Genomic DNA, 57500 nt, shown 5'->3' with positions numbered 1-57500 from the left:
CTAATTATTTGCTTCTAATTAACCATTAGCATTGTTAGCTCAATGTTAGCCTTTAAACTTCTTCATCTGATATCAGACTAAAACTAAAAGATGATGTGGCTTCTTAGGGGTACAAAAACTAACTTCTGGGTTGCTTCTGTTTCTGGCTCAGGATTTTCACCAAACTCTGCTGCGACTGGCTGGCCAGTGTCAAATGCCCGAGCTGCAGCGTTTGTTGGCAGAGACTCGGTAAGCCCACTGGGCCCACAGTTTATAAACAAAGACTACAGCCCTCTTTGGCCATTTCTAGAAAAACTGGCAACCCCCAGCCAGCTGAGAAGGAAATCCGTTTCATTGTGACCTTCCTTCAAACATGATTGAGACATTAAGGTAATTAGTGATTATTTTACTGTAGAATTCCTACTTATTGTACCGTAAAGGATGATGCACAGAGTCGCTGGATTCTTGTAAGCATTTTTTTTCAATCTTCATGAAACATCTAAAGCATTAATTTTCAAAAACTGATAATTCCCTTTATACACATTTTTTTAAATCTCTTTTCATTAATTACTTCAGGTTATTTTACTAAAAATATTTTTAATTTGGCCACGCAAATTATACACTTCATTTATCACCTTTTGGAGCATTTAATTCCACAGAAAATGAAATAGTTCAAATAAATACTTACCATGGTTTATAGGAAGAGGAGATGATGAACTGTAAGAAAATGGAACAGATTCATAAACACCCCGGCATGTCTGCATACACCCCCCACCTCCTCCACCATCCGCTGTTAATAAATGTGTTTTCATGCTTACCGACAGGTTAGTGTGCCCTCCTCTCTGTGGAGGTGATCTGTAGTTCAGGTGAGCATTTTATTTTCTACACACTAAAGCTCCTCCTCAAATGGGAACGCTGACGAGCTGAGCTCTCCTCCTTCCACAGGCGGTGTTGCCTTTCACTCAGTGAAATATGAGATCATGACCTCATCCATTCAGCTGTCTAAGAGGAACAATCATCAAGCTTTTATTATATTCTCAAACGCTCGCTGAGGCACCACCGTTTTTTTTCCACTGACTTTGAAAGGTAGAATAAAAAATGAGCAAAGGAATTGATATACTGAAAACAACCCTATTTTCTGTTTGATGAAGTTGATTTGTTGACATTCTTGTCATATTTACTGTAGACATGATGGCAAATAACAAGGAGTATACTGGACTTAAAGAACCACCTGATTTATGTTTCAGAATCAAAATGTCTTGAGGTGATCAATTAAGCCAGCCATAATTACTTCAGTGATGAAAGCCTAAAAATGTTTTTTTAATATTTTGAATAATAGATGTCATTTTTCTTTGGAGCTGTTTCTTATTTCCCCTTCTACATAATTAACTTTACTGACGTGCTTTGAGGCGGGATAATTCCAGGTGTACCAAAGCAAACGGGACACAAACCTCAGAGCGAAGTGACAAGGTACAGATCACATATCTTTACTGCCGTCTTCCTCCCTTCAAACCTTAATTAAAGTGAGCACTTGTGAGACGATGGGAGTGTGAACGCCATCTGGGAGATGATCTGGTAGCAGAAGCTCACCGTTTCATTTCACACACTCCCAGACTAACATGGAACCAATTTCCTTTATTTGCAATAAACAAGAGTTTCAGCAGCTAATAAGAAACTGATTAGGTTTCATGGGGATATATTTTTATGTAATTGAGAAGATTTTTGTCTCCCAACGTCATACCTGTGCACTAATAAAACATAACAGGGTTTTGGGTACGATTAAGGTTTCAGTGATGCTTTATGAGAGCCACTGTTTGTAATCTCACTGCTGCTTAGCTCTATGATTATACGCAGACTTAGTAGAATAAAGGGATTTTATATTATTAGAATAAAGGGTACATACAGCATTAAAAAATGTAAACATTATTTTTGAGAGTGTTGTACTCAACGAGGCTCTCTGGCTTCAGAGAAACATAAAGGTTTTTGTCTTCATCTGTGCAGAAATGAGGATTAAAGACAGAGAAAAATGAGAATATAGAGTTGATTTATTTCTGTAAATCGACTTAGCCTGACATCATCTAAAGGCTCAGGAGCCCTTTGCAGATGATTTGGCTTCATTAGTTGGTTAGAGTGCGACACTTTGAGTGTAGACTATTGAACCTTTCCACAATATTCTAACTGCCTGAGATGTTGAATGTGGGGTTTCAGCTGTAAACCATAATCATCACAGTTTAAACAAATAAAGGCTTGAAATATCTGGCTTTGCATGCTGTGAGTATATCTCATGTATTAGTTTCACCCTTAATGTCGAATTCCTGAAATAAATTAACTTTTGCACCTTATTCTCATTTTTGGAGTTTCACTGACAGGATTTAAACTTGGCACAAAAAGTAAACTAATTTAGGTTTGCTCATTTTGTTTTTAGTCACAAGAAAGCTTCCTGGTGATAAATCTGACATAGTTAAAAAGCCTGATTGGTCACTTTTACAATGACAGAGAGCTTGTAAGGATGCTTCATCTGTGGAATGAGCAATACAGCTAAACATGTGAGTAACCCCCTAAATGTGTCTAAATTTCTAGCAATATTTTCTTGTTCTTATATTTACTCGTGTTTTTACTCCTTTGGAGGCTTATGTGATTGCACTAAAAATAATAAACATAATCTTTACTCTTTTTTTCATTTTACACTTTCAAGAGCCTCGGGAGCATGTGAAAGATCATATGCAGCACACCAGCTTGGCTCCTCCTACTCTCACTGGCTGACAGTTTGGTCACATTTTGCTGTGGAATGGTGTCCCATGACTCAACCAGGAGTACCTGAAGGGTTAACTGGTGTGATGATACTGGTACTCTATAGCATGGCCAAGGTGTCAATCAAATACCAGTCATTCACCTGGCGGCACCTTAAAACAAGAGTTAATCCCAACAGTGAGTTGTTGTGAAAAGCGCTTAATAAAACTTTTATTATTATTATTATTATTATTATTATTATTATTATTAGGGTTCCCAATTTGATTTATTGCCAATAAGCATAAATTGGCAACAAAACACTATATTTTCTTAATTTATAATTAAACAAGTGAACCAAAATATTTTGCCAAACAATTTTCATGGTTCAGTCAGTCTGGTTCTTTCAGCTAAAACAATTTAATCACAAACATGAATGTTTTTGATGACACTGACAGTAGAGTTTCTCTGGGACTGCGTGACACTGACCTACCACTGGGCCTTGCTGAGCATTGTGCTAAATGTCCAGGTTAAACTACAAGCTCACAACATTGTTTTTTTGCATTTTTATACTTGAAATCTGTAGCAACAACCTCTATAATTACAGTTTTGTTTGTGATTTAATAAGACATACGATGATGGTGCTCAGATCAAATGTGGCTCCTCCGAATTAAAAGGGGTCACCAGAGATGGTTGGGGAATCTGATCAGGATGCATCGTGACGACCTTTCTCTGCTGGTTTTCCAGTCAGATCACCCTGAGGAGAGGCCCTGGTATGACCCAGAACTCATCGGAGTGATTACCTGTCCTGGGATTATCCTGGGATCACCCAGGAGAAGCTGCAGCATGTCCTTAGGAAGAGGGATGTCTGCGTTTCCCTCCTGGAACATACCTGTGTAACCTAACCTTCTGGTGGAAAAAGGGTGGAATGGATGAATAACGTGAGAGAATTGTAAATAAAAAGTTTGTAACGGCAGCTGTAGTTTACACTTAAGGCTGCCATTTAGGGTTCTCCAGCCGGGTTGTTACATTCCAACTTAAAGGGAGTATTCACATTGACCTTTTTGACTTGGAGCTCAGATATTTTGAGGAACAACGTCTAATTTTAAAAAGGACAGGCAGCACAAAGCAAACGTTTGTCACATTTATTGACAAAATGAAATTCATTTGAATAAAAACTTGATTTGCTGAAAGTTCAATAGTGAAATAGTTTCCTTTTTTCTATAGATGCTTCTGTTTTGACATTTAAAATGAATTTTTCAGTCTCAGCATTTTTTTTCTCCAAGAAGAAACAATTTCTCAGTTCTGAAAAATCCAAGGGGTAAAAACTGCTGACTGCTGGTTTCACTTCCCTGATGTCAGGATCAAAACAGCCCGAATGAGAGTTTTCAGGAGCGATTCGCTGTTGGACAGCTGGGTGTCAGAGCTGCGTGCAGACAGCTCCGTTTGTCCGCTGATGACTGACAGACAATAAGCTCCGTCCTCAATCAAAGCAGCTCCCCAGGTGCCACTTATCATCTCTGTTTGCCATCTCCTTTGTGCTGAGGCGAGGTTCCATTTAAGCAAATCCTACGCAGTCCTCTTTTAATGGGTAAACGCCTTACTTTACTGTAAAGGGCTGAGAATAAACAACCTGTTCGTTTGTCACATTTGAACAAAAAATGCAGAAACGTTCAGATGGATTTAACGATGATCTAAACTGTTATAATTAGCTGTTGCAAGGCTGAAAGGTCAAAGAAAATATCGACCCGGGTCTCATTCTGGGACTTGATCTGCTTGAAGCATTAAGATGCAAAAAGACAATTAGGTTAAATTACCATGAAGACTGGAGACTAATGTGGACAGGATGTGTCTAAAACATCACACTAACAAAAGTCTTGAGGCACATTTGCATCATTTTGGTTTAGGAGTTGGATGTTATTATTCAGTAATATTAGCAGTTCTATGTGAGCTGCACATGCTATAGCAGTGTGAAATGAGATGTTGGGGCTTTTGGTGGGCTGGAAATGGTTTGGCATGCTGGTCAGCAACAAGCTGAACTGGGAATCTGACACTTATAGGTTCAATCTACCGATGTTTGGCTTAGAAAGATTATAACTGAGCGAAAAGACCTGGATGTGCCGCCTTAAGACCTGAGTTCTCCTACGAAGGAGGTCTCCAGTATAAAGGTCAGTCTGAGCCACCATTTAAAAATTGGTTTCTCATGATGTACTAAATAAATCAGCACAACATAATTCACATGTATGGGACATATGATGATATCATGGGAATAAAAAGTGACCACAATACTGGTTTGAACACGTTTTAAGTACTAATATAAGTTGATTAAACTAAAATCACGAATTTTTACAGAAACTAACTATAAGTTTGATTTAACATTAGACGATATTGTATCTTTCCTCCCATGAACCAACTTTTAGCACAATTCTCTTTTGTTTTTTGGCACAACCCAAACTTCAGAATGTCTGCAATGGGAAGTGGCAATGACCAGTGCAGTGAAAGTACTGCATGATTTTAATAACATGTTTATATTTGTGTCTCATTATCTGTGTGAAGCTAAGACACCACGAGCGCAGATGTGCCCAAAGCGTGTCTCGGGGGTCATTTTCACTCCCAATGGAAATTCTGGAATAAAGAACTTTGTCTCTCCAGCAGGTTTTTGATGTAAGTAATATAATTCTTTCTAACACTTATACGCTCAGAGTTTTACTAATATGCTCATTTTGATCTATTGTGAGTACATACAGTCAAAAATCACCATAAAACAATTTCTTGCATTTTTTTTTAAGAAATTGTGGCCAACGGGACTATTAACTGGAAACTTTTTACACTCGTCTTTAAAAGTTTGAACACCCCATGCACTACCAGGATGAATCATAAGATTGCTTAAAATGATCTGAGCAAAAATTCACAATTATTTCACCTCTTCCTTCTGTTATTTGCCTTTTTGAGTTTCTGTTGTTGTTTTTTTTTTATTTAGGCAAAACAAATGTATTGGTATAGCAAGTTTCATACACAGAGGCAATTCAGTGTGCATTCCATTAGCAAGAATGGTGTGAACTTTAAAATAACATGGCAGCACAATGAAAATACACAAATTTATTTAGACCAAATTAAATACACAAATTTATTTCAGATTCATGAATCAGAAAATAAGAGAAAGTTAAAAGGTGATAGTTACAGTGCAGAAGGTGCAGCATAAGAAAAAGCATTCAACGGCTGATGAAAACATGAAAGTTTTCAATTTTGATTTAAAAGTAACACGAGTTGGGTCATATCTGAGTTCATGATGGAGCTGATTCCATCTGTGTGCAGCAGCTAAAAGCAGCATCACATTGTTTGGTTCTGACCCAGGTTTCTACCAGCTGACTGTTTCCTAAGGATCTCAGAGCTCTGCTGGGCGTATGTACAGGACGGAGATCTGACATGTATGATGGCCCCATGACAATGAGTGATTTATAAACTAGTAGAAATACTTTAAAATGGATTCTGTAGTTTACTGGTAACCAGTGTAGAGGTTTCAGAACAGGAGTGATGTGCTCGGTTCTCTTGGTTCTTGTTAAGACTCTAGCAGCAGCATTCTGAATAAGCTGCAGTTGCTTCACAGCTTTCTTGGGAAGACCAGCTAATAGACCACTGCAGTAGTCCCGCCTGCTGAAGATGAACACATGAATGAGTTTCTCTTGTCTGGACATGAGACCCCTCAGTCTTGCTACTTGATGGAGATGATTTAGCAACTATTGGAGATTTCCACCTGACTTTCCATCACATCTATCAAGATCTGTAGTCTTACAGCAGCTCACCACCTTAAGATCTTTTGTTTCCATTTCTAACTTTAGCACTATCACGTATGATGTAGTATACCTACACAATGTCAGAGGAGGAAGTTAAAGAGGGTGAAAACATACAGTCAGGACACCCATGCATGCTGCATATGTGGCTAATTTGCAGGTCTGCTGAAGGGAGCAGATAAGCAGGCACCTGGAAGCAAACTTGTTGAAGCAGAATCCCTGAAAAGTCTGGTGTGAAAATAGCTGAGAGATTAAATGTTTACTGACAGAATATTAAAAACCCTCGAGAGGGAATGTTCACAGGGATTGTTAAGTGTTTTGGGATATATCTTTCTTTGCTTTCTTACTGTTGTGTTGGTGGAATGTTACCATTTTGGTGTTATTGTTCAAAATCCTGACCTTAGCTGACTTCATTTAACTGGAACATGTCTAGCATTACCAGTTGAGACATGGTGGATGTTTCTGTAATTAACGTTGCTCTGTCAAGATGTTATTTATAGTCCCTAGTGTAGAGGGGTTTGATTCCTCTCAGACATTAAAATTAAAGGCTCTCCTTCCATTTCAAACTAATGACTGAAAACAACCCATTAGAAGCTAAATTCACCAAGCCACTCTAAATTAAACCTAGCTCCAACAATCGCCCCACCTAGTACACGAGCTGCTTGTACATAGAAAGATCAAACAGCATCAAACCTGTGAGCACTTGCTGTTGGGATTGTTTCCCACAAACATCTCATTTACACCATCCTCCAGCACGGGCGTGGGGTTTAAAAAGCCAGTGACCGCCTCTTTACATTTATTTCATTGGTAGATAAACTCAGCATGCTTCTGGCACGTTAACAATAAGATAAGAGGAGTGCAAATGGCCCTGATGAATGCATCACTTTAATCACCATGAATCAGGATGCAGATTTAATCGTGTCCTCTGCTTTTTACTCAGTCATTAAAGATGTTTCAGCTTGGCTGAGCAAATGCACCGTGGAGATGAAAAGAAATCATTTCTGCACAAGATTTAATTATTTTTAATTACTAAAAAAAACACATGAAAACTGCTAAAAGGGGGAAAAAGACAAAGGTTTCTGTAAATAAGATTCATTTTTATTGTCAGTTGAGACCAACTAAAAAAAAAATTCAACGTTAGTCTGTAAAGGCACCAAGTCCCAGTCTTAGTTCTGTCTCTTCACAACACACGCTGCAGCCTCTGGTCAGAAGGCTGTCTGAAGGAGCGAGCCGGCTGCAGCATCGATTTTCCCACAGAGTTCCTGAGCTGTTTAAAGAGCATCCAGAGAAGCATCATCATGAGCAAAAGCAGACCAAACAGCATCCCAACATACAGACTCAGGTTCCAACCCCAGCCCAGTGCCAGGGGCAGCGAGGTGGAGGTCACCAGAAATTTTTTGGGCGCAGGCATTGGCTTCAGGCAGCAAACCTGCCCTCTCCACCTTCAGGAACTGAGCTTTATCCACACTTGGATCTTCTCTTGGGTTGTTCCTGGTGTGCAGTAGGAACCATTATTCAAGCAAGTATCCAACTGATTAGGATGTGTTAAAGAAATCCATCATTCTGTTCCAGTTTGAAAAATGTGCAGGACAGCAAACCTGTTGAGGAGGTGCACAGCCGTTGAGTCTTACATGATAAAAATCCTCTGCGCAGCTGGGCTCTGCTTTCTCTCCGTTAGATGCCTCGCTCAAAGCCAGCCCACTATTTATCATAAAAGAGCAAGTGAGACACCTTCAATGCCATTGGCTGCCTTCAGCTCACTCTCTGTGAAAATTTGAGTCAATAAAAAAATAGGGGGGGGGGGGTGATTGTGTTGTATACTAAATTTTCAATGTTTACAGTAAAAGAAACATCTTTCAACCGCCCAGGAATGAGGACACAATCCACTTGCAAACATTCATCCATGGAGTTTTATTGTTCCCCAAACATTTACAGCCTCATGTTAACAGGTGATATGAAATCCTGATTTAAGAAATCACACTGAACACACCCTTTAGAAGGACTGAGGTGGAGATGTTTGACAGACCTGTCCTCATCCGTCCATGGCTGAAAACATGGCCTCTGCTGCCCCCATGAGTCCAACGTGATACAGATGTGGCATTCCTCATTTTAAACGGATTTTATTTACAAGAGCTATATTTTACAGTGCAGAAAATGCCTCTTCCAAGGCATCCATGCAATCAGATGAATGGATTAACACTTTTAAATCTGCATCCCAACAGGTCAAACTGGGTCCACCTCCAGGAAGAAAAAGTGGTAAATTGGCAAAAGCTGTTTTTAAAAGACTCAGCCCCAGAAAAGTGTAAAAAAAATGCCACAACCCAGGTTCTGGTTAAACCACAGGCCTTAAAAAGTTTGATGCAGTTGATAAAAGCAGCCCTTTTTGTGTTAAGAGTGGTAAAAGGTTTGTCTTGTTAAAAACTGCCTCATTATACAAAATCTGTTTTGTCGAACACTGGGATTCAGAATATAAAAAAATATATAGAAAACCTCCAAATCTAACATCACTCCAGAATGTGCAGAACATATTAAACTCAGAAGCTTAAAAAAAAATCTTAAAAAAAAAAAAAACTTTTTTTTTTTTAAGTTTAAGACAGACAAAGGGTACGCATGCCAACAAGCAAAAGCTAGTTGAGCTGCAGTTTAGCTGGCGAGCTGATGCAGGAAACCTCATGGTACCTGTGAAGGAAAAAAAAGACCATAGATAAGTGATGTCCAACTTCACACAACAGAAACAATGTAGGTGAATCAGAAGCTAACTTTGAGCCCTTGTACTTCTCCCGGACAGACTGCTGGGCGTGCTGGGTGGCACCGACGTACAGTCTGTGGAGATCCTCTACACACGGCATCAGATCCTCCAGACTGTAATCGGTCATCTCCACCAATGGCTTAGGCTGAGGGGAGAAGAAAGTCATTTCAACATCAACATCTGCAAAACAGTATGGAATAATTAAATCTACTGCAAGAATCAGCAGTAAGAGATCCACACAGGGACTGTGTAGTCTACAGTCTAACAGTAGTTTTACCCAGGATCCTCCAGTAAGCGTATTGTTAGCCAGGACGTAGGCTGCAGCGGCCGTCTGGGATGGCAGGTATTTCAAGAACGGATCCGAATCAACCAGGCTGAGCTCCCCAAGGTACTAGAAAGAAAAGTTCCTCCGTTAAACATGCCATAACGATGATTTGCTTATAAAACTAGTCTGCTCAAGTGTGGATTAGGTGCACCACGTGACTGGCTCTTACCATTGCCAAACTTTCCACCTGTTTACCAGTAGAATGGTGACAGAAGTACTGAGTGAGAAACTGGTTTATTGTGGGAGCAGCCAGATCAAAGGAGAGCACCTTCAGCACCAAGTGCTCCATTTTTAGCACTTGCTTTTTTGTGTACGTGTCATCTGTGATGTAGACAAACTCTGACACTTCAGGAGGGTAGATCTCTTCAAATTTCCTGCAGGGAAATATAAAAATGTATATAACGTGGTAAACTTTACAGTCCAAACACAGCTACCACATAGACCACGTACGAAGCCAAGAGCATGGCGGCGGTTCCCACAAGCTGAAGTTTGCCCCGTAGAACAGACATGGAGGACAGGAAGCGATCGATGTAGTTGATGGCCAGATAGAGCGTCTCGTTCTGGAGTTTATACTCCTCTCCAACCTCCACCAGCCAGTCCACCAGGATGGCCCTCATGCTGTTTGTGATGTCGGGTTGCTTCTTCATGTAGCCCGCTTTAGGTCGGGTTTTAGTCTACAGAGAGAAGATTAAACTGATTTGTATCTAAAAAAAAAAAAAAAAAAAAAAAAAAAAAACATCTAGATAATAGATTAATGCACTCACCTCTCGCTCTCTCAAGTATGTGTGGATCTCTGGAGCGTATTCTGGAACCTCATTTACAGCCACAGGTTTTTGATCCCCTTCTATCACAGACATGTCCATGGGAGAATCTGGAGAGAAAACAGTCTATATTTAGTACAATAAAGCTGACTAACATGTCAAAGTTAACACTTTATTGCGTAATAATGAACTATTGGAGGGAAAGTCAATTTTTTTTCTTCCCCGGAACTGCGCTGCTCTGGGTGGCTGCATGTTGGAGTAGCTGTTGACTATATGTAAGTTTAGCCTTTTCTTGGGCATTTTTTCTTCTAGTTTCTCAAGAAAAACTATTTTTTGGACACTTTTCTGTTTCTGGTGCTGTGAAGCTTGGAGGATTTTTACTGCTACTTTTAGCTTTTTTCACTTTGAGCATGTTGTGATGCGTAACCATGGCAACCGTCTGGTTTACAATCGGGAGCAACTGATTAACATTGGAAAGACTGAAATAATACCTCAACTGAAGCCACAAATCCCAAATGAGCTAAAACGCAAGAAGCGTGGGTGCAGAGCGGGACGGAGACAGAGAAAGAGGAAATTCAAACCATCTCTTCCATCGATCATAATGGGCAATGTGGATGGAGGAACTCCAAGCCTTTTCAAGGACTCAGCCAGAGTTTCGGCAGTTTCGGAACCGCTGGAGGAGATAATGCAAAGAAGGATTCTCCAGAGAATCAAGAAAATGATGGACAACCCTGAGCATTCTCTTCACAAGACTGCCCGACAATGGAAGAGTGTCTTCAGTCAGAGGCTTCTTCAGTTTTGCTGCAACACTGACAGCTACTGGAGATCCTTCCTGCCAACAGCCATTGTGATATACAATAACTCTTTGATGACTTGATTAATATTATTAATATTATATATTATTATTATTATTCTGAGTTATTTTTATGTATAATTTTAGAGGGAAGTGGAATTTAAAAGTACAAAGAGTAAGGACAACATTGAAAAGGATGTCTATTTCAATAGCGGGCGTTAAATTCTGGAATGAGTTAACAGAAGAAATAAAGGATAGTAGTAATGTAAACCAGTTTAAAATAAAACTCAAAAAAGAAATGTTAAATAAGTATAAGAATGAAGAAAATGCAATTAACCCAGGACGGCATGCAAACTGATGTTTAATCTATTCTACAAATTAGAAAATCTAAATGTAGTTCTAGTTGAACATGATAATTTTATTTATTTATTATTATTGTTATTTTTTTTTTGAAGGCATTGTAACTGTTTTGTTGTTTAAATTTTGATGAGGATGTAAACCTGAGGGGTAGGGCTAAATAAGTATACACTTCTCCCTACTCCTTTTCAAACAATTGCGTGGAATGATTTTATGAAATGTTGGTGAATGTATATGTTTGAAATAAAGTGAACTGAACTGAACTACTACAGCAATCAATTTCCCTCTGGGATTAATAAAGTATTTTTGAATTGAATTGAATATTAACCCACCAAAGCTGACATCCATGGCTAACGGAACCGGAACCTCGATCACTGCCAGGGGCTGTCGGAGTCGTGCCACAGCATGACTGACAACCAGAGGAGATTCCTCCACTGTGGGCTTCGCTTTGTTTGTTTCAGCCACATGCTTTTTGTCACAGGCTACGTCAGGCTCATCCACATGGATCTGGAAAGCTGGCTGCTTAACAGGTCTTTCAACAAGGATTTTGTTAAAATCTTCATTTTTGCAAGCCAAGGGCTGTGATGTTTCCTGGAACAAAAAAAAAAAAAAAAATCTGTAATGTACAGACATCTGCCAAAACTTGATTTGTGAATTAGAAACTTCTGTGGAAAATGTGATTCAAATATAGCAAATTTCTTTGCATTTCTGTTAATGTGAGGCTCAGTGGAAGCAATATATTATAAAGTATTATTAACTATTAATACTACATTAAAAAGGTAATAAATTAGTATTTCAAAAACTTCTCTTCTCAGACCAGCTGGTGATTAATTAGTTTAACTCTACAATAGCAAAATGTATTAGGAAGGACCCAAAATGTATGCCCTTTATTAGAACACGAAAAACATGCAGGTGTGTAAAAAAATAAATAAAAGAAGTCTACAGATTATGCTAAATTAATTTTACCTCTGTGTTAAGTCTCGGTTACAGGATACTTGTAAATGCAAAGAAAATCTTGTGTAAATTGACTTAAATACAGTAAATGAAGACGGGAGGTTCTCCAGAAGCACATTTGTGTTTAGAACAAAGCAACTCAAGGGCTATAAGGTTATTAAAATGGCGGAAAGCAGGGGAAACTTAACAGAGCAACATAACATGTCATTTTACTTCATTTTTAAAAAGGCGCTTAAAGCAGCTAATTAACGTACTTGCATCCAAATGTAACCATTTTAGTTGCCTTCAGAGCCTGCCTAGGTGTTAGCTTAGGCCAAGGTTGCTAGCCTGTTACCTGTTTAGCGCCTCGCTGGTTCTGGGCTTTGCTCCGATGGTTGTTCTGCAGGGCTCCCAGCACGGTTCTGTTGGCGGCTTGTTTGGGAGGCTGGTTTTCTTGGTTTTCACCAGCTCGGTGTTTAAGCGACCCTCTGAGCCTTGAAAGCATGTTTTCATGGTTGGGGAGCTCACTAGCCGCATTTCCTTGCCTGTTAGCTCCTGACATGTTTCCACCCTCCAAGAGAGAATCCACTTCTCCGCACTTTTTTTAACAAAAAAACAAATAAATAAAAAAGCAGTGGTCAACCGTAGTGTGCTTCCTCACAGAGCGAAAAAAAGAGGAAAGCTTACAAATCAAAAGGCTAAAAAAGATGGCGTGTGAGCAGTTATGTCGAAGCGAGCTTTAGCTGTTGCACAGCAGACTGAATCGTGAATCAGAACTAAACTGTTGAGATGGCAACAGCACTTGGAACTGCAGCGCTAGAACAAAGCAAATAAAAACAAACGTGCACCTTTGACATCGGGTTGGCAAAACTAAGGAAAAACTAAGTTGCCATTCTATTTATAAGTTTTGTATCCGGTACAAACCTGCACAATGACAGCAGCTATTGTCGATGCATTTTCATGCAAACACTTAGAGAGTTCAAGTAGCCCGCGATGATTGAAACCGACCAATCACAGACCGCGAAGGAACTGACGTATTACAAGTGTAGGAGGCGAGGAGGGACAAAAAACTTTAATTGCAAATTTAAAACCGGTTTGAAAAAAAGATCCCAAATACAAAGTTAAACGCGAGTAACAACAACGTTAACGCATTTGGAATAAAAATCTTTGCTGCAACAATTATGTATATTTATATCATTAGAAGCACTTCAACATACTTAGACGTCTTCCTAACCTAGGGCTCGTGCTTGAGGTCATTTCTAGGTCCACCAGTATACTTGTTTACTGAAAGACTTGCACATATGTTTAGTTTAAGAAATTACTCATAAGACTATAATTTAAAATGTTTAAATACTATTGTATTTTTATGTTTGGCTTTATTTTTCATGTGTCCTATTCTTACATTAGGTTGAATGACCACTTATGCTGATTAGATAAATTTGTGTATAAAACTTAAATCCACATGGAAGTACCTAACCCAGTATACAGCAACAACTTGTTTCTTGACGAATCTGTTGTAGCATGAGGTACATTACATTAAGATGTAAATAATATGGAATAAAATTGAAAACAATTGGTGTGTTAGCTATTTTTTACTGACAAGTTACTGCACAAGGACTGGTTTAATACAGAAAGATTAGATATTAAATTGAGTAGCATTTGACACACATACTATAACTGTAACAAATTCCATCAAATTCTTGCATGAAAATAAGAGTATTGCAGTATTCTCCTAACCATTTGCAGTACGCCTTAATACATCAAAAGTAATTTATTACTCAACTCTTAAGGGAGAGTAAATTATTTCTAAATAAAATTTAACAAAATAACACAGTCTCAAAGATGAACTATCGTCATGTAAAGATTGCAACACAACAACCGTCACAGAGATAGATCATCTTTGGCCATTATGGCATCATGGCTCATTGAAAAAGTCTAAGAGTGACTTTAATTCGTAATTATCAAGTATCTCCAACAACGAGGACACTTTTGTTTTCACATTTTGGCCCTTGAATTTGAATTTGTCGATGAAGAGGTCAGTGATCATTCCTGCAGGAAAACAGAAATACACACAAAACTTTATAAAGTGAAAATCAAAAAGCAACAATAACAAAAATTAATCAACAGTGAAAGTTAGTTCTTTTTACTCCAGCTTTACCGTAAAGCCTTTCAAGGTGGGCTGGCTGCTTCTTGTACTCCTCCAGAAGGTTAGCAGACTCATCCAAAATGCTGCGGTACTCTGGGATGAGGAAATCTGCATTTCCTTCATGAACTTGAAGTTCCTAGGAAACATAGATTCAACTATAATGAACTGAATCATAAATAAACAGCAACAAAACACATTTAACCAAAACTTACTTTGAGAGCATCGACAAGTTGAACTTTTCTAGCCAGCACCAACTGATACTCCAGCTTTGGGTGGATCATCCTGAGGGTGTGGCTCACGGAGTCGTCATTAATATCTGGTAGATCAATAAACATGTTGTTCTATGTCGCTGAATGATGGCAAAAGACGTCTCAGCTTATCCGGAAACAGAAGAAAAATAAACATACCGTATGAAATGTTTAGATTGATTTTCTTCTTGGTAGCTTCTTTGGAAAGAACATCAGTCAGTATAGAGATAGTAGAAATATTGTCGGACTTGAAGTGGCCCTCCCCTTTGCTGAAATGAGACATTCAGACTCGTTCGCAACTGAAGTACTATTTCAGATGGAGTGCAGTATTATTTTACTTTGTGCATGCATTTACCTGTAGGTGGCTTCCAGCTGTGTGCCAAGGAATGTGTTATAGAAGTAGAAAGTAATGCTCTCGCCTGCCGGAGTTTTCTCAGGCACCTCTGGCAAACAGAAAACCACCCAGGAATGAATCTCTGCAAAACTGAACTGTCCCACCAAATTGAGCTGATTCATGGGTCTGAAAGAAAACAAATGAGAGATCACATTACTGAGTTAACTCTAATTATAATGAGAAATCTCTAAGATTACGGAAACAAACAAACACATACAGAAGGAAATAATACAATTTCTCAAAAGCCAAATGTAGTGTAGTGTAGTCTTGTTGAAGGCTATACAGCAATTCTCTTAATAAATACGGCTAAATGCATAATTCTTGATATCGAGTTTATTAATAAGTTTTGGCAATCTTATGCCTCAAGATAATTCCATGCTGTCATTTGATACATTTTTAGTAATGACTGCTCTAATCAGAAAATCTGAATAACTGAAATCCATGTATATACCGTATATATAGACTAAAATCATTACCTGTCTGGGTCTATACTGTGCGTCCGCTGGTGAAGGGACAGTGGTTTGATCTGATACTGCCGAACCTGACAGGTTTTTGGTTGCAGTCTGGGGGTAACATAAGCCTGCAGGGTCCCATACTGTCCCTCAATGGATCTCACCTATAAAAATGTTTCAGTTTGGGATTAAACATTTTATTCTGTGTTCAATTATTTATAAAACAGGTTTAAAAAGTAGATTAGGTAACAATTTTTAATAGAACATCTGTATAACACTGCATTAAAGCTTTTCTTTGAACAAGTATGGTAAGTGATTAAGTAAAAAGTAAAAGCAACCAGAATCAGAGAAAACTGGACCTAATGTGATAATATAGATTTATAAACAAAAGTAAACACTAAAGGCATGTCTGCATGGCTTCACTGCAAACCAGAGAGTGACAAGAGTCCAATGTTCTGCTTACCTTAAGCTCCATCCTTGTAGTGTTGGCCTGACATCTGTATGTGGCCAGGAGGAAGTTCCCATTAGGCTGCTGAAATAACAACAAGCATCAGACGGTTTGGAGCGGAGGCAGGATGGTTTTATGTAAAGAAAGTATTCATACAGCTCACCTCTGAGTCACATTCACTAAAACTGACGACAGCAGAGTTCTTATCAACGTCCAGCAGATCTATGGGGACGTCACTCTGTGTAAAAAATCCAAATTTAAAATGACACTTAAGACGTTTCATTCTGAAACACAGGATCAAAAGCAAGCATTTTTAAAATAGTTTTTCATTCAGAGGGGCTTATATGCTGCGTATACCTGGAGCAGCAGGTTGTCGATGGCTGTCTGCACCTCCAGCGTCAGACTGTAGCTGGCGTCGTCCTGGCTGAGGGTGAACTTGTCGTTGATGCTGAAGACAGGCACAGCAGAGACAGCTGTGTTGGACTGAGAGATCTGTTGGTATTGCTCTCGTCCCTGTAACACTTTAACCTGCAGCTGTTCCAGCTCCGCTCTAAAAGGGTTCGAACAGATTTGTCTTTAAATTCTCCTTTAACCAAATCACAGATAGTCAAACGAGAAGCTCTGATACCTGAGTGTTTCTATTTTAGACTGGGTCTCTTTGCTCATCCTGACCTCGTCTCCTGGACCAGCTTCTGTCTTCTGGGGCTCAGTGGTCAAACCAGTCACCCATCCTGGAAATGGTCAAATAATGAAACTTTACTTTTTTATGTCACCTCTCCTGAATAGTTAAACAGGACATTCTCATTACTGAATCCATTAAAGGGAGACTAGGATTGCTTTTGGCACCCCTGGTGTCCATTTAGTAGAACTGAAAGTAAAACCTACCTCCTCGCTGTGTGTTCACCTTTTTATCATCTTAGTCTAACAGCTGAAATGTCTCCCCAGCCTTCCTTAGTGTCTACAGGAGTGGTTCATCACTAAATTAAACAAATCAGCTGTGTTCATGATCTAAAACATGCAGGAAAAGTCCTGGAACCAGACTGCAGTGCCAGGTATGTCAGCTCAACTTTTCCCAACAGACCAAACCGGAACTCTGAAGCTAAATATTCTGTCTACAGGGGACAATAAGGGCTGGGGTGGTCTTTCATTAACCCTGTAAAGCGTCATTTTTGCACATACTAGACTTTGCGTAGTGTCTTTTTAAGTCTTTCCTCTAACCTGTATATGTGGAGGTCAGGAGCTCATCATAAGACTCTTTCCCCACACAGCCACCCTGGATGGAGGTCACACTCTCTGACAAAACCTGTAACAAACATCAGCCGGTCACTTTCAGCTTATGCAGACAGTTGAAATTGTGCAAAGTATCTTTAATCAACTGATTTCACACCAGTTATGGTTGAAAATATTTGATTGTTCGTCGTGTTTGCCTGATCTTAAGCTGAATATTTGCGTGCATGCATAACAACATTTTATGAGAGGACTTTTTTTCCAACAAGAGAAAACTTAACAAGAGTAAATAAACTATAGTGCTTCTTTCAGTTTTGGTTGTCTATACACTCACATGTTCAAATCGTAACGTGGATTCACCAGAATTGTCAAATCCAAAGACCTCAACTGTCCCATCGTCCCTGCCCACAAGGATGTCATTCACTCCATCTCCAATAATGTCATAAGTGTCAATGCAAAGAACTCCTGATGAAAGACAAAATAAGAGAGAGGTATTGTTTTTTGAGACAATAATCAAAGGCAAGCATGCAGAAACATTGGTCCAGCTTAGATGAAACAGGATTTATACAGTACATGTCCTTGGCTGAGTTGGAACATGCCTTCAAAATGGTTTAAACAAATCAGGTGACTGGCTAACTGGCTGTTCCAATGATACTAGCAGCTAAGATGTCAAAGGCTTTATGCCTCTGGTAGGATCGCCCATGGCAAACAGGCCCTAGGTGAGGGATCAGACAAAGAGCAGTCCACAGACCCCTTATGACGACAAATATCAATGGAAACAGTGTTCCCTCGCCCGGACGCAGGTCACCGGGGCCCCCCTCTGGAGCCAGGCCGGAAGGTGGGGCAAGTCGGCAAGTGCCGAGAAAACATGTCAAGGGCTCACCACTTGTGGGAGGGGCCAAAGGGGTTGGGTGAAATGTGTGGCAAGTGGTAGCTGAAGGCAGGGACCTTGGCGGTCTCATCCTCAGCTAGAGAAGCTGGCTCTTTGTACGTGGATTGTCACCTCTCTGGTGGGGAAGCCTGAGTTGGTGTGCGAAGGTTAGAGTTTTCGACTAGATATAGTTCAAGAAACTCCTGAAGACCCTGCTCTTCAGAGAGCATCTTCTTAACTAGCACCCTCCCTGCACCCGTCCCCCCCTCTACTGTCCACTCCTTGTTCCCTACTCTCCATGACTGATGTCAAGTTGTTGTTGTTATTGTTGTTGTTAGCCTCAAGGGCAATATGCCGATGATCACTTGTAAGTAGCTTTGGACAAAAGCGTCTGCTAAATACATAAACATAAACATTTAGTTCCAACTACAGGGGAATCACAACCCTAAGCTTCCCTGGCAAAGTCTATTCAGGGGTTCTGGAGAGGAGGGTCCGGCGGATTGTCGAACCTCAGATTCAGGAGGAGCAATGTGGTTTTCATCCTGGCGGTGGAACACTGGACCAGCTCTATACCCTTTTGGGGGGGGGGGGGGGGGGGGGGGGTATCCTGGAGGGTGCGTGGCAGTTCACCCAACCAATCTACATGTGTTTTGTAGCTTTGGAGAAGGTGTTCGACCGCGTCCCTCGGGAGGCCCTGTGGGGGGTACTCTGGGAGTATGGGGTACCAGGCCCTCTGATATGGGCTGTTAGGTCCCTGTATGACCGGTGTCAGAGCTTGGTCCGCATTGGACCGGCAGTAAGTCAGGCTCGTTTCCCGTGAGAGTTGTATTCTGCCAAGGCTGCACTTTATCACCGATTCTGTTCATAACCTTTATTAACAGGATATCTAGGCACAGCCAAGGTGTTGAAGGGATCCGTTTTGGTGGCCTGAGGATTGCATCTCTGCTTTTTGTAGATGATGTGGTCCTGTTGGCGTGATCAGAACATTATCTTTGGATCTCACTGGAGAGGTTCACAGCCAAGTGTGAAGCAGATGGGATGAGAATCAGCTCCTCTAAATCTGAAACCATGGTCTTGAGTCAGAAAAGGGTACAATTCCTTTTCCAGATCAGGGATGAGATCCTGCCCCAAATGGAGGAGTTTAAGTATCTTGGGTCTTGATCACGAGTGAGGGAACGATGGAGCACGAGACTGACAGACGGATTTGTGCTGCGTCTGCAGTTGTACTGATCTAACGTGATGAAAAGATAGCTGAGCTGGAAGGCAAAGCTTTTGATTTAACGGTCAATCTACGTTCCTACCCTCACCTATGGTCACGAGCTTTGGGTAGTGACCGAAAGAACAAGATTGCGGATACAAGCGGCCGAAATTATTTTTCTCCGCAGGGTGTCTGGGGTCTCCCTTAAAGAGGATGAGAAGCTCTGTCATCCGGGAGGGGCTCAGAGTAGACCCACTGCTCCTCCACGTTGAGAGGAGCCAGTTGAGATGACTCGGACATCTATTTAGGATGCTTCCTGGACACCTCCCTGGTGAGGTTTTCCGGGCACGTCCAACTGGGAGAAGACCTGAAAGAAGACCCGCTAGAGGGATAATGTATCTCGGCTGGCCAGGGAACGCCTTAGGATTCCCACGGAGGAGCAGGCTCAAGTGGCTGGGGAGAGGAAAGTTTGGGCCTCCTTGCTTAGGCTACTGCTCCCGCGACCTGACCCCAGATAAGCAGCCGAAAATGTTTGTTTATTTATTGCACTGGAAATATGTCATAAACATAAACATAAACAGAAAATGGATGGATGGGTTAGTGGCTAAAATATACAACCATAAAAAAGCTGCACCTCCTTTCCTTTTGTTATTGTCAATCTCCCATTTGATCCCAGCTGAGTGGTCACCAATTTGAACCAGTCCAATTTTCCCATCTGTGGTTCCATAAAGGATTTCATCACCTAAAGGGGAAGAAAAATATGTATATTTAATTTCTTCAAAACTAAACAGTTTAAAGTTTATCTTTAGAGTGCACAAACCGACTTGCCTCCATCTTTGTTGTAGAGTTCCAGTACAGATGGCGGGCCAGGAATTTCAATGTCATAAGCAAGCTCAGATCCCTATGACCAGTTTTAAATAGATCACTGTCATATCTGGGTGTTTGAAGATGAACAGTTGAACAAAGTTCAAACAAAAAATGTGATTTCAATTTACCTGCAAAACTCTGAGAATTCGATCCTGGCATGCCAAGACTGGGGTGAGACGCAAGAGTTTTTCTGAGGACAAACATATGATATCATTTATTTTGTCTCCAGAGAGAAAGTAGTCTTGATCCTTGCAGTCACAGTAGTGGTTGTAGATGTAACTTGCACATACAAACAGATCAGCTCCTGAGACATGCCTGAAAACAACATTACAGCATCACTCAGTGGAGGTCACACGGTGCAAAACAATGCAATCAAACAAACTGATAAGAAATTATTCCTACATGGCATTAATGTTCTCAGTGAGGTTGGCCTCAAAGGTGAGGAATTGTTTGCCTTTCTTGGTGAATCCTCGAACCTGAGAACCAGAGCAGACAAAGATCTTTTCCTGGGGGGTTCCTATGGCACCTCCAAGGTCCATCCTGGCTATTTTGGGGCCCGGAAGCGTTTTAAACACAGACTGAAACACAGAGTCAGATGTTACTATAGCAGAAATCTTTCTTTTGACTTTAACACCAGCTATGCAATGACTTCTAAACTCACCACAGCCTCCCCCTTCTTCATGCCAAAACATGTAAGTACACCATCGTGATCGGCTATAGCAACCTGAAACACAATAAACACCCACATATTAAACCTATTTACACATGGATTTTAACAACATTTCACACATAGACAATAAATAGAAGATCTGAGTTTAGAATATGTTTAATACCCGTTGCTTAAACACCACCCTCACACTATTCCGAATGTCCTGAATTGTAAACAGTACCTTCTGAGTTGCTTTTTTCCCCACCGCTGGAAGTAACCTCATGGTTTTCTGTGATGTTACACCAACCTAATCACAGAGCAGGATTAAACACCGATCATTAAAAATTAAGAGATCATAACCAAACCAACTTCGATAGTAAATGCATCTAATGAAAACACCACCTTCTAAAAAGGTATCGCAGACCTCAGCAGCTCCTGCTTCCTACCTGAGTATAATCAACTCTGTTGAGTTGGAGCTCCATCTTCTTTCTTTAAGGATTTATTTAGTACAAGAAAAATACTCCAGGTGAGCGTTCTGGCCTCAGAATGATACTATGCCCTTTTACAACTCGATACAGATAAAAGAAAATCAAGCGGAATTCTGGAACAATGGTGCCATTTGAGAATGGGATTATTTTCAGCAAGAAGATTAGCTCGACGTGCTAACGTTGGCTAACACGATTAATCCGCCGGTCAGCTGTCTGTCCTCTTCGCCATCTTTAACAAGGTCCAAGTATTGATATCACACAGACCAGAAACTGGTCTAAAGTTCGAATTCTGTTGAAAGCTAAAATTAAGCCTACTGTACACACGCCTTGCAGCAGAATGCAGTCACCATGGCAACAGTACATCCTGTAACACGATGCGATTCTATTGGATGAGAGCGAACCAGCAGAGTTTTAAGCTGCAAATTGATTGGTTGGCTTCCTCGCGGTTTAAAAGCAGATTCATGGTTTTAACCACTGATCTTCGATACCTTAGATACGTCAGCAAGATAAATACTTTTTGTATATAGTATACCCAGTCATAACGCTAATAAGATATCTTAAGATAAACTAATGTAAAAATTGGGGGTTCAATGCTCAAAACGGAGGGTCCCTCGGCCATAAATCAATTTTCCTCACATACACACACGTTCTTATCCATACATTCCTCTCTCTCTCACACACACACGCGCGCGCGCGCGCACACACACACACACACATACTCACACATTATATGATATTCAACATACATGAAATTCTGAGCCATTGAGTCGACCTATTATTTTCTGGAAACTATAATATTGTCATTGGTATAATTGTCTATCATCTCTGCTGTTATTACAGAAATACTCATACAACATGTTCTTATTGGAAGTTATATTACTGTAGATGTATGTAATCCTGAGATGTAGATTAAAAATGTACATGGCTTATTTAAAGTAGATTTGTAGTGTGTGGCAAGGGGGTGGGATTGAATACTCCCTTTGGGCTAAGACTTTTAAAAAAATTGGTATATCTTTTCATTTTTTTACTATGTTCATTGATTTGAAATTTATTGTCTTACGTTCAAATAAACGTTTCAATCATTTAATCAATCACACACACATTGGTATATCTATACTTGTGAGGACCCTTCATTGACTTCCATTCATTTTTGTTACTGCTACGGTTAACCCATACTCCAACCCTAACCAATGTTGCTGTATTCCAATAACTTTATGGCTAATCCATGTGTGAAACTGACGTCTTGAAGAATCTTGGCACTGTCATCTTGGAATATACCCATGCCATCAGGGAAGATGGAATAACCTGGTCATTCAGTATATTCAGGTGACTGTTTTTTGGCGGGGCAGTATAAAAAATTCAATTCAGTTCAGTTTATTTATATAGCGCCAAATCACAAGAGTCGTCTCAAGGTACCACACAAAGTAAACAATCCAATAAAGGTCAGTTCATTAAGCCAATCAGTAAAGTTCCCTATATAAGGAACCCAGCTAATTGCATCAAGTCACTGACTGGTGTCAGTATCTTTACAGCAATCCTCATACTAAGCAAGCATTTAGCGACTGTGGAGAGGAAAACTCCCTTTTAACAGGAAGAAACCTCCAGAGGATCCTGGCTCAGTATAAGCAGCCATCCACCACGACTCACTGGGGATCGAGAAGACAGAGCACGCACGCACACTCACACGCACACGCACACACACACACACACACACACACAGGTATATGGCATTCAGTTTGTGTGTGTCAAGAATGCATCTGTGTGAGAATGTGCAACAGAATAAATGGCCTTGACAGCCCCTCATAAAAACTCACTGGTTGTTAGCAGAAATCTTAAATACAAATGTATACATGCATTAGTCTATGTTACTTTTTTATACGACCACCATGTACCTCTTCTTAAAAAGTGCAATCTTCTATACATTTGCCACAGTTCCATTTTTTCCCATGTCTATATTCTAGCCTGTTTTTATTTTATTGTAATTTTGTTCTGCAATGCATCTGCACAGATTGAATGACTAATCTGAATCTGAATTGTAGCTTATTAAAGCTACACTTGTTGATTCTGAGGCAACAGTCAACCACTAAAGTGACAAGTAATCAATTTTACTACTTTATTAAGAGAGAACTTGATCTTTGTCATAAAAATGTGGTCTTAAGCAGAAAGGGTGGGAGGAAAATGTGTTGAACACTAAACACATGAAAAAAGTTAAATATAATTTGCTTTAAAACAGAGAAACTATATTTAATACATTCAAAGGGAATGGCATGCTTTAGGTCAGTGATCCCAGACTCCCTTCCCCAAGGGCCGGTATACAGAATGTTTTAGTTGTTTCCCTAATCCAATGTACTTGAATCACCTGCTCAGCAGCTCATCAAGCTCTGCAGAAGCCTGTTATTCACCTGCTGATTGAAATCAGGTGTGTTGAAGCAGAGAAACATTAAAGCATGCTGGATACAGACCCTCATGGGAAGAGAGTTGAGGACCCCGACTTTAGGTAAATCGTTTCAAAGAGCAAAACGTCTTGTACCTTTAAATATTCTATCAAATACAGCAGATATTTTCTCAGCTTAACATCCGTTTTGACATCATAGCTCTGTGTGTGTGCTGTTTAAAGAGCTAGCTATTAGCATAAAACTAAAACATTGAAAGTGAGGCATTCTGACAAATCATAAGATGCTGCAAACAAAAATGATAAAACAACAATTTTTGTGTACATAATTTAGTTTTCATTAAGTTAATAATCTCATGTTATTGTTCTATCACAGAATAAACATGTTAATGAATAAATAAAGGCATTTAGGAAATGACAAATGGCCAACAGAACATAGATGATGTCTGCAGGACTTTGTTTAGTGAAAATAACAAATTAAAAGGTGACCACTGTTTGAGGGGGGTCACAATAAGAAAACAAAACAATATTACTCTCAGACTTCAGTGCTTTACCAGATTCTCTTCAGTTGTATTCAAAATACCCAGAAAACATGACTCAATGCTGACATCCATAAAAAGGTTCCTTCCATCGGTGGCAATGTCTGTCCCCATCATAGTTAAGTCTCATCTTTATTGGCTTAAAAATAAAAATGTAAAGAAACCAGTAACTGTCTACATGGAGGAATCAGACCCCTGTGGGGGCGAGGCGGCTGATGAAGGCGATGCTGCTGAGGCACATTCTCCTCAGGAAAGCAGGGCAGGCGGGCTTCATGATGAAGTGTTCCAGAAGAATCCGTAGCTCGTAGAACAAGGTGCTGCAGTAAGACAGCGTGTTAAATCTTTATCTTAATGTTCACAAATATAAATATGGCTATCGTGATTACAGTGAAATAAAGTGGGGCAAAAAGGACAAGTTGTCCCACTTAAAATCAGACAGGTGAGGACCTACAGGAAACGTTTGACCTCTGTCAGTGCTAACTAAGGTTACATTATTATTGAGATGAACTTTTATTACTGACTAAGGCCTAGTCCACACGTAGCTGTTTTTTTTTTAAAAACGAATACCCACCCCTCCAAAAACTTGCATCCACACCACCTCGTTTAAAAAAAAAATGTCCACACGTACCCGGATAAATACGTTGTTAAGGACATGCCAGACCTGTAGGCGGCAGTACTTCCCCCGTTCTTAACCTCGTCCTTTGTCTGTGGTCTTCCGCAAGGAGCAGTAATTCCGCTTGCAAAAACAAACAAGCAAAAAGCGCTTGCACAATTGATAAAGCGAGCGCAGCTCTGAGGGCATCCATGCTGTCGGCTAGTGTAAACACAGGTCGCACACGTGATGTCAGCATTTTTTTTGTCGCGGAAAGTGACGTTGCGGACCTTAAAACTCCGGTTTTGTCTGTCCACACGCAGACACCCAAAACGGAGAAAACGCAGATCTTCACTTTGGCCGGAGTTTTTAAAAAGATCCGTTTTCGTGTGAAAAAACTCCGTTTTCGTGTGGATGACAGGCCAAAACGTAGAAAAATATCTACGTTTTGGCAGATCCCTGGCTACGTGTGGACAGGGCCTGAATACTTGTTTTCAGCACCATTATAACAAATTATTTACAAATCTAACAATGGTATGCCACTCACAATCTTAGTGCACCTATGATGGAAATTAGCCTTCCCATCTTTCAAGTGGGACAACTTGCACAATGGCTGCTAAATACGTTTTTGCCCCTCAGTAATAATATATTTTAGCTAATGATTGAGTAGCTACTAGAATATAATCACATAAAATCAGAAGCAGATCATCTTGTTCTGTGCTATCCTTAGGTTTTTCAGGTACACTGCTTAACTAAACAGTGCCGCTTTGCCCCAGTGAAAATCAAGGACTATCATCTGCATTGCAAATCTTGAACCTTCCATTTTCATTTAAACTGTGAAAGTGGGTCAAGTCCAGCAACTGCACAATACCTGTGATGGTAAAGGAGAGCTGCAGTTCTCACACAGAGCTATTACAGTATGGTCGCTACAGTAGGTGTTGGAAAATAAACATAATCTCTTCTGGGAGCAGTCGATTACCTTTAAAATGTTTTTATACACAACATAAGGATAAGGACATTCTGTAACAATAGGCTTTTACTCAACACCTTACCGGCAGTATGGGTTTCTTCTGGATGTGTAGCGGAGTGTGAGGAATCGGTAGTAAATAAAAGGCAGCAACAAGCTTCCCTGGCCACTGTTGGAAGAGACATAAATTACAAGTTTCAGAAGGCTCTTTTAGAAATGTTGTGCATTTTCACCTAAAATGAAAAAGGTGTGACACACATTATGAAATAAAGCCAAACCCTGGCATAATTATCTCCATTTCTGAATTACAGTGGTTAGAATTACAGCTGTAAACACACCTGAAGAGCATGAAAACAGTAGCTGGCATTAAGAAAATCTCGTTACAGGCGATGAACTTCAGGATGTTCTGCTGATTGGCTGCTAGTCGGTCCAGGAGGTTTCGTACAAACATCAGGCTGTTTGGGCCCATAGACTGCAGGAAAAAGTCAAATACAATTCAGATGGTGATTAAAACGCGACCGCATTTTCACAGGTGCAGAGAGTTAACAACTGCAAAGCTTTTAATACGTTTTTTAGTTCAAGTGGGCCTACACTCGTGTTTCACATAAATCTGCAGTGGTTTCTAGCATGAATGAATGCCTTATGAGTCATTATCTGTAGAAGAAAAGCTCCAGCGCTCATGTTTCAGGCAGTAGAAGTTGGCAAGAGGAGCGGGTGGCTGAAAACGGCAACATATGGAGCCTTCATCGTTAATATTCATTATATGCAAACATCTTCCCTCTGAGTGGTTAACAGCAGAGTGACTCTTCTGCTGCCTCTGTTCGCTCTTCTTTCTTGGGTTAAAAAAACGCAACCTTGGTGTTTTATTTCCAAATATAACACGAACCTGAAGGAGTTCTGCCATGTCGTTGAGTTGCTAATGCTAATGGTTAGCTTCTGCTAGCCAAGACATACTCTGCTCTCTCCTGGACACTAAAGCTCAATCCCAATTCTCGCACTGCAGTCTTCAGCAAAGTGCACTTGGAGAAAGTGTGCTGAAAGGCTTCGAGTGAGTGGTGCACAAGTGGCTACACAATGGCTGGCTGGTGTAGTGACAATTAAACCCCATTGGGCTGTGACTGACGGCCCAGCCAATCAATGAATCTTTAGGAAATTCTCTTAGGCATTCATTTTAGTATAAAAGCGTTAAACATGACAGTTGACGATTCATGACTCATACTCACATCAAGAACCTTCTTTGTGTAAGTTGTAGCATGAAGCAAAGAAAACAGGAACACTGGAAATATGCTCACTGGACACAAATGTTAAGGATCAGTCCAAATTAATTCAAAATCTAGCTCAATAAACACAAAGAACCAATCTAAGAGCTATTTATTTAAACTATAGTTTTTTTTATTAGTCAGCACTATGCCATTCATTTAAATGTATGCAAATCAATAACAAAATCAGTCTGGCCTGTGTGAAGATAAATAAGTTAAATCTGTTGACAAGTTTTCAATCTGTCTAATAATTAATCATTTCTAAGCAAAGCCTAGTGGTAGTGTCCGCCCTGGGACTGAGAGATCGGGTTCAAATCCCTGTCGGGTCATACTTTTGAGAGGTTGGACTGGGGGGGGGGGGGGGGGGTAAACCACCACATAGTTCCCCAGTGCAGCCATAGCTGCAGCTCACTGCTCTCCATGGTGATGGGTCAGATGCAGAAATGTAATTTCACCAGTGTGATGATGACTAATGGGACTTGGACAGTGTTCATACATTTAGACTGAAGCTGCAGGAACCAATATACACCATGTCAGACAAGGCCATCACATAGGCAAAACACATTTTTAAGCTTTCAAAGTTACCATACAGAGCACATTGGGATGAAAGGATACTCGTGATGGGATAAGAATTGACCAGGATGAGAGAGTAAAGCAGGTAATGGCAGCTGTCTTCTTGCAGAGCCTGGGCCAGGAAAGCTCTGCTCAGCTGAAAGCGTGGAAGCCTCTGGTGTAGGCGAAGCGCACTGGTGAGTGCATTGGCTAACAAGGCTCTCTGATAAAAGTTAGCTGCTGCATGAGGTCTAAAATACACAAACAGGGATATGTCACACATCTTAATGGTGATGGATAAAGGTCTAACTAATGAACAAAATCCTATGTTTGTAACTAGTGTGTAAACTCACCCCAGGATTGGTAGAATAAACATGATGGAACAGTAAACAGTAAAGAGACGAGACAGCCACATGGCAGTTTCCAGCTTGTTGGTCAGTAAAAATGGCTGCAGAACAAAATAAGATGTGAACATCCATGATTTATAAATATACACACATTATTTCCATGACTGCGTTTAACATACGAATGCTTTTTTCAAAGATTTAGAACAACATGAGTCACCATGAACAAGTAAAAAAACAGGAGGCACAGATTTCCCAAGGAATTAATGCTAAAGCATATTTAGTAGATACAAAAATGAGGTAATTTTTATTTATTCCTTAATTAGTCAGGCATCAGAGCTAACCTGGTGAGAGGCTCTTTGTGTAAGTTTTGATATGAGCTTTGATTTTTATTTGTAGAGATCTTTTAAGTAGTTCTTTTAGTAAGGTAATATGTGCAAACTGACTGAAAAAAAACTGACTGACTGACTGAAGTGTGAGACAATGAATAAATTACATTATTGAATCAGCTAAAGATTGTAATGTGTGGGACTTCTAACAGCCATCCAAGCTTGATCCTTACTTTGTACAATTCAATTAACCCATAAAAAATTGTGATACTTTACTAAAATAATCTGATATATGGACACATGCTTTGGCTGGAAGATGGATAACCTGAGGTTCACTCACCACAGGCCCAAGCTGGGGGGGCGGGGCTTGTTGGTTTGTATCAGCCATCTCTCAGAGTGTGGGTCCTCTGTCGAAAAAGAAGAATCAATTGAGATGCAGCAAAAGTGACAATGAGTGAAGACAAAGATACCGGATTGTGGTTTTCTCACACATGATTCACATTTTATAAAAGCGTAGGAAGATTTATACAGATTAAAAAAATCATTGAGAATGTCAGGCTACTTAAGTTTTAAACCCCAAATACTCCTGTGTGTGTGTGTGTGTGTGTGTGTGTTTTGCACTATGGTATTACTAAATAATATTACATCAGACATTACCACCATGTGCTCATATCTAATAGTTTCAGATTTATGTTGAAATAAAAAAACAGTACTGTTGAGAACTGACTTATCAGCATGAACACAGACATGATCAGAAGTAGACAAAAAGAAGGTTTGACGAGCCTTCAGTCGCATGTGGCCTACACTAGTTAGGGTAAATCTGCTCACTCTCACTAAGCTTTGCATGGAGAACGACAATCCGTTTCAAGGCAATTAGATTTGTCTGTAAAGTTTTACTTTATAAATCAAAAGATTGAAACACTTATTTCATTCGATCTAATTCTTAAACAGCAGCTGGTAATCTAGAACATTCTGTTACCATCGTTACAAGAGCCCTCTCAGCTAGCTGCCATTAACTACCTAGCATTTAGTTTCCTTCTATAACCATATTACCTTTATTAGGGCTGTTCCTTCTTGCTGTTTAAAGAAATACAAACACGAACTAACTCGATTATATTGGACTTGGTTATAAAACGGTGTCCGTCAGGATCGAATAATTCCGTTGCGTGAATTAACTGGCCACCACTGTAGCTGTAGCGACTGTAGTAAATGATCACCTGACCTTCTGAAGCGGAAGAACCGTGCCACATCTCGCGATGATTCAGGTAGTTGGTCCTTCTTTGCAGAAAACAGCACCGTCTAGTGGGCATAAATATTTTTGATATTTGAAACGTTTCCGGTTTTGGCTATCTTTTTTTTATTATAAATCATCCAGAGATAAAACAACACATTTACAGATCCCTCTCACGATTCTAATGTCCAAACGTTAAAAATTTATAAAATAACTCTCCACATTAAAATTAAAAAGCAATATGTGCATTTAAATGTACATTTAATTTTACCTTACGTTTTTGGTTAAAGAAATAACATAAATTCCACAACACATTTAATATTTCTAAATTAGCTGCGCCAATCAAACTGTGTCCCTGTGGAAAACCCTTTATCCCTTGGCAATTTTATATTTTAAATCCAGGGATATATGTTTTTTGTGTCACGTTGTGGTCTAAAGAAATAATTTCTTGACTTGCATTATCCAGCACCCTTGGATAAATATTACCCTAGTTCTAATCAAACATAAACATACTACTTTTATCGAGTGTTTGTTTTTAACCATCGATGCTGCGGCATTTCGCGTGTTAATCGTTATAACCACTAGAGGGCGCCCTCGACCTGACTATTTTATTACAGCAGGTTGCTCTAAGCAGGAAAATTATTTTAGCTTTAAGTGTACCTTATTTGATCCCAACATGTTTAAAATCTTACATATGGCAGCCTTTGCAGCGCATATATCCGAAGATTATTGGCATGAGTGTCGCCGGATGATGTGTTTGCTGTAGATGCCATTTGAAAATATAGGCAGTGTAAGCACTGTAGAATCTAATTATTTCTTTGCAAAACCTAATTAGGCATTAAAAAAGGTTAACGCCAGCGCCTGAAACGTTTTTGTTTAATAATCCCATTACTGCCGGCTCATCATGTATAAAATGGTGCAGGAGGACACTAAGTTTCCACTTGTTAAAGGGAATCTCTGAGAAATGGTCGCATGTTTTTGACACTATCTGGGATTGGAAATTAGGGGTTGTAATTAAACTGCGGAGACTCAGCTCAGCACTGCCCACGGAGTAAGTACGGCTGCAGCGTCCGGCCTACTTTGCATGCTTTTTCTATGTTTAGTTGATGGTTCTTTGTTTGCTGCAAAACACTAAAATTTAGATATTTATTTATTTCAAAATGTCGTATTAAGTGCTTGGGGAGCACAGAATCACCTCCGTACCGCAGCGCGCGCAGATATGACATTCTGTTCTTCTTTTCTGAAGCGCCATCTCCTCTCGGACTAGTCACTAGAGAGATCCAGGTGAGAACTTAAAGCGACACGATTTTCTGACCGGGTTTTAATAATGCATGAATCAAAAGGGAGGAATGATGGAGGACTAATCACGAAAAAAAGGTTACAGACTGATAAATGATGCGGACTTAAAAATCGACTAAAATTAAGAGGCCAACAAACGAATAGAACTTAAAACATGTTTTTTACGCGTCATTTTCGTAATTTTCTTTTTCTATTTTCCGTTTAGAATGATGAAAAATGCGAATGATTTTATTTAAGTTAATTTCTGTTGTGTGTATTTTTGCCACGTTTTGTTGATTTTTTCTCTCCTTTTCTTGTCTTTAGTTTTTTTTTAATTTACGCGCAGATTACGCACAGGTGTTTGTCACGGATATGGGTTGAATCCTAAAGTTTATGGCGTTATTCTGATAATTCAGTACTACGTTTTCCGTTTCACGATTTTTATTCTTCATTTAATCCGCTAACTAGACATTTTATCACCCGGTGGAAGTCTTTGCCAAGCCTTGTTTTAATAGGCCACAGTGTTCTAAAAGTCACACAAATGTCCACAAATAATCTTTCTAAGATTTTTAGACAAAGTCATCCACCACCTGTTTTTATTTACCAAATTTAAACGCATTCCGATATATTTTCAACAATAAAAAACCCCTCCCACTCCGCCCCACCTTTGATCTGCTTTCAAAGCTCCTTCACCAACTTTTCATGATAGAAAGGCCAAGAGGAACGAGAAAGGAGCGTGAGTGACGCACCGAAGTGAAAAGCGTCTGAATGAAACGCACTTGCGCCGTCCTGGTCTGAGCCGATGCTGGGCCAAAAACAAACAGGGCGTGGAAGCGGATGAAAATCGAGACAAGCGAGGAAGAAGAGCAGAAGAAAGAGTGTGTTTGATGTGGAGGAGAAGAGGGACACGGCAGATTTTCCTCCGACTGGTTCAAGAAACAATGAATCAACTAAACAGATTTCTATTCTTTTACCTTCTCTTCAATGCGGAACCAAAGCGTTGTTTAAAGGATAAATGCTGTGCGCTCTGATCAGTCTGAAATATCAAAATGTTGTTTTTACTCTCAGAATGTAAAATCGTGTTTAAAATTTATAAAACAAAAAAACTCTCAGAAATGTTCCTTTTTCTATTGGAAAAGAAAATAATTTTAAATTAAACTAATGTCAATGGATGTTTTATTTTATTTACATTTGTTCAATTAAATAATTTGCTTCCCGTTTTCTGTAGTTATTTAGTAAAAACACGTGGTTTGTCGTTCTGATGTGTTAGATATAAAACAGCTTGTTTATTAGGCTTCGTTGACCTTCACACCAGTTTAATTTTATTCGAGACTTAAAATATTTTATTCATTGATTTAAATTTCTAAAATTCAAAACGCTAACTTCTGACATTTTCCATTTTTCCACACCAAGCATATTGTTTGATTCCCTCATGTTTAGTCCTGTGATTTTTTTATACTCATGAGAATATCTATAGTCTTCACACAATTTGTGTGTTTGGTCTCACTCACACTGATGTGATTTGGGGACATTTAGAAACACAAAGATAACCCTTATAGCACAATTATATGCCATGTGCGTAAAAATCTCTTTTTCGCCCAACATAGACAAACGGGAAGTTTGTTTTATTTTTAGTAGAAGCTCATGGCTCTGTGATTATTCGGGAAGTATCCAGAGCCCCCCAGCAACGAACCGATCAGGGACCAAACAAAAAAGCTGATTTTTCTTGAACCTTTTGGGGAGAAGCCATGTTTGTTTGTGGTTTGAATGGGGGCCCACAATGGAACTGATGGCATCAGGATTGTCTGGGCGTTTTTCGGGGCTGTTTGACGGAATCTATTATGTCACTGGTCACCTCCCTCCACTCCTTACTCGCTTTGGTTTGAATGGGAGCGAATTAATCAAATGGTTGGAGAGGGACAACTTCCTACAGTGAAGACCTGCGGGACTCAGGCCTACCTGCACACACGCAGGTACTAAACACGCATTTATGTACAGGCAAAGTTAAACTCTACTCAAAAACAGTTAAACATCACAGCAGGCCTGGAAATGACATCAGTCTACAACTCAGATGTTTTATTTATTTATTTAATTGCGGGCTTCTTTTGGCCGTTGCGATCAAATGCATAAATGATATTATTTAATGTTTTAATTGATAAACAAAAATAATCTTTAATTTATTTTGGGTGGAAATTTTAATTAATTCCCTCCTAAATTATTTATTATTTATAATATTATTTTTTTTAAATAAACAAACAAATAAAATAAACCAAAGAATGATCTCAGATAAAATCTTATTATTTAGATAATTTCTGAAAAAAATCTACTTTTAAAACTTGCTTTATGAATCATAACTGTTGTTTGTTTATTTATTTATTTATTTGGGCAGGCTATTTAAAACACCAACGTCGTTTTTTTTTCTTTACAGGAGCTGTGACGTTATTACTTTATCAAGCACAATCAAAGTGTGAATTAATCAAAGCCCTCGCGCGCCGAGCGGAGCACCTATAAGCCCGGGCATTGTTTGGCTGTAATGGATGGCTTTAAATTTTGACGTTATTATTTCCCGTCATTTCTGGAAACAAATTGAACATTTATTGCATATATATTAAAAATTATACAGTCGTCGGGAGAGGCTGCTGTCTCTTTTATTGAGGCGCACCGAGAGGTGAGGTCTCACCGGATCAATTTCCCTGTCTTGTTACTCCCGCAAGAGGATGTTTGGAAAATGCCTGCACCGCTAAATTGATTCAGAAACGAATTCATAACTGGAGGCGCTTAAGCAATTCGGTGGCGCCTTGTTTTCTTTTTCTAATCCCGAATCATTTTCTCCCCTGTTTTGATTGAGCATAGATTTGCACCATCCTGCCCTTTCTTATCTCCGTTTGTGCAAGTTTGCCCATTTTTCATTCTTTGTTTAAAAATGCATTTAATACACTGGGTTTTGGGTGGCTTCACAAACATAGCCATTAAGCAATCACAATGCTTTTATTGTGCACTTGATCTGAAAATAGAGGCTGGTCTGACTGCGGGATCCAGACGAACCTATGGAAAAGGCCTTGTCTTTGTCCGCCTGTACGGAGATGAATGGCCCGTGTCAACCAGATGATTAGTTTGCACTATTAAATTGTCAAAAAGGAAGGATTTTCCCCTAATAATGCCTTTTGGTGAAGAATTATGGAATTCAGAGCTGTTTGCAACTGCTGGGGAACTTGCAGGGCTTCGCAGGGGCGAGGGCGAAGGTCAGACAGAGTTCTCATCGCTGCGTCCAGTGTGGCGCGCAGCAGTCAGAGGGGAGCCGGAGACAAATGCGGGTCTATTTCCTGCACCATGGGAAGATTTATCCCTACATTGTTCCACATGAACGAGATCGATGCAACAGCAGTGACGTTCAAACCTCCTGCGCCGCTGTGTGAGTTTTACAACATGCGTAAAATCCATGCGTAAAAAGTGCGATGATGCCAGTGGAGTCACCTGTGGCAATCATAATTTATCTAGTTTATATTAACTGTAATGGTATCACATTTGCACGAAAAAGAACTTTTAAACAGGCCTATAGTTCTAAAGGAAAATCTTAAAAAGCATAAAAATGCACAGAGTTTCTCAGACCTGTGGCCACACATGAGCCGTCTCTCCTCTTGCCTTATTAGCCTTTTCTCCATCCAGGAAACCCCCTCTATCCCGCCCAACTTCTATTCTAGTGCCAACGTTTTGTGTTAAATGTTAACAACTTGGCCTGATCCATTTAATCGGCAACAACAAATCTGTGTTGACTCTAACACTCGCCTCCATTGTGTCCATTATGCTCCTGCCCTCAGTTGAAGATTTATGTATTTTTGATATTAAATTCCTTCTGTCATCAAGGCTGCTCTCTTGTTGACTTTTCTTGACCTGGTGACCCAGTTCCCCAAACTTTCCCATATTTAACGCGAACCCCCCCCCCCCCCCACACACACACACACACACACAGCTCTGCTGCAGCTCAATGCTCTGCAGCTCCTTCTGTTTGCATGTGCTGTTTGCACTGTTCTTGAACTTCAGTGCGCTGCCCTGTCCTCGTCCTGTACGCTGAACCCTGAGGAGCAAAGCTTCCTTCAACATAACAGCGTATTGTCCACTAACCCTTGAAGTCATTTGAAGAAAACCAGAACTACTGGCCAATCCGGGTTCAGTGTCTGATCTCTATAAACAACAATTTGCCCTGCACACTTCACTTATGTTTTGTAAACTGAATTCATCCTCAGAGTGACAGATGCCCACACACCTTCGCCACATATGACGTCCATGTCGTCTATACAAGCCTCCCTCTGGCTGCCCAGCTTGCTAATTAGTTAAACAAACATTAATACTAATGATCCCACTGGCCTGGGGAGCTCTGGGGGTTTTGTTCGCCTACTTTGTCTCAGCTTCTCCTGTTGGAAACTTGGCCCCCGCTGACCCGAGTTATCACAGGGCTGCAGAGGCGCTTGGACCGCCCTGGCCGGAGTCCATCCCCCCAGAGGCCAAAGGGCAACGTCCAAGGCCCGGGAATGCCACCACCAGCTGCTTGGGGTGACACCATTTACAAAAGGGGCTGGTGAGCAATCCTTCTATGGGCTGTCAGAGCTGAACTGACATTTAGTTACCCATCGGACCAAAAACTGGAGGTTTGTTTTGAGCAACAAGATTTTTTTTTTGCCCTTTAAAGAAAACTCCACATTCTAACCAGAAACATTTCATATTTTGCATGAGCTTTTGATCATAAGACAGTCTAATACTTTCCATTTTAGTCTTTTTACTGATCTTCTATTTAGATTTTGTTGGATTTTCTTATTGACAAGGGGCCCTTTTGCAAAACAAGTTCATAAATGCCAGCAAATGTCACATTATCTTTTAAAACTGGCAAATAGTGCACCTTGAAGCTTGAAATTATATAAATAAAATGGTCAATAAGATATTTATTTAGATTTTTCCTTTTAATTAATAACCACAGGAAATATTGTAATTAAATAAGAACATAAATACAAATAAAAGACCTATCTGTAGGCCTACATATTTTGTTTCTTAAGAGGACATATTCAAAACTCCCCTTTGTATCTTTTCGTTTTGCCTTGTGGGTCTCTACTGCCTTTAGAAGCACTCCAAATGTGAAAAACTCATCCACCAAGTTTCTGTGTTTGGTTTTAGGAATACAGTGCTCAGCATAAATGAGTACACCCTCTTTAAAAAGTACACATTTAATCAGTATCAATGAACCAAAGAACAATTTCCAGAATTTTCACAAGGCTGGGTTTTACTGAACACTTGTATAACTCCATAACATGAAGTTAAGGTCAATTATATAACTTGGATCACAAAATCTTCAGTTTTACTAAAATTGGAATTGAAATTAAATACAACCCGCAAGAAAAACGACTACATCTCGTATTTTGTATGACCACTGTGATTTTGAAGGACAGCACCAAGTCTTCTAGACATGGAATGAACAAGTTGGCGACATATTGCAACATCTGTCTTTTCCCATTCTTCAAGAATAACCTCTTTTAGAGCCTGGATGCTGGATGGAGAGTGATGCTCTACTTGCTGCTTCAGAATTCCTCACAGGTGTTCTAGTGGGTTCAGATCAGGAGACACACTTGGTCATTCAGTCACCTTCACCCCGTTCTTCAGAAATGCAAAAGTAGCTCTAGATCATTGCTGTGTTGGAAAAGTGCACGATGACCAAGTACACGGAGTGATGGCAGCATCTTCGCCTTCAGTACAGAGCAGGACATTGTTGAGTTCATGATATCATCAATGAAATGCAGCTCCCCAACACCAGCTGCACTCATGCAGCCCCACATAAGGACACTGCCACCACCATGCTTTACTGTAGGCACCATACATTTCTCTTGGAAATCTTCACCTGTACGACGGCATATAGTTTTGAAACCATTAGTTCCAAAAACGGTGATCTTTGTCTCATCACTCCAGAGTCTAGAGTCCCAGTGGTCTTCATCTCTTTCAAGCATGGGCCCTAGCAAATCCTAGAAGTGCGTTTTTGTGCATGGGCTTTAAGAGAGGCTTCCTTCATTGACGATACCCATGTATGCCATTGCTCTGCAGTGTGCGCCATATGTTGTCATGGGAAACGGTCTCTCCGGTTTGGCTTTCAGTGAACTTGCATGGTGGTTTTTCAACCCTTCTCATCAAAAGATGCTCCTGTTGACATGTTAACTTCTGTGGATGGCCTGGACGTCTGTAAGATGGTTGCACAACAATTCTTGATCACTTTTGCTACAGTATTCTGACTGAGATGCAAAGCTTTGCTTTTCTTCTGGTAGTCCTCACCTTTTTTTGTGAAAAAAAAAATTCCTTTCCCAGCTTTTGTGACATTTCTCTTCCATGTGGAGCCATTGCTGATAGCATGAAATGGGAAGGGCTGCTGTCTGCTGGACACCTCTTAAATAAATCATTAGACTCACCTGATTGAACACTTGTTAATTTGGGTTGTGTAGTCTTAAGTGTGGCTTTTCTCCTAAGACTATAATCTGGGTGTACTCATTTTTGCAACATGGACGTGAATGGATTTGTTAGAAAAATCACCTTTTTGTGTGAAAATTAACAAATCTTGTTCGTAATCAATGGCCCACATTTGTGAGTTTTTTGTAATTGGGTATTGCATAGACAATGTTCATTCTGAAAAGACACTAAAGTTTCTGACAAATGTAGTGTAGTCACAAATTGAGAACGCACATAATCACCTAATCACCTCTAATGTGGAAGAGAGAGCGGCTGCTGAAGGAGCAGCGGCTCTACTCCAAGCCCCTCCCAGGTATGAGAGGGACTCAGCTAAGAGCAGTCTTTAGACGTGTGTTTTGCCTAAACGGGGGATGGGTGGGCGTGGTCAGTTCCAGCTTGTTTTGTTAAACAGCCCTGAAACGGCTCATTCTGGAAGGTACTGAAAATGACAATAATAAAACTGCTGAAATAACTTTTTGTGAGAGGGATTTATTTCAGAGAAATTCATAAACCAGTTTGGAATCAAACCTAAAACTATTCTAACTTCAGAAAAAAATCATAATCTGTCCCAGTTATGTTTTACACAAAAACGACTTGATACATTGCTTTCCCAAAGGATAATACATATTGAGATTTAACAGTATTATTTTAGAATTTGTTACCTTAGTTTAACACATATCGCCTTTGCAGTAATTTTTAATTCTAAATAATTAAAACAGAAAGTTGAATGCTATTCGTTCATTATTTGACTCCCAAAGCCAACCTGTTCCATAGCCTAATGTTATACTTGTGCCTGCTGGTTATTCCCTGAGATTTTAAACTCCACGTTGACGCAGTCAGAAGGCGCTGATTATTGGACCCTGCTGCGTTTGTTTGCGTTTCTTTCCAAACTCAAACGTTTTTCTTCCCCTGCAGCGCGCCGTGCGGTTTACACTGAACCCATTACACGTTGTCATCCCAGCCTCTCACGGTGTTATTCGGACAATGTTTGGCCATTTACCCGGCTTGTGTCTGTGCGCTCCAAGGAGGTCTCGACAGAAATTGATACTAATTGCGGGGACTGTACACTGCTGGCTGGTGGAGCGCCTGCGGGCGCTTGGAGGACCTGCTTGTCACCGCCTAATTGACAAGGGCTTGTCTGTCCTGGGAGCAGCTGGCCCTAAGCACTGGCGCACAATCGCAATCTTGACACGGCCTCTACTCGCCTGAAGGAGTTTTGAGGGGGAAACGCCGTTAAAGGGAGATATATTGAATCTCCCTTTGGGTGACGCAGTATTAAGTAGGCAATATAGGCTTATTTCCAAGGGGTGCTAAAGGGAGCCGCACTCCCGGTATTAATAACAGAAGGTGGCAATTAGGCCAGACAGGTGACATTTCATGTGACATTATGAATCACCGCAAACGAGACAGGAGCGAGTAAATAACCGCGATGGGAAATCGGTTTTAAGGGAAACTCATTTTACTTTACGCTGCCACATGCACACTCGGACAACTTCTGTGTGTGTGTGTGTGTGTGTGTGTGTGCGTGTGTGTGTGCGTGCGTGCGTGCGTGCGTGCGGGGGTCACCAGCCATTCAAGCCGCTCACACAAATAACACCAACTCTCACAGTAAAATAGTTCATTCATTATTCCGGTCTGCTTCGATAACAACACGTGAATGCATCAAGAGGAGAAAAAACCAAGAAAGTATTGTTGTCGTCTGCAAGTGAAAAAGGGCTTTCTTGACTTTCCCACTGCCTGTAAAGAAACGCTGCTTTTCTGGCTCTTTTGAATTGAAAATCGTGATTTTTTTTCTTCCCCTGGTGTTCTCCGGACGCGCTCTTTTCTTTCATGCGGAACAATGACAACACTGGAGCACCCCGCCGGTGCGCCACAGTTGGGGATCTCGTGGATTGTTTTGGACATCTTTGGATTTCATCAATCAAAATGACTGCAGTTTTCCATAAAAATGCTGAATTTGGTCCCGAAGCCGAGCGGGCAAAGGTAGAAAATACGGAGCTGTCCTTCTCAATGATAAATGGCCATCCTTTGAACATACAGAGAAATACGTGCCACGGTTGTGAGAATCAAGACAAGATGTAAAGAGAGGACACTGTTGTCCTATATGCCAGAAATGCAAAAGGCTGTAAAAGCTTCAACTCCAATACATATAGCAAAACACCCGGAAATAAACCATGTATGACCATAAGGGACGAATTACGGCTTTTTGGGAACCAAATCATATATATATATATCCTCAGCTGTTTCATTTAAAACTCATTTGACAGACAGAGTTCAGTTACAGTTTATTGTGCCACATCACCTGGTAATCCTGGCCATATGGGCAATAAACCAGATTATAGAATCCATAAACATACAATTGTTTATGAAGGCAGGAGAATCCCGCATCCCTGCTCCTCTTCCCAACACGTAAACCCCCCCCCCCCCCCCCCCCCCATCAACATGTAAATCCCAACTGCCACCCACTAAAACCCAATTATCCAGCATCTCACAGCATTCAAAGTCGCTAGGTAGAACGTTTCATTTATCTAAAAAGCAATAATGATTTGATGTCCATGGAGTTGTTTTCTCCAAATGGCTTTAATGCAGCAGCTTATTATCCAATATTGACATTTTGTCCCACCTCAGGTCAGCAGGTCAACAGTTGGAGATTAATGACACCAGGAGGAGGACAAAACAAGGGAACATATAATAGTAAATAAATAAATAAATAAATAAATAAATAAACGACAAATATATTGATAATAATTAGCATTAGACAGATTTTTAAAGAATACATAAATAACGTTTTTATTTTAAAAAGGACCAAGTTATAATAATTTGGTGTTCGACACAGAACAATATTTTTTAAGTTCTTTGCAGTAAGTTTCTCTCACATAAAGCAATGTCATTTTTTCAAATTGTCATTTTTTCTTTACAGTTTCAGTATTTTAAAGAATGAGGCATTTCAGGGCTCTGTCACTTTAAGAAAATATGCTGGAGCTGGCCACGTCCACCCCCCCCCCCCCCACACACACACACACACTCAGGCTGCTAAATGCTGAGAAGCTCCTTATGCAGGAGGGGCTCGGAGGAGAGATGATGCTCTCACAGCTCACTCTTTCACATGAAGTGGTTCTACTCTAATTTCCCCGACTGCGACATCACAAACAGGGACTTTTTGAAACGGCTTGTTTCAGACACATGAAAGTCTAAACTGTAACATTCCATTTCCCCAGCTTCTGTTGAGTGTCTCGTTGGTGTCTTGTTTCCCACCTGCTTCTCCTTTGCCTGATCACCAGTGTCCTCATGTTTGAACCCTGTTGTTCCTATGTTGTTTGTCAGTTCGTCTGTATTCCTGCATTACTCTGTGCAGTTGAGCTTTTGCTCACCCCTGTTCTTCTGTTCCCTGTTCTTCTGAGCACACCTCCTCGGCAGCCTGCAGTTTCTCACCAACATTTGGATCATCAACTTAAATCATGACAACACCTGCAGGAAAATGGATGGATAGTATTCCTCCTTGTTTGAAGATTTTATAGGTAGTAGACACTCACATGGCAGCACAAAAGGATGCAAAAGGTGACTTAGCATACGTCCCCTTTAAAATATTGAATTTTTTGTTTTTAATTCATACAACATAATTATTACAATCCTTATTATTACAACACTTCTCTATAACCCTCATTTAAAAAGATCCAAGAGAGCTGACTGGCTTGTCGGGCTTGAAGAATTGTTTAATTTTAGGGCCCTGGCGTTTCCTGAGGTGAGGTCTGCATTGGCTGCTAATAGAGCTCTAATTGATGGGCTGAGTCCCGTTTCTGTGCTCTCTCTCTCCTTTTATTGCGCCCTGGCGTCTGCTGTAAAATAGGTTTGTAATCAGATTCCCCTTATTCCTCCTGGAGGAGGATGAGAGCTCAGGGCTGCAGAGAGACAGAGATGGGGGCCAAAAACAAAGCTGTAAAAAAACAAAGAAGTGAGGAGGAAAAAATCATTATTAAAAAAGTTAAGTCTTGAGTAGAAATGCAACATACTGTTGAAGCTTTGATGAAAAAGAGGACAGCCTGCAACAAAAACAGTATAAATGTGCTCCCTTTTTTTCTGGGTGACTTTTCTTTAAATAGACCCACTTTTATGTTCAGCTTATGCAGCTCCAGCACTCATTAACCACTGATTTTATCGGGGTTGAATTTCTTTAAAGATTTATTGGTTTGCAGTATTTTTACACTGCAGCTTCTTAAGTTCAAACTCTACAAGATTAATATAGATCAGTCATAAAAGGCCTCGGTAATACAGCCTAAAGCTGCCTACTACCATTTCAATTCTAACACTTGTCGTAAATACACAGATACAGGCTTCATGAACACCCTAAAAATCTCATATCTAGTGAAAAAATCAAACTGACTGTTAGATTAAAATGTAATTTTTAGCTTTTTTTCCCCTCTAGTCAAATTTTGCTTGCAAACATGTTTTAAAAGATTAATTTTTTTCTGCTCATGCAAAGTTTCCTCACATCTTCCCTCCAGTCTTTTCTTCACACACTGGTTTTCTACACCAGTCTCTGTGTAAATGTGCAACAAATTGAGTTTATATGTGCTTTTGTGACTCAGAGTTGCAGCTCAATCTAATCAAATACCACACAGACCAAATCGCCAATGTTGTCATGCGCCCGAGTTACAGAGGATGTCAGTCAGATCATGGCAGCAGCAGACACAAACTGATCCTCCTCCCCCTTCTCTGACTCTGTTTTTCTCCCCGTCTCCTATAGAGCTTCCTGGAAGGCTGTGATTGGCTGCCTGTCTGGGTAGTGATAGCAGCCCTGGAGCCGGGGATGATTGATGACGGCGGGGGCAAGGCCGAGCGCTGGCAGCATAAAGCCCCATAGACGCTTCAATAAAGAGCCTGGCTAGTGGAGAGCCTGGGCCCCTCCGCCTCCGAGGACCCGCAGCAAGAGGAGTGCATGGAGAGAGGCAGGAGGAAGAGAGGGAGAAGGAGAGGTGCTCTGTTGTTGGATAATCTGTTTAGCTGTCGAGCCAGCAGCCGTCTGAGGCTGGATAAGTGCAGCGACGGATGTGTGTGGGGTGAAAATAGCAGGGGTTGGCTGGTGGAGAGCTGGAGGGAAGAAACAGGCAGAGACAGAGGAGGAGAGATGGATCATCCAGACTCGGGATGCATAATGGAGAAATAAATGGGAAGCGGATGAAGCCAGCTAAAGATGAGAACCATGGCTAGAGGTTTAAATATGCCAAAGACCAGAAAGTTTGACCCAAAACAATGAGTTTGAACCTTCATGCCGCTACTCTGGTGGCCGTCACTCAGCCAGCCGATGCACAACTGTGGTGACCTTTGGTTCTGTGTGTCAATGAGACCCAGCAAGTTTGATTCCTTCATTGCTGCATCCACTGCTGTGCCCCCAGACCACATGCAGCCCTGTTGTATACCCCAGCGCACAGCAGCTCTGAAAACCACAATTAGGCACCAATCTGCCCCTACGAAGCCAGCTTTGAGTGAGTCCAGCATGGCTACATGACGTCCTGCAGACCGTTCTGGCTAGAGTTGGCAGGATGAAGGTTGGAGTGATGGGGATGATGACTGTCTTCACTCTGCAGGGTCCAGAGAGGTCAGAAATGGGAGGAAATGGTTCTTGTTCTTCACATCCAGATTGTGAGATGAAAGGAAATGTTCTTGTTTCGCAGTTTAATGTCATCCTTTTATGATTAAGAAGTTTATCATTTAAGAGTAAGGTATAAGGGAAAGCTATGGGGAGTTTCATTAGAGGATGAGAGTTTAGAAAAACCTGGCAAATCCTGGCAACAGAGCCCTGATCATCTTGTAACAGATAACAAAACAAAGTTGTAAAATTATGGATAGACTCAGAAAAAGACCAGTGGTTTAAACCTAGAGAAGGGTCTGCTGAGAATCTGAAATGAAGAATTTGTCATCAACTTGTGATAAAAACAAAACTGGTGGCTGTGCCAAATGTAAAAGATGAATTATTCAACTTGATTTTTGAAGAGATGGCTGAACTTTTGGTAATTCCAGATGTTTCTATTAGAAATAATGCAGCAACTGGAGTCTCATTCAACACTTTCCTTGATGTTATGGAGGAAAACTGGAGAATCATGTTGTATCATTTGTAAAATGTTCAGTCTGCTCAACCAGAGGGATTTCTGATCTTTATAGTCACATTTATCTGTAGCTGGTCTGTTAGGAGATCACAGCTCCTCTATCTGCAGACACTGTTTTGCAAAAGTAGTTTTGTAGAATTGTTAAGTTTATTTGTAAGTTCCAATTTTAATCAAGTTTTACTAGTTTGAAAAAACATATTTGTTTATAAGATTCTTTGTTTTTAGAGATGTTTAAGAAAAAAAACTTTCAAGCACAATTTATGTTGACTAATGGGTCACAAAACCAAACAATAAACTCCACCTTCCATCATATTTCCTCTTTTATTTGAATCTGCATTCAGCCACTTCTGTGAGCTAGAGGAGGTGAACTGTCAATAACTATAATGACACAACATTTTAGCATACCTCTCTTCAAAATAAAGCATGTCTAGTAAAACAAACCAGATACATTCTTTTCTTTTCTTTTCTTTTCTTTTCTTTTCTTTTCTTTCTCTCTTGCAGCCTCTGAATCCTTCTGGTTGTTGTGATTTTGCAATTTCTTTTCTGTTGTACCCACTCAATACTGCATTTGCAGATTTCTCATTTGTGTTTTCCATTCCCTGTAAATACTCTAACTGTTTAAATTCACAGTCATTTTCTATTTGTATTTTCTAAAATCTGTATATATACTTCACATTTTAGAAAATTTACTGTTTGAGTATTTTGAACCTTTTAAGTATTTCTGTCACATTTTCTAGTTGTTTTCTCTTTATTATTACTTTTACGCTTCTTTTTTCCTCTTACAATAAATGTGATTGCTGCTGCTGTGACACCAGAATCTCCCCACTGAGAGACAATAAAGGGATTTTCTATTTCTCTTTAGGCATCGCTATAATTTCAAAGCATAGTCTAGAAACACTGCCACCTTATTCTATTGATAATACAAAACTTGTTGTTTATTTTAGATGAGATTCTTAAAACACCTTCTCAGATTTCCCAATCCCACCTGCATATTCTTTTTAACAATTTTCTGACATTTTGATGAATTAGTTTTTCGAATTCAAATAAAAAAACTTTATTAATCCCAGAGGGAAATTCAATTGTTTCAGTACACACAACTCCAAGATCAGACATACATACATAGACACATGACAAGAATTGGTGACTGTGGTCATTCGCAACACGAGTCACGCTATCATTATAGATCAAGAGGGTTTATATGAGGACAGAGTCAGGGGGAGGGGAAGAAAAGGCACTTCAGAGTTACCCCCGACAGAGAGGATAGCTTTGCTATGCAAAAAAACACCTCAGACAGATATGCACACATACTTCAAATGATACACAACATAAGTGTCCACTAGGTGGGCAGGTAGGGTTGGGACTCTCCTCACTTCAGATCGTGCAGCCGCAAGAGCAGTGCTCATCACCTCCATTTGGACGGGGTGGGGGGGTGGGGGGGGGGGGGGGGGAGATAATGGGTTAGAGAGCACATTGAATCCTAGATAAGGTTCCACGGCCTTCACCGGTCACAGTCCCGCCCAGGCTGGGATAGGGAGAAAGAGTTTCCATAGCGACGGCAGCATTCCACATTTCTTCTGAGGGGAGTTTTCACTTCAGCCTCACAGGCTTCAAGGGCACCAGATTCAGATAACAAGAATTGTTTTGGGTACAGGCAGAGATAATTTCCTCTCTGCCTTAGAGTTCTGTCGGTTTTCAACCCCCTCAAGGTCCGAGTAATGGCATTATCAAACTATTCCAATCCGTGCTGATCGGTCAACTCTCTCCTTGAAGGAATCCACCTTCTGTGCCAGAGCCTGAATCTCAGCCAAAGTTCCAAGCTTACGACTCATCTCGACAATTATCTGAGTCTGTAAGTTTACAGCACGATGCATTCCATTCCTGACCTCCGGGATTGAGCCAATATTCCTCAAAAGCTCATTAATTTTCCGGTACGCCAGGTAAACGCTCAGACCAAACAGCAGGAATCCCGACTCCAAAACAACAAATATCCAAACATCTCCAGAATCCTCTACAGACAGTTGAAACAGGCAGATCAAGTTCCACTGTTTACAGGAGTCCATGATATACCCAGCTGGCTCTGTCCCAGAAGGGGATCCAGGAGCCCCTTCTCCCGTTCTCATCATTGAAAAGATTTTGTCAATCGCGTTGAGAAACCAACTGACCATGTTTAATAATTTCCAGTTTCCAGAAAAAATGCAGAGAAGCACAGTGCACAGGCAGTCAGGACAGAGAGCCTTGGGAGGAGCAGGGAGGGAGAGGAGAAAAAAGCATCTGTGCTCTCCAAGAGATTTGTATAAACAAATAAATAAAAACTCATGCAAAGCAATTGTTGGAGTTGGTTTTTGCAAAGAGACTAAAACTCAACCCTCAGCTCCATCAGCTCTGATGTTGGACCAATCCTTTTACCACTCACGTTCACATCTTTGGTTAAAAAGATCTTCTTGTTGTCAAACTGCATCAGTGCTGCGCCACTAAACTCTGGTCAGCTGTGAAATCAAGGCTTAATGTTGGCTAGAGGTTCAGGATTGAAATGTCCTTTACCCTCGGAAGTTTTCAACTTTTGCAGTCATACATTCTATTTTTTAAGTTAATTTTCAAACTTAACACTAAGGGTGTTTCTCAATACCAAGGAACCTTGCCTTAATGTCTTGGCCCCACCCTAGTTGCCTAAGAGATACGTCATCAGGAGCTGCCAAAACGTGTTCCAATCAGGGGTGGCGTTAGGCCCGGCTACTTGGGCTGAAGTCCCGGATGTTTTATGAAATGCCCCGGATCTAAAACATGGAAGTAACATGCAGTACCAAAGTCCAACAGAGAGGGAGCAGCTGGCAGTAGTTTGTATAAAGCCTGCCTGAGGCTCCACCACTGAAGAAGAAGCCCTTCAGCAGTCCTTCTACAGTCTCTGCCTGAAACGCATGTGTGAAGATGGACATAAGGACGTTTTTTAGACCAAAAGTACAACGACAGAACCCCAGCTTTGATGAGACTGGTGTTGACTCAGGTTTGTGAGTCTTATTTGAAAATATTTGTTGTGCTGCTGGTTTGCCTAAAGCTAGCTTACTATCAGGTAAAGTTGCTGGAGAAAGAAAGGGAATATTTACTATCATCTCACACTAAACACTAACAGGAACAATACTCTGCCCTGAATATGCTTCATATGTAGCTTCAGATAAAAAATTATGTGGTACAAAACAAATATATATGATGTTGACTAGTGCGTGCCACTTGTGTGTGAGCGTGTGTGTGTTAAGCCCCAGATCTTCTTCAGTCCTAAATCCGCCCCTGGTTCCAATGTTCATGTTGTACCGAGGCGTGTGCTCTCCATTTGTTAGCTGTTTAGCTGTGCAAGGATACACGGGAGGTGTCTTGTAGCCTAGCCTTGGTCAAAAATTTCCCAGATTACACTGCCGTATTTTCAAAAGGATGGCAGATCAGAAGCCGGTAGCTACTTCAGGGGCAATTTTCAAGTTTAAATGTAAGTCAACTAATTTAAAATGGTTTTTTTTTAGATCCTAAGAAGTTATCTATGGTTGGTTAGTTGCTGGCTAGCGGGTAGTAACTCAGTTATACATTTAATTTAATAAACATACACACAATTTAAAAAGTAAAAGTCTCATTATATATTTATATTGAAACTAATACGTATAAAATATAACGTTATCTCCCGTGTCACGTGACGTTAAGTGACCGCCGTGGAAGCCACGGTCACGTGATGCAAGTCTGTTCCATTTAACCATTTTCTTTGACCAAGGAAGGACAGTGTCCTCGTAAGCAAGGTGCCTGGCTTCGCAAGACATCACCCTGCAAGGCCAGGTGCCTTTACATTGAGAAACACCCTAAATCTGCCCTTCTGATGGAATAAAAATCTTTAGAACCGCCCCAAAAAGTGACAGATCATTTTCTGCTGTGGCCCCCAGACTCTGGAACTCTCTTCCCCAGAGCCTGAGATCAGTGGGCTCAGTGGTCTCCTTTAAAAAGCAGCTGAAAAGTCACCTGTTCAGGCTGGCTTTGGTGTGACCTTCATCACCCTCTCCATATTCTGCTCTTTCTACTCATTCCACCTTTCCCTGCGTTCCACTGATTTCCCTCTTTCCTATTCACTTTTTCTCTCCCTGTCCTTAAATAATATTTTAATCACAATTATTTCTCAATTAAAGCATATTTTAATCATTTTTTGAAATACTTTTTATACTTTAATAGTTTTTTGTTTGTTTATTGAAACACCTCGTGATTTTTATCTTGAGAGGCGATATATAAACAATAGTTTTCTTTCTTTCTTTCTTTCTTTCTTTCTTTCTTTCTTTCTTTCTTTCTTTCTTTCTTTCTTTCTTTCTTTCTTTCTTTCTTTCTTTCTTTCTTTCTTTGCCTTCAGTAAGATCCTGAAGTCTCCTAAAAATCCATAATTTTGTTGCTAAAGTTTTATTTAGTACCAGATTCTTACAGGACACCTCTCTGACACAAATTCAGCTTCACTGACTTCTTAGGTACCATAACTACCGTAAGTCCTACGTTCAATGTGACGTCATCGGCAGGCACAGGACCGTGAGCCTATCTGGCACCCCAAGCAAATTTTGTTACCTACACCGGCGTTACTTTTTTCAGGCAACGCTCCCTTTTAGTTCTACTTAAGCTACGCTGATAACACGAGCCATCTTCGTGTACATCTGTGAGGCTCTTACCCCTGTCAGCACTGTTGAGAAAGACAGATTTTGCTTCATGATGCACATTCTTGAACCCAGATATATCATACCAAGCCACAGACATTTCACTGACAAAATGATTCCTGACATGTACGAATAGACCAGGGCTAAAGGAGATCATTGGTTGCCGTCTGCGGAAAGAAACAATTTTTAATGGGTTCTTGACTGCAAAAATATCTGATTGCACCTTATTATTTTACACACAACCACAACGTTGTTTTCATAGAAAGTAATGCATTTAAAAAAAATCTATGTTGCACTAAAATTGTGTCATCGTAAGGCACTTATTTTTATACATGGACATTGCTAACTGTAAGGCAATTTAATTAGTTTTAACATTGATTCTGCACTGAGTTTGACTGTTAGACATTTAAATGCAGTTTATTTTTACTGCCTGTATTTTAATGATTTCAGGACAAAATGAACTTAAAATGTTATAGATTTGCTTTTATTTTAAATTATATGCAATAGATCAGGGTGGGCCATTTATATGGAAACACCTTAATAACATGGGAATGGTTGGTGATATTAAAGTCCTGTTTGTGGCACATTAGTATATGTGAGGGGGCAAACTTTTCAACATGGGCGGTGACCATGGTGGCCATTTTGAAGTCGGCCATCTTGGATCCAACTTTTGTTTTTTTCAATAGGAAGAGGGTCATGTGACACATCAAACTCATTGGTAATTTCACAAGAAAAAAAAGGTGTGCTTGGTTTTAACTTAACTTTATTAATGAGTTATTTACAAGTTTCTGCTCACTTGTGTTCAATGTGCTGCTCATTGCATTGGATTGTCAATGCAACTCTTTTCTCCCACTCTTCACACAATGATAGCAACATCGCAGGAGAAATGCCAGCTCAGGCTTCCAGTATCCGTAGTTTCAGATGCTGCACATCTCGTATATTCACACCATAGACAATGTATGTATGCATATATCTATATCTATCTATCTATCTATCTATCTATCTATCTATCTATCTATCTATCTATCTATCTATCTATCTATCTATCTATCTATCTATCTATCTATCTATCTATCTATCTATCTATCTATCTATCTATCTATCTATCTATCTATCTATCTATCTATCTATCTATCTATCTATCTATCTATCTATCTATCTATCTATCTATCTATCTATACATACATACATACATACATACATACATACATACATACATACATACATACATACATACATACATACATACATACATACATACATACATACATACATACATACATACATACATATAATATTATTGCATTGTGACACATGAAGCTGAGAATTGCATCGTATCATGAGGTACCCTGAGACTCCCAGCCCAACCTACAAACCATAAAGTCTTCCTTCTCAGGAATCCATGACCTGCCTTAAGTCTGTTTTTAGTTCACCCATACGCTTGTAGGGTCTGATGTAGGAGGCTTTATACATTTTTGCACCCACAGAGTGAAAATTCTTTGTGATATTTCAGTTATTTGTTAGAATATTTAAAAAGCAGCCTGGCAGGATTTGTCTGTGAAATGGATGCCAGCACAGTCACATTAGAGCTACAGTCACAGGTATTAATCACAAATGCTAAACCTCTGAAGAAGAGAAAGCTCAAGATGTGGTGAAGATCTTATTGAAAAAAAATCACACTTTGACCAAAAACAGAGAACAACACTTTGAACACACACAGTGTAGAGTGGTTGTAGGAACAACTCAATATTCAGTTGATCAGATACAATAAAGCTGTGTGATACTTACTCTAATCCCTCTTATCAAGATTTATAATCGTTTTATGATCCAAATCAATGACTCAAACTATTTACTACTTAATCTGAATCTGACTAACCAGCAGCAATTACATTTTATTACTTTACAGTCAATTAAATCTGTAAAATCAGTGCGAGCAGCCTAACAGCAACAGGTTAATCAAAGCACAACAGTCAAACGTGTCTTTATTGATTTGTGATTAGTGTGGGTGTTCATTCGTGGGGTACCCATAACTTGATCACACCTCAGATTTTAATTGCCTAATTGGAGAGATTATTTAGCAATGGGGAAACCACGACACCTGTTCTATTCATCTGGAAGCTCCAGAACTGTTTTATGTTGACACACATGCAGTAACTTACCAAAGTGTACAAATACTTTATTTTAAAATAAACTTTTTCTGATTTATTATCTTTATCTGCTCAATGATTCTATGTAATGTATTTGTTGGAAATAAGAACTTTATTGCCAAAGACTGAATATGTTGCTAAACACATTGACCAAAATAGGTGAATAAAAAAGAAAACTTTGTTTAAAAAGGGTTGCATCTTCTTTTATATATGATACATTTTCTGGCACAGACCTGAACTTTAAATAAAAACAATTGATCTGTTTTTAATAGAATTAAACTCAAACTATTTCAGATTCGTACTGTAGCCTAAGTCGCATCCTCTAATCAGGTTTTTACAATAAACAATCACACATGCTTGCCCAAGTTTTAAGAGTTCAAATATAGTTTGATGTTAAACTCAGGGATTATTAATTTAAGGCCCTCAGCTTTCTGGTTTCTGGGCTGCACAGTGGCATGGTGGTTAGCATGGTTGCCATTCAGTTGCTTCCTCTCACAGTCCAAAAACATGACTGTCAGGTTAATTGGTCTCTAGGTGTGTGTATGTTAGTTTGTTCTGTGCCTCTGTGTTGCCCTGTGATGGGCTATCAACCTGTCCAGGGTGTACCTTGTCTGCATGCCCGGAGAATGCTGGAGATAGGCACCAGCCCCCACGACCTTGCGTGGGTAAACAGGTATTGATGATGGATCAGAATCAGAAGGGTTTTATTGCAATTTGTGCAAGAATCACAACATTAGGAAATTTCTGCAGTACTTGGATGAATGGATGAAGTTTTCTGGTTTCATCGGCAGCCAAGCAGTCCTAAACCATGATCCTACCACCTCCATAGCTGTCACATGTGTTCTTACTGCCTAATGCCTCAATTGTATTTTATCCAAAAGGTATAATCTTTTTTCTATGATGTGATTAGCTTAACATTACTTGACTTGACTTAGGCAAAAGCACTTAGCTTATAAAGCTAAGTGCTTTGTTCTGTGACATCAATCTACTCTTAAGTGGAAGTTTAAAGTAACAATGTGTAGTTTTTACCATTTTTATCTGGACATATCCATCGGAATGTTGTTGAAAATTAATTGAATGATGCCCAGTTGTTGAAAAATATTGGCGGCTTCATAACATATAATCAAAAAAAAATTGGGTCTGAAATACATGGGTATAAGTTTCTGGGTGACACCATGAGCCCTTTAGGTGGTTTCTCAGTCTGAGGTGGATTGCTGGAACAAATTAACTTTTGATCCTCATTCTTATTTTCCAAGCTTCACCTGTATCTGTATCAGTTTGGTCTCAACCAAACAAGATGTTAACAATCTTTTAATCAACTTGTCAAAATCACAGATATGTGGAATATGTTCATGTTAGCTTAGAGAATAAAATCTTTAACTTCTTTAATCAGATTAAAAAAACAAGTATTTTTAAATATTATTTGGCAAGTTAGAAGGACTGTTATAACTTTCCATGTTTTTAGATAATTACCACACGTTGGTGATTTTTTATTTTTATTTTATTTTTTATTTTTATTTTATTCCCTGTGACCTGTCTGGTTGTAAAACAAACAGAATTGATGTCTGAATGCTGGTGACAAGCCTTACAGATTTACTCTCAGGTGGAGCATCAAAGTTTCTGCCTGATCCTTAAAACTTTATTGTTACAGTTTTTTGAATGCTTTGTAATTCTGACCAGACACGGAGACAGAGGTGAAAGAGAAAGGAAAAGACAAAATGAGGGGTTGTTCCACAAAAATAAACAATCAATGATGAACAAGAGTCTGCTTAGACCTGCAGAAAGAGAAAAACAAACAAACAAAAAAAGGGACACACAACAATACAACAGGAGCAAACTATCACTGCGTCAACCTGATGAGGAAATATAAAATCAACATTGTTTTACTGAACAATCACACGATAATAAATCACATTTAGTGCCAACCACAGCCTTAAGACCTGTGTTGAACGTGCCCAAGTCTATGAGAGCACCATGTGAGCAACTGTGTGTGTACATGTGCTTGTATATGTAAGGTTTCTCTATAGAAGTGTCCAATAAAGAGTGTGAGGGGCCACAGATCTAACCCCCAAAGATGCATAGAAGATGGAGGGAGCTCCAAGTCCCAGAGATCCAGGTTCATGTTTGGGGAATTTTCACTATTTAGCATACATGTAGAAATTGGTTCTTTGCTTTAAATATCTCATAAAAAAGAAACAATTGCTCCAGGTCCAAGTTTTTCTGTAATCAAAACTGTCATTTTGTCCAATTTAATAAAAATCTCAGTTTTGCTCTGAAAGAACAAAACCATGCTAATATTCTGTAAACCCAGTAAAATCCACAATGTTCTGTTCATGCCCGATGTTGGAGAAGTGCTGGAGCACAGTATAGACCAATCAGTTTCCCTGTGCTGTTGGGTGGAGATGCTTTTCCCTGTGTAGACGTGTTCCACATTACAGCTACTGAGTGTGCTGTTGGTGGGCAGAGGTTAACAAAAGGCCAACACAAACCCAAGCCACTGGTGCTGGCCACATGGGGAAATGTTGGCAAGTAAGCCACAGAATAATCAGAGACTAATCAGATTTCCAGCTCTGATAATGGAGGCCAAGCTAAATAAGAAAAATTCCAGGCAAATTTGTGCAAATGAAAAAGGATTCCTCCTGACATAATGGTATGGTGCAAGGCAGCCTCTAATGAGCAATAATCTGTCTAAGAGCTTCTCTCTCTCTGCTGTTTGGTTTCTCTCGCTGTCTTGTTTCTCCTCCTCCATCCTCTCCTCTCTACTCTAGCTCTCTCATCAACCTCTATCGCTTCCTGAGAGGTGCATGTCTCAGTCATGTGACACAGACATGTAGGACAGAGGAGGACTGTGCAAAGAGCAGGTTGCTTTGTGCTGTTTTCAGCTACTTTTTAGGTAAAGGAATCTAAGATCTGTCCCATGTTAATTTAAAGTTTGTCGTTTCAGCTTTAAGGCCACAACAAAAGTCATCTCGAAGCACTAGAAACATCCAGCTCAGCTTTCAGCTCCAAATGAATGCCGATTGTTTACAGTAAGTTAAATGACACCAAATGAGATTCACTAGATTATAAAGAGACCAAGACATTCTCAGCCGTTATTTTCTTCTTTTCTTTAACACAGCGTGGTAATAAAATAGCTGTTTACCTTGAAACTGACATGTTTCGACTAATAACTCTAGTCATCCTCAGAGCTCGCCGGTGTTGGTGGCATCACTTCCGTTTATCTGCGGGCAGTAGAGGACGATGTCACCCTCTACTGCCTGCTCTCTCCTCACTGATGACAGTCCCATGCGTGATCCAGTGTGAATGCTCCATCGTCTCTGTTTGTGGTTTTGTGTCCACGTCTCCTTATTTGTATTATTTCCTTGATCCACCTTTTGTATTTTTGTGGTTCGATGTTTATTATCCTGTTCTGTCCCAGTCCATTAAATGATTTTCTCTGGTGCAGTGGTCTGTTACAGCTGATTTCTTTATTGTACTTTTTGCTTCTTGTTTCATTGCTCTTGTGTGTCTTTGACTTGTTTCCTTCTTGCACTCTCTTTGATGTTCTACTTTTCATATGTTCTTTTAATGCAGAGTTTGCGTGGTGTTTGGCATATGACTCCACATTTTTTAATCTGCTGACATCCTGTCTTTTGGGTGTACTAATCTTTTTTTGACTGTCATGTATGTTTTTGTTGGTGTGTTGATATAATGTTTGTTCACTGTTGTTATTATTTAACGATGGGCAGCAGAGAGGACATCATCATTCTCTGCTGCCCGCGGATAAATGAAAGTGACGTCACCAAAACCAGCAAGCTCTGATGATGGCTAGAGTCGCTAGCCGAAACATGTCAGTTTAAAGGTAAACACCGATTTTATTACTGAGCTGCGTTAAAATAAATAACAAAGTAATTGATTTTAGAGCTAAGTGGCTCTAGCATATTTTAACGTATCATAATTCTAACATTTGATATTAAACTGAAGGATTTAAACAGCTTTTATAAGTCAGAATCAAGCCTGTCAATGTAAACTTAACAATTCTCAGAAAATAATTCTATTTCGTTTCTCTGTATGTCTTACACATGTGGTAGAAATGACAATAAATGCTTCTTCTTCTTAAAATAATGGAGGTTCTACAACTTTTACACCCTGTAGTATCTGTTACAGGAGCAGCTAACAGATGATCACATCCTCTCCTCTCCTCTCCTCTCCTCTCCTCTCCTCTCCTCTCCTCTCCTCTCCTCTCCCCTCCCCTCCCCTCCTCTCCTCTCCTCTCCTCTCCTCTCCTCTCCTCTCCTCTCCTCTCCCCTCCCCTCCTCTCCCCTCCCCTCCCCTCCTCTCCTCTCCTCTCCTCTCCTCTCCTCTCCCCTCCCCTCCTCTCCTCTCCTCTCCCCTCCCCTCCCCTCCCCTCCTCTCCTCTCCTCTCCTCTCCTCTCCTCTCCTCTCCTCTCCCCTCCCCTCCCCTCCTCTCCTCTCCCCTCCCCTCCTCTCCTCTCCTCTCCTCTCCTCTCCTCTCCCCTCCTCTCCTCTCCTCTCCTCTCCTCTCCTCTCCTCTCCTCTCCCCTCCCCTCCCCTCCCCTCCCCTCCCCTCCTCTCCTCTCCTCTCCTCTCCTCTCCTCTCCTCTCCTCTTAGCCAACAGCAGCAGCTGCAGCAGCGTGACTCTGACAACTTCCATAAATTACAGGAAATTTTCTTATTTTAAATTTCATCTACATTCATGCGGAGTGGCCAGGGTCCCAGCAGAGGCTAACGTCGGGGTGTCGGCTGAGGAGGCAGCAGCTCCCCCGGCTGCAGCGCTGCCACCGGCTGCCTGCTTGGTGGCCCCAGAGACCCTTGGCTAATTGAATTGCATCCCCTGATTAGATTATCCTTGCGGCAGCTTGCTGCCAATCTGAAGTATGGGTGCCTTCTATCCTACTTAACCCTTCTGCCCCCCACCCGCTGCTACATGCACGCACACTCAACACACACACATACGCAACCAGGCAGAGTGCCCAATATATTCAGGGGCCATCAAAGTTGGCCAGTTTTGTTATTTTTCTTTTGCATTGTCTTGCCTTGTAAAAGCAGCCATCTTTCACCGCCTGGCCCTCACTGCTGCTCGTTCTTCACCAAACAACCAAGTCTGGCAAATGCTCAAAGTCATTTTTCCAAGTTTGTGTTTTTATTTGTTTCATGTGTTTTTTTTTCCTCCGGTTTTTCTCAGATTTTGCTCAGAAACACTGTGCTCAACTTTCCGAGGAGCTGGAAGAACCTGTGGTACAAAATGCAATACTCAGGGTTCATACGGTACCAGTATTTATTATTTAATTTACTACATTATCATGAACTTGATCGGTTGTGGTCAGTACCACATTATCTATTTATTTTTTGCACGTAAAGTTCTTTTTGCTAATAAAAACTATACTGTCAGTAATTTGATAAATCAGTTTAAATGCAAGTTTTTAAATTCTAGTTTGTGTTTTTGTGCCAAAAATCTTCAATGCATTTGCTTCTAAACCCAAGAGTAACTGAGAGTGTCTGAAATTCTGAATACAAAACAGAAACCAAGTCTTAGGGATTAAAGTTATTCTGTGGAGGCATGGAGCTGCCACCCACACAAAAATAAAATTTGTTATAAAATCCTAACTTTATTGTTCCAGCTATATAACTTTCACATTTGTACAATATACTATCACTTTCTTACAATAAAATGTTCACATTATATAAATATTATGCTGTAAAAACATGAAAATTATATTGTAACATCGTGACATTTATGTTGTTAGAACAATAACGTTATAAGATTCGTCTAAGCGCTGATGAGTTACAAGCGAGAGTTGGTCACGCGTTCTTCAGGCTTCAGTTTAAATGTGCATGGTGGTATCAATAATCTTTTCATGCACACTTTGTTTTTAAACCTTTATTTCTTCTCAGGTATGATCTGTTTTCTATCTCCAAGCCCCGGGAAACAACAACACTGATTCTTGTTTATGTTTAGACTTTGTTTTATTTTTTTATTCCTTTACAGAGCAGTCGTGAGTGGTTGTTACCACATGACTCCTCGTTCGAATTTAAATAATATTTCCAGAACCCGGTGAATCAAATGCTCTTATTTTAAGCTTTTTATCCTTAAATAACCTTCAAACCACCATAAAGCCTAAAGTTCTGCAAACTCAGTCCTCTCATGAAGCATGTCACCAAAGACTATACCTGACCCTGTGGTTAATTTAAAGGGATTCAAATCTCCTTTTCAAGCTCAAACCTGGCCAAGACTGAAATAAATGATACAACAAACAGAAAGCACGACGACAAAAATACTATGATAGAAGTTTTATTGCGTTCGTGTTGTTTCATGTTAGTTTTAATAATCAGATATGTAACGGGGCACCATGTTGAACAGGTCTCCATGGAAAAACGTATCGATGTCGACAGAATCCTTAAATAAAGGTTGATTTATTAAAAAAAAAACAACTTCAGAAAAACAAACAGATAATTAAAAACATGTTTGATCTGCATTTTATTGCTAATTATGTTAAGGCTTTACCCTTGTCTGTTAGACACTTTATCACTAAATGAGGATCGACATGCATTTCTACAGGTTTTGGTAACAAAAAACGGAATAAATGATGTCAGACTTTTTTACATTACAGATAAAATAAGAAGAACACACTAATACATGACTGAAATGTAAATTTTGAAAACAAAATGAGTAAAATATGAATTTACCTGACAGAGATGTACAAAAAGACTTACAGTTTTAAGTGTTTGTTGCACTTCAGTAAGAAACATTTATTTCCACAATAAAATTAAATTCTGGAAACAGGAAGCTGAAAATCAGTGACGGCGTTGTGACCCCATGATGACTTCAGATGCCTTCCCTCTCGACGACAGCAGCAGGACGAGTCATCTCATGCGTTGCCACATTTCAGTTTTGGGCCAATGCATAACCCAGATGAATATAAGTGTTCGCAGAGGAAAAGTCATGTTCTGATGTAATTATCATCTATTGCTTCCTGTAATCGCATCAGATCTCTTTTGAACAATAATCTCATGTTGAGCGTCTGGAAGAAAAGCCCTCCTCCCTGTTTATTGTTCTCCACCCCGGTAAAACACAATTCAATTGAGGAGTCTGCTATTAGATTTTTAGCTCTGTAGAATAAACTGAAATCGTATTTTTGCGGGAAATTATCAATACATCTTGGAGAGCTAAAGTAAGAAGTCTCAGAGCAAAAGTAGACCCTGGGCGGAGGGAGGAGA

At 40.1% G+C, this 57500-nt stretch overlaps 4 protein-coding genes and 1 long non-coding RNA gene across 8 annotated transcripts in view; 1 reads left to right on the top strand and 4 right to left on the bottom strand.

The window, feature by feature from the left end:
* Nucleotides 1-873, bottom strand: part of anxa5a (annexin A5a) — a 38823-nt gene extending 37950 nt beyond the window's left edge. Inside the window, exons 1-2 of the mRNA XM_015951264.3 lie at nt 798-873; nt 668-696 (exon numbers count right to left, since the gene is read on the bottom strand). Of these exons, the coding sequence (XP_015806750.1) occupies nt 668-670 (3 nt within the window). The 5' untranslated portion in view covers nt 671-696; nt 798-873. The remainder of the gene's footprint in view (nt 1-667; nt 697-797) is intronic.
* A 7516-nt stretch (nt 874-8389) lies between these two features.
* ccna2 (cyclin A2) lies at nt 8390-13440 on the bottom strand. 2 transcript variants are annotated; one of them, XM_015951303.3, is made up of 9 exons: nt 13340-13440; nt 12771-13013; nt 11815-12073; nt 10336-10442; nt 10022-10245; nt 9741-9945; nt 9524-9637; nt 9258-9391; nt 8390-9176 (listed from the first exon to the last, which is right to left on the bottom strand). In XM_015951303.3, exons 2-9 carry the CDS (start codon nt 12975-12977, stop codon nt 9125-9127), a joined length of 1302 nt encoding a protein of 433 aa, XP_015806789.1. In that variant the 5' UTR covers nt 12978-13013; nt 13340-13440; the 3' UTR covers nt 8390-9124. The 2 variants fall into 2 exon arrangements, with proteins under 2 accessions (XP_015806789.1, XP_015806779.1); XM_015951293.3 differs by having other exon boundaries at nt 12771-13375.
* Nucleotides 13441-13988: 548 nt separating this feature from the next.
* bbs7 (Bardet-Biedl syndrome 7) lies at nt 13989-22245 on the bottom strand. 3 transcript variants are annotated; one of them, XM_015951282.3, is made up of 19 exons: nt 21362-22245; nt 21157-21222; nt 20928-20990; nt 20669-20844; nt 20395-20581; nt 20228-20300; nt 20034-20141; nt 17665-17795; nt 17322-17406; nt 16732-16834; nt 16461-16653; nt 16267-16341; nt 16119-16184; nt 15680-15819; nt 15165-15329; nt 14969-15078; nt 14774-14877; nt 14574-14697; nt 13989-14464 (listed from the first exon to the last, which is right to left on the bottom strand). In XM_015951282.3, exons 1-19 carry the CDS (start codon nt 21395-21397, stop codon nt 14331-14333), a joined length of 2139 nt encoding a protein of 712 aa, XP_015806768.1. In that variant the 5' UTR covers nt 21398-22245; the 3' UTR covers nt 13989-14330. The 3 variants fall into 3 exon arrangements, with proteins under 3 accessions (XP_015806768.1, XP_054595307.1, XP_015806762.1); XM_054739332.2 differs by having other exon boundaries at nt 16119-16187; nt 21318-22242; XM_015951276.3 differs by having other exon boundaries at nt 16119-16187; nt 21362-22242.
* A 1257-nt stretch (nt 22246-23502) lies between these two features.
* tmem33 (transmembrane protein 33) lies at nt 23503-29847 on the bottom strand. Its single transcript, XM_015951314.3, has 8 exons — nt 29431-29847; nt 28718-28784; nt 28058-28152; nt 27768-27955; nt 27117-27184; nt 26232-26365; nt 25979-26062; nt 23503-24651 (listed from the first exon to the last, which is right to left on the bottom strand). The coding sequence occupies exons 2-8, from the start codon at nt 28763-28765 to the stop codon at nt 24522-24524; spliced, it is 747 nt and encodes a 248-aa protein (XP_015806800.1). The 5' UTR covers nt 28766-28784; nt 29431-29847; the 3' UTR covers nt 23503-24521.
* A 537-nt stretch (nt 29848-30384) lies between these two features.
* On the top strand, nt 30385-44324 carry LOC129162909 (uncharacterized). The gene is made up of 2 exons (XR_008562904.2): nt 30385-30659; nt 42111-44324. It is a non-coding gene; the product is annotated as an uncharacterized lncRNA (long non-coding RNA).
* Nucleotides 44325-57500: the final 13176 nt, after the last annotated feature.

This window comes from Nothobranchius furzeri, chromosome 1 (genome assembly GCF_043380555.1).
Source record: "Nothobranchius furzeri strain GRZ-AD chromosome 1, NfurGRZ-RIMD1, whole genome shotgun sequence".
In the NCBI taxonomy this organism is placed as follows: domain Eukaryota; kingdom Metazoa; phylum Chordata; class Actinopteri; order Cyprinodontiformes; family Nothobranchiidae; genus Nothobranchius; species Nothobranchius furzeri.
This window is presented reverse-complemented; position numbering and strand designations above follow the sequence as displayed.

What these genes read in the sequence shown, in the direction of transcription:
- ccna2 (XM_015951303.3), bottom strand. Translation starts at nt 12,977, where the DNA reads ATGTCAGGAGCTAACAGGCAAGGAAATGCGGCTAGTGAGCTCCCCAAC. An exon ending in GCCGCCATGCTCTTGGCTTC is followed by an intron (nt 9,946 to 10,021) that starts GTACGTGGTCTA and finishes ATTTCCCTGCAG; the next exon opens with GAAATTTGAAGAGATCTACC. An exon ending in AGGTGGAAAGTTTGGCAATG is followed by an intron (nt 9,638 to 9,740) that starts GTAAGAGCCAGT and finishes TTTTCTTTCTAG; the next exon opens with TACCTTGGGGAGCTCAGCCT.
- bbs7 (XM_015951276.3), bottom strand. Translation starts at nt 21,397, where the DNA reads ATGGAGCTCCAACTCAACAGAGTTGATTATACTCAG. An exon ending in CCTGACCTCCACATATACAG is followed by an intron (nt 16,835 to 17,321) that starts GTTAGAGGAAAG and finishes GACCATTTCCAG; the next exon opens with GATGGGTGACTGGTTTGACC. An exon ending in AACTTGTCGATGCTCTCAAA is followed by an intron (nt 14,698 to 14,773) that starts GTAAGTTTTGGT and finishes TATGTTTCCTAG; the next exon opens with GAACTTCAAGTTCATGAAGG.
- tmem33 (XM_015951314.3), bottom strand. Translation starts at nt 28,765, where the DNA reads ATGGCTGATACAAACCAACAAGCCCCGCCCCCCCAGCTTGGGCCTGTG. An exon ending in ACACAAAGAAGGTTCTTGAT is followed by an intron (nt 26,366 to 27,116) that starts GTGAGTATGAGT and finishes TTTTTCCTGCAG; the next exon opens with TCTATGGGCCCAAACAGCCT. An exon ending in ACTGTTTTCATGCTCTTCAG is followed by an intron (nt 26,063 to 26,231) that starts GTGTGTTTACAG and finishes CTCTTCCAACAG; the next exon opens with TGGCCAGGGAAGCTTGTTGC.